General features: G+C 43.4%; 2 protein-coding genes, 4 long non-coding RNA genes and 3 pseudogenes across 7 annotated transcripts; 3 read left to right on the top strand and 6 right to left on the bottom strand.

The window, feature by feature from the left end:
- The window catches only part of LOC121777862, a 10629-nt pseudogene extending 3686 nt beyond the window's left edge, over positions 1-6943 (top strand).
- A 5205-nt stretch (positions 6944-12148) lies between these two features.
- LOC121776023 lies at positions 12149-12471 on the bottom strand. The gene is made up of 2 exons (XR_006045219.1): positions 12440-12471; positions 12149-12269 (listed from the first exon to the last, which is right to left on the bottom strand). It is a non-coding gene; the product is annotated as an uncharacterized LOC121776023 (long non-coding RNA).
- Positions 12472-12598: 127 nt separating this feature from the next.
- On the bottom strand, positions 12599-13310 carry LOC121776024. Its single transcript, XR_006045220.1, has 3 exons — positions 13220-13310; positions 12986-13064; positions 12599-12634 (listed from the first exon to the last, which is right to left on the bottom strand). It is a non-coding gene; the product is annotated as an uncharacterized LOC121776024 (long non-coding RNA).
- Positions 13311-14386: 1076 nt separating this feature from the next.
- Positions 14387-24891, top strand: LOC121777861 (annotated as a pseudogene).
- A 606-nt stretch (positions 24892-25497) lies between these two features.
- Positions 25498-28393, bottom strand: LOC121776022. Its single transcript, XR_006045218.1, has 3 exons — positions 27896-28393; positions 26095-26208; positions 25498-25773 (listed from the first exon to the last, which is right to left on the bottom strand). It is a non-coding gene; the product is annotated as an uncharacterized LOC121776022 (long non-coding RNA).
- Positions 28394-28442: 49 nt separating this feature from the next.
- On the bottom strand, positions 28443-31377 carry LOC121777860 (putative disease resistance protein RGA1). Its single transcript, XM_042175206.1, has 2 exons — positions 28570-31377; positions 28443-28478 (listed from the first exon to the last, which is right to left on the bottom strand). The coding sequence occupies exons 1-2, from the start codon at positions 31375-31377 to the stop codon at positions 28443-28445; spliced, it is 2844 nt and encodes a 947-aa protein (XP_042031140.1).
- Positions 31378-36463: 5086 nt separating this feature from the next.
- LOC121776020 (protein NAP1-like) lies at positions 36464-40851 on the bottom strand. Its single transcript, XM_042173137.1, has 12 exons — positions 40775-40851; positions 40541-40619; positions 39996-40189; positions 39679-39824; positions 39368-39449; positions 39186-39296; positions 38986-39111; positions 38762-38901; positions 38584-38680; positions 37503-38494; positions 37206-37418; positions 36464-37137 (listed from the first exon to the last, which is right to left on the bottom strand). The coding sequence occupies exons 2-12, from the start codon at positions 40578-40580 to the stop codon at positions 36645-36647; spliced, it is 2634 nt and encodes an 877-aa protein (XP_042029071.1). The 5' UTR covers positions 40581-40619; positions 40775-40851; the 3' UTR covers positions 36464-36644.
- Positions 40852-41826: 975 nt separating this feature from the next.
- Positions 41827-52433, top strand: LOC121777859 (annotated as a pseudogene).
- An 11748-nt stretch (positions 52434-64181) lies between these two features.
- On the bottom strand, positions 64182-70365 carry LOC121776021. Of its 2 annotated transcripts, XR_006045217.1 has the most exons (4): positions 70151-70365; positions 66580-69729; positions 64779-64892; positions 64182-64457 (listed from the first exon to the last, which is right to left on the bottom strand). It is a non-coding gene; the product is annotated as an uncharacterized LOC121776021 (long non-coding RNA). The 2 variants fall into 2 exon arrangements; XR_006045216.1 differs by lacking the exon at positions 70151-70365 and having other exon boundaries at positions 66580-69862.
- Between the last annotated feature and the right edge of the window lie 1485 nt (positions 70366-71850).

Genomic DNA, 71850 nt, shown 5'->3' with positions numbered 1-71850 from the left:
AGCCCTATTTATAATAATCTAGACCTTAGGGTTGGTTCGACCTAATCCTATACATCGGGAAAGAACCAACAAAGAAAACCCGACGGAGCTTATAAACCGCTCGACTCATTAATTGTTCAAAAAGGAAATAAACAGAAACAATATTAAAATAATAACTTAAAGAAAACGTAAGGCAAAAGTAACAAGACTCTGTCTCCTCTCCGGCGTTCCGTCGAACAGCTGGAGGCCGCTACTTGGACACAAAGTCTTGGTAGCGCTCCGGCTGTTTGATGTCCTTTCTCGGTCTCAGCTTCCTGGTCGTGACCGCGCCTGCAGCTTCGTCTGATGGTACCGCCAGCTCCTCACTGCCGGACGTTTCCTCCTCTACCCCCGAGGCTGGCGGGCTCTGCGTCGGCGACGACGCAGCCGTTTCTTCACCCCCATCGCTCTCCGTTCCTCGTGATCCAGGTGCGTTCGTAACAACTCCCCCGTCCTTAGAAACTTCCTTGTCCTCAAGGGAGAGTGTAGGATAGCGCTTCAACAGCTCCTCGAACGGTTCCCAAGATGGAGAATCCGAGCCATCCGACCACCGCACTAACTCGTGCTCCACCGCTGCTCCCTTATGCCACAAAATTTTCGAGTCTAATATAGCCACCGGCTGGGCCACTGGTCTGTTCCCTACGAACTGATCTGGAAGGGGTACGATCGGATCGTCCTTAACGAAAGCACGCAGAAGGCTCACGTGAAATACATTGTGAATGCGACTCCCCTCTGGCAGCCGAAGCTTATAAGCGACAGGTCCTATCCTCTCCACTATCTCGAAGGGCCCGTAAAAGCGCTTCGCGAGCTTGGCCGAAATTGGTCTCGCCACTGAGTGCTGTCTGTAAGGCTGCAATTTAAGCCACACAAAACTGCCCACCTCAAACTCAATGTGTCGGCGATGGCGATTTGCTGACGCCGCCATTCGCTGTTGCGCCCCGTGACAGGTTCGTGCGCAATTCCTTGAGAAGCTCCCCGCGCTGTTTGATCAATTCCGCCACGCTATGCGGGGTCTTAGCTGATGGGGCCGACGCCACCAATAGGGGGGGCTCCCTACTGTACAACGCTTTAAAAGGGGAGGTGCCCAGGCCCGCGTGGTGGAAACAATTTAGCGCAAGCTCGGGCCCAGGGGAGGAAGTTCGACCACGTCGACGGTCTGTCCGAAGTGAACGCCCGTAAATATTGTTCCAAGCCCTTGTTACGGATCTCCGTTTGACCGTCGGACTGAGGGTGGTAGGCTGTAGTAAAGTGTAGTTTAGTCCCGCTGAGACGCAGTATTTCCTCCCAAACTGCATTTAGAAACACTGAGTCCCTGTCTGAAACCAAAGTCTTGGGAAACCCGTGGTGGCGAACGACGGTATTGACAAATAAGTGGGCCACACGCAAGGCATCAAAACGGGTGGGAAGTGCCGCGAAGTGGGCGTACTTGGATAGTCGATCGACCACTACCATAATAGTGGTGTACCCGCGTGACTGTGGAAGACCTGTGATAAAGTCCATTGAAACGTCGTCCCAAACCTGTGAAGGGACAGGCAGGGGTTGCAGAAGGCCTGCCGGTTTTTGCGTCGTGTATTTGGTTGCCTGACATACCGCACATGCGTCGACGAAGTCCCGAACGTCCCTACGCATCTTAGGCCAATAGAACCCTGCTGCCAGTAGGCGAAATGTTCGCTCATGCCCCGGGTGGCCAGCCACGGGAGTACTGTGATGTTCCTCCAATAACAACCGTTTGAACTTGGATGTATGGCTCACCAAGATCCTCCTGTTAAAGTAAACCAACCCATCGACCAGGGAAAAATGGGGGGGGTGCCTCCCCGGCTATAATCTGGGCCGCGAGGTCCGACAACTCCGGCTTAGTCTTTGTCTCCAAACGTAAGGCGTCCAATAAAACTAGGGATCGGGTGGGAAACCGCGGCCAAGCACGCTGCGTCGGCCGACTCGTCCTCCTGGGCCGATGCCCGCAAAGCTTCCAAAGCCGACGGTTGCTGTGAGTCGGTCTCCTCCCGTCGAGACAACGCATCCGCCACCCGATTCAACGCTCCCTTCTTATATTCAATACGAAATTTGTACCCCATAAGTTTACGGACATACAATTGCTGATCGGGAGTTTGGACCACTTGTTGCAGAAGCTCCTTAGACTCTTCTGGTCACTCCGAATCACAAATTCCCTACCCAATAGATACTGTCTCCACTTCTGCACCGCTTCAACGATCGCGTACAACTCCTTATGGTATGTTGAGGCGACCCGTCGACGGGGACCCAATTTACGACTGAAGTAAGCAATTGGGTGTCCGTCCTGAATCAAGACCGCTCCTATGCCCACATCCGAGGCATCCGTTTCTACGTAGAACGTCTTGGCAAAGTCCGGAAGACGCAACACGGGTGTCGACGTCATGGCCGATTTCAGGGCCTGGAAAGCCTCCGTGGCCGACTGTGTCCATATGAAAGCCTCCTTTTTAAGTAGTTCCGTAAGCGGGGACGCAATCATGGCGTAATTTGCCACGAAACGTCAGTAATATCCCGTGAGACCCAAGAAACCCCGTAACTGGCGTACATTCCGTGGTAGTGGCCAAGCGGTCATTGCATCTATTTTCCGGGGGTCTGCCTTAACGACCCGCCTACGATCAAGTGACCCAAATACTCAACAGTCGTGCAGCAAAATGAGCATTTAGATAGTTTGACATAGAATTCATTCGCGCTCAGGAGCGATAGTACCTGTGATAGGTGCGCGCAGTGAGAATCCAAAGTCGGACTATACACCAATATGTCGTCAGAGAACACAATGACGAATTGTCGCAGGAATGGCTGGAAAATGGTGTTCATTGCCGCTTTGAATGTAGAGGGGCGTTTGTAAGGCCGAAAGGCATCACCAAGAACTCGAAATGGCCAGCATGCGTCCTGAAAGCCGTCTTAAAAATATCTGCCTCGTGCATTCGAATCTGATGATATCCCCGAGCGTAGATCAAGCTTTGTGAAAAACTTGGCCCCTCCCAATTCATCAAATAGCTCGTCCGCGGTGGGGATGGGAAACTGATCAGGTACCGTTGCCATATTTAGAGCACGGTAATCGATGCAGAAGCGAAAAGTGCCATCTTTCTTCCTGATTAACAATACTGGCGACGAGAACGGGCTTTGACTGTGCTGTATTATGCCCTGAGCTAGCATTTCCTTCACCTGACGCTCAATTTCTTTTTTTGGAAATAAGGATAACGGTATGGACGGACGTTGACCGGCTTTGAAACCCGGAAGCAGATGTATTCTGTGGTTGAAAGTCCGCGATGGAGGCATACCGGTAGGTAAATCAAACACCCCTTGTGTGTCTCGAGGACGCGGCGGCACTCTGCAGGTACGTCGTCGGGGAATGTCGGTTCCTCGGAGGCACTAGGTGGTGACCCGTCGGTCGGTTCCAGGGGTACAATCTCGTAAAATTCATGTTCCGAAGAGAACGATGCTAGCAGCGCCAAAGACCGCAACGAGATCTACTGGGGGGGCGGTAAACTACCTTGCAAAATCACCGATTTATTATTTCGTCGAAACTCCAATGTTTTGCCTACGAAATCTGCTGATATTCGGCCTAGCGACTCCAACCAATCCATACCGAGGATCACATCCCAGCCATGAACATCTAGGATGTGCAAATCGGTTAGGAACTCCGTGCCTTGTATCGCAAGCTTTGTGCGAGGCGAGATGTGGGAACAAATTAGAGACGCCCCCGTTTCCCACATATACGCGGAAAGGGCGAATACGCGATAACTGCAACTGCAGCGACTCTGCGAAGCGTGAGTGGAGGAAATTATGCGTGCTTCCCGTGTCGATCAAAATCCGCACGCGCGTGACCCCGAGGTCCCCGATGACCTGGAAAGGGACCGAACGACTGCTTCCCGAGAGAGAGTGTAGGTGCGATATATCCTCTGTGATCAATTCCTCGTCCGGGGGTTGATCGTCCTGTCCCGGACTTGAGTCGTCCCACTCCTCATCCCCAGCGTAACATAGTAACCGGGCCGCACAAACATGACCCGGCGTGTACTTCTCGGGGCAATGCCAGCATAGGCCCTTCCTCGAACGTTCCGATTTCTCAGCATTAGAAACACGAATCGGAGTGAAGCGCGGCCCGCTCTTGCTCATGAGGTTGGCTGGGGTTGTTTCTTGCACCGGCCCCGAACTGCTCGGCGGAGCGAGTGAGGGCGTATGCAGTCTCGTCTCCTTGGTAGGCCACTGCCGTCGTTGTGATGGTGACGACTGTTGGTACCTATAATCTTGATTCGCGGCTAAAACGGAGGGCGAGCGCCATTGTTTCGGCCAACGATTGTGGCTGTTGTAACTCCACCTTCTCCTGAATGGGCATCTTGAGGCCCTCGATAAAAACCGGAATAAGAATGTAGTCCGGTACCCCCTTTGACTCGATTCAAATACTTCTCAAACGTGTCGTGATACTCCGCGACTGACCCTGTCTGCACCAATTTGACCAAAGGGCCAATATAATTCCGGAAACTCTGAGGGTCGAAGCGGGTGACGGACATCCTCCAAGAATTCAGTCCACGTGACATATTGGTTGTTGTTTCTGTAGTTAAAAATTCATTCTGCGGCCGGGGGGTCGAATAGCATTACTGCGTAGTGGAGACGATCCTCGACGGGCATCATGATGTGATCAAAGTAGTATTCCACCCGCGAAATCCAATTCGTGGCGTCGGTGCCGTCGAAGTGAGGAGCCCGCATCTTGACCCCCTGGTGCGGGTCCGGACTGTATTGGTAGTGGACCCGGTCCCGGGCGATTGGCGGGTCCCAACAAGACCCGCGTCGGCGAAGATCGCGCCCCCCCGTTGTTGTACTGCCAGGGGATCCCAGGCTGATGGGCGCCGGGCCCTGATACGGGACAATTCTATTTTCATTAACCCCTTCATGTTGCCAATCCCCCATTCTCCTCCAATCATCACGGCGAGAGAGGTTTTTCCCCGCCTACCTCCTCGCAGCACCCCTCCTGTCGCCGAACCCTAGGCGGCGTTGGCGTGGGACCGATTCAAACCGCATATCCTCCGTGTCCCTATATTCCGCATATTCCCGATCCTCCGAATCGTAATCATCGTCAGGAAGATCGTTATCCCGTTGTGCGCGGAAGCTCCAAACTACTCACCCGTACTTCCAATGATCAAACGGGCCATGATTCGGTCAAACCCCTGGGTCAGCGGGTCCGTCGAGTTCGAGGTACTCGGTTGGTCCCTCGTGGCGGCGGCCGGGGTTGGCCTGTCTGTTCGCGTCGGTTTCCCAGCGGCGGTCGGCGTGCGGCCCCGAGCGCTAGTTCCTGTGCATTCCCGCCGGTCAAAACCGGCGGCAATCGCTGCAAGTCATCGGCTATATCCATGAGTTCAAGAGAAAGCACCAGTTGTTAAGAGAACAATTCTCTTAACGAAGAAATTCTGTCACGAATCAAACAACACACGAATCCGGCGTCCCAGGCTTTGGGATCGGCGGCTGAAAACTTGAAGACTGGCGCGGAATTCGTACTCCGTCGGCAGCGGCTAGGTTTAGTTGTGTATTGCACAAGATATGTGGGCAAAATAATTCTTCATTAATTGATTGAAAGAATAATGAGGAGCCCTATTTATAATAATCTAGACCTTAGGGTTGGTTCGACCTAATCCTATACATCGGGAAAGAACCAACAAAGAAAACCCGACGGAGCTTATAAACCGCTCGACTCATTATTGTTCAAAAGGAAAATAAACAGAAACAATATTAAAAATAACTTAAAGAAAACGTAAGGCAAAAGTAACAAGACTCTGTCTCCTCTCCGGCGTTCCGTCGAACAGCTGGAGGCCGCTACTTGGACACAAAGTCTTGGTAGCGCTCCGGCTGTTTGATGTCCTTTCTCGGTCTCAGCTTCCTGGTCGTGACCGCGCCTGCAAGCTTCGTCTGATGGTACCGCCAGCTCCTCACTGCCGGACGTTTCCTCCTCTACCCCCGAGGCTGGCGGGCTCTGCGTCGGCGACGACGCAGCCGTTTCTTCACCCCCATCGCTCTCCGTTCCTCGTGATCCAGGTGCGTTCGTACACATATTTCATGTTGCGGTTTCGCGTCGCTACGTCAATGTGTTCAATTTGATGCATGAGTTGGGTGGTACCAAAGATTTGATAGCAGCATGCATAGATGGTGAAGGTAATAACATATTGCACTTGGCGGCAAAATTGGCTCCTCAAAATCAGCTCGACAGCATTCCCGGGGCCTCTTGGCAGATACTAAGGGAAGTATTGTGGTTCAAGGTACAAAATTTTCTACTATTACATTTTATACTCCCTCCTTCCCGTAAAAATATGAAGCTTCTATTTTATCAACTTTTTTCTCTCTAATGAGGTGGGTCATCCTCCATGAACTATACTTCAATTTTTCAGGCGGTCGAGAAGCTCGTACGGCCCGCATTCAAACACAAGAAGAACAAGGAAGGGAAAATGCCTCGCCAATTATTTGTAGCCGAGCACGAAGACCTCCGTGCGGAAGGGGAGAAATTTATGAAGCAAACTGCAAAATCGTGCATGGTGGTGACGGTGCTCATCGCGATGGTGGTGTTCACGACAGCCTTCACCGTCCCAGGCAGATACAACAGCCACGGCGCCCCTATCCTGGAGAACAAGAGGATGTTCGTGATCTTCCCGGTGTTGGAGGCGGTGGCGACGCTCACCTCGATGCTCATGTTCCTCTCGATCCTCACGCCGACGCTCTTCTTCTCCATTGTGGCGATGATGGTGGCGTTCTGCTCGTGCTTGCTGTTCTTTGAGCACGGGCGGGCGGCAGATGCCCTGCTCTTGTTTTTTTTTGGGGAGTGTGCCAATAATGTCTGTGGTTGTTGAAGTATCGTCTCTTGAGGACTATATTGCGTTGAACCTATAGTTGTGTTGGGTTGTCCAGGTCGCACAACCGGTTGCACTCCTAGGTTTCTACTCAGGAAGCGAGATGTACCGTACAACCAGTCACACTCTTAGGTATATTATCACTTATATAGCGCTCTAATTAAAAGCACTTAGTTATGTCATATTGTAATGCAATAGTGTAAAAATATGTTAATGTATGTGGTATCATCTTCAAGTTTTAAATGAAGTTTCATATACTACTATTATAACTATAGGATTATGAATGGGATCGTTTTCTGAATTCCTCTAGTCAAAATTCGCGCAAGGTGTTAGCCATTTTTCAATTGTGTGTTTAATTCCTAACACAACCATCTTATTTTTACAGTATTATATACTCATATGAAGCATTTTTTACTCCATAATTTGTGCGCTTCCCTAATTTTGATTCAAAAGCTTAATATCTCCGTCTATAATCCAACATCAATACTCCATAACCCATATAACTATATTTCCTCGGCCTATTCAAAAGTAGGGGGAGAGAACCGAAAATGGAGGAAAAAGAACAAGAGCCGACATTTCAGCTATTGCATTGCATAGCTGTCGAGTTGTTGTTTGCTTGCTTGCCAGTGGTGACTCGACAGCTACACAATGACAATTGTTCTAACACAAAGTGTTCAGCACACACCAAATCGAAGTTATGAATCCATCACTAAATTAAAGTGACAATAATCTAGTAGTCAGACAAAACAGAGGATCTTTTTCGATAAAATACAACGAAACCATCCAAACATCTTAAAATACCTTACACATTACAATTTTCATGCAACAAACAGGGATTAAATGATTACAATGGTCAAAGTTTGTTGGTAAGCAAATTCAGACATGACTCTAACACAAGTCTTTACTTGATCTCCTTCTGCCACCACTGCGGCGTGAGAGACCACAAAGCAAACAATTGCCAAACCTGTTGGGAAATTTAAAGTTGCAATTTACGGTGTGAAGAGGTAGAGGAAAACATATGTAATAACATGACTAGAATCAGAGATGTTGTCTTAAACAAATTTTATGTATATATTTTTTGATAAATAAAAGGCTCCAACCAAATAACGATGAGGAAGAGTCCAACAACACCACCACCACAACAACAAAAACACAACCTACCAAAGTGCAACGAAGAATCCTAGTGCTAAAACAAGAGTATATATATATCTATATTTATCCACACTCTACAATCATATAAAAAACAATCAAAGAATAGGGGACTGTTGGTGAAACTTAATCTTACCGGTGGGAATTTGAAGAATGTTGACATCAAGTTGGAGAAAATTAATGGGCACACACTCACACACTCCTTCACCACCTCACTCGAAGCAACTCAAACTCAACACGAGCTTCCTCATCATGATCTATATAAAACACGAAAAGATTGTGACAAAGTAGTGTTGAATATTTTGGGATTCGGTGTGTGCAACTTAACTTTGTAAGTTGATCTACTAGATAAAACTAGCCCAAACTAGTAGTGGCAATTAAATTGAAACAATGCAAGTTCATAGTATTTTTTTATGAGAATCAGAATTCTTGCAATAATCTTGGGCCATTCAGAAATAATCATCCCTTAGATAACAGGAGTACAATAACAAGTAACAAACCACGACACAACAGCACATCACATTAAAATATAGTACTACTTCTGTCCCATAATAGATGGCACATTAGGAAATGATACGAGATTTTAGAAGATGTTGTTTTGTGTGTTAGTGGAGAGAGAATAATATATTCATATTAATATGAGTTCGAAAAAAAATATTCGCCAAACAATATATGTTAAAAGAGTGAAGAATATATATATATCATCACTAATTTCCATTAAAGAGAACTCACCTAGTAAACAAAAATATAGAAAAAAGTAAATACTGACCAGGACAACCTTGTATAATAGATCAGATAATATTAGTGATATGCAGTTTCTTATACTATAAAACATGGTAGATATAAGACTAAAGTATAAAATTAGTGTCGTACCTTTGCTCAAAGAAACTTTTGTGGTTCTAATTTGATCATAAACAATATGTTTGGTTCATATTTAACAGTTTCGTAAAAAAGTAGCCATGTTTAAAGTCCAAAATTGATCTCGTTCCTTTGCACAAAAACCCTATTTGGTTCTACAATAGCTTCTGTGAGGAACCATTTGGATTAAGTTGCAACTTATCTAAATATTCCATTTTGTCCTATAATTTAACGTTTAAAAGAAAATGATCACCCTAAGGTAATTGCAAAAGCAATTCAACCGCGACACATTTTAAACCCAACAACATGTTATTTTTCGCAATACCCATTAGGATGATACATTTTTATTAAAATCCTAAAATAATGAGATATAATTGGATATCTGCTTTGAAAAGACTGGCTCCAACCTAGTAGTACCGAAATCAAAACAACACAATATCATATTTTCTGTGAGGCATAGAATGAGTAAGCTTTTAGTAGAGAGATTTTTTTTTAAATTAGAACTTAGACAAAGGTGTAATTATAGTTACCAGCTTTGGGATTGGAGGCATTAGTCGTGATTATGGGGTAGATCGTTTACAAAATGTACATATGCAATTTTTCCTATAAATTAATAAAGTGAAGGTAATCTGGTGGTGAGGAGGAATAGACATGCAACTGTTTATAAAAGGGATATTGGTTCTTAAAACCATAAACGTTGACCAAATTTTGGTATTTTCTATGCACTTTAAAATTGGTCTTAAATATTAGTAATAAACTTTACATTATGTGCATTTTTTTTTATCATACTTGATACTACTTTCAATGTGATTTTCTATGTGACTTATTATCCTACATGCTACGAACTTAAAAAGTGATAAAAAATATTAAAAATATTTCATGGTTGCCCATGCAAAATAAGTTTTTCGCTGAAAATATCTTGTTTGGGTTGGGTTGGAAAATAACACATAGAATATTAAGTTGTGATATTGAAGACCAATTTGAAAGTTTGTGGAAAATACCAAAATTTGGCCAATGTTCATGATTTTAGAGACTTCATTTGTAAAATACAAACCAAGAAAAGATATTCAAACTCACGGATGAGGCGTCCATCAATATGGATGTCGGGGAGATGGGAAATGTTGGGCCATTGAGAATCAGCTGCATCACTTGCTTCTTCAACACATATTTCTGGGCATCCCTCAATATATATATAAGCTGACTAATTCAGTGAGGCGCCGCATTGCATCCATATGCCTTAACTTCTTACAATTTTGTATACGCAACTCCCTTAGAGATGACAAGTTCCCCAACCATTCAGGTAACTCTTCCATTCCAAAATTCATCAAGTTTAAATAAGAAAGAGTAGAGAGATATTGAATCGATTCCGGTAGATTTTCCCAACTTTCCATCCCCTTCAATTGTAAGACATTACATTAAGCGAGCTGCATCCTTGCAATATGCCATTAACAGTCTCCATTAATCCCCCCACACTAGCATCTATGGTTAACCATGCCAAGCTACTAAAAGGAGGCGGAATCTCAACAAAACAAGTGGTCATGCATTGAGGAACACCAGTGATTGTCAAATATGTTAGACGGGGGGATTTTAGGAGACGGGCAATTATTTCGGGTAGATTCTCTAGGCTACTTAAATCCTCCAACCACAAACGCTTGAGTGAGGATCCTAACATTTCACATGGCAAATACAGTAAAGCCTTGCATGTAATGATCTCCAAAGTTGTAAGGGATCTGAGACTTTCTTGTGATTGTTGTACGCCAAGATCTCCTATCCGTTTCAGATTTGGGCAATCCTTTATGCTCAACTTTTCAAAGAATTGAGGGTGCCTAGACCATCTGGTATTTCTCTCAAATTGGAACACTCAATTATAGTCAACTTTGAGAGATTGGGATTACTATAGAATAGCCAATCGGGAGACTTTCTACATCATCTACTCCATCTATCCTAAGCTCCGTTAGCAACGTTAATTCCGTTTGAAATATGTCTGCCAAAGGCTTATAGCTGTCAATACCACGAAACCTCATATCTTTGAGGGACGACCAGAAATGGGTAGGAAGGAAAACTCGTCAACACACGGCAATCCTCAATCGTCAAGTGTTGAAGGCGAGGAAATACACTGACAGCACTTGCATCCCCTGATTCTATTCCCTTCAACACTGTGAGCTTAGGCAAGTCATCCAACATGTCATCCAACATGAGCTCTTCTAGCACTGGGAATACAGTACGTGTCTCATCATTCACTGATCCATAGAATGAAGAATTTATGGACTTCACATTCTCAATCTGTACAACCCAAGACACTTGAGATTTGGCAACCGCCCAAACATGGGATTTCTTCACATTCTGAGCAGTCGGAGAGTCTTATCTTAACCAACTTGTTAAATGGTAGCCCATTATCAACTTCCATATTTCGAGCCCATGATGGAAAGCTTCTGCCTCCAAATCCAAATATCTCCAACTTCTTCAGACGAGAGTGAGGTTGGAGGCCTTCCAACACATTCTCATCATTAGTAGTTTCACCTTCTCTACCAGTCTCCCATCCCAAATACAACTCCAATAATTTTGGCTTGTTTGATAGTTTTGCTTTCTTAGCCTCTTCCTTGTTATGAACCCTTTCAAGGTATCAATTTGCAGTTTTCCTTTGAGACAATTTCAAATTTCCAGCTCTTCAATTTTGTAGCCAGTCGTGTCTCCCACCCTAAAAAACTGTTAGGGTCATGAGAGAAGTTAACAGACATCTCGGCAAACAAAGAACTCTACATCTCTCCTAAGATAGAGATGCCTTAAGTTTCTCAAGTTCTTCAAAAGTACTTGGAAGTTCTTTAAACGCAATATACAAGCTCTTCAGTGTCTGCAAGTGAAAGAGTCACCAATCAATCAGTGACAGATATTCATAGATGATTTGTCCTAGTACTTAAATAGGATTGATACACAAATAAAAATTCTAATGCATGATTAGTGATCAAATCTCAATAATTAGATAAAAAAAATGGAGGCTAGTTTTTTAAAAACACAAAAGTCATTTTACTATTGTTTTTTTTTATCATAAGGGATTTGAATGTCTATAAACCAAATCAATTTACAAAATGACCTCCTTGTTAAGAATTAATCAATCTAAAATAACCTAATTTGTATCTAAAAATGACTTCCATGAACGATTTAAAAGTTTTCCAAGACAAAAAAAATTGTTCAAATTAAAAAGTGACCAGACTGCATGTACAACATTCTTTCAGAAGAGTTTGGTTAAAGAGAGAACCTGGACCAATTGTATGCAGCATTGCCTTCTGACAGCAACCCCTCTTTGCCAGTGGATACAGTCGCTTTCTCTAAATGTCTAATGTTGATTGATGAACGAGCAGAAGTGACAATCATCAACACAGTTAACCAATCTTTGCGTAACTCCTGAATGTCAGAAAACAATCGGTTAACCAATCTTTGCGTAACTCCTGATGTCAGAAAACAATCATAACTAGAAGCAAACCTAAACTGAAGAAGTGATTAAGCAACAGTATTTCTAGAACTTGGAAAAACTGTGGGTCGATACAATGAGAGCAAGGGAATAAACAGCTTACCGATAAATCACATGAGATTGTAGAAATGTTTTTCTCCCTGAGGTTTTGGTATGTTCTCTAGATGTTGAACAATCCTTTGGAAAAGTCCCTTTAAGGTAGCATCTAGGTCAAGTGCCACCATTCCAGGAGTGCCAAGCAGGAAACGGATTCTACCAGCACCGGATGATAGGTATGATAAGGCATAGCCTCTAATGGCTGAGAGAAAACAAATATCTAGATTTCAGTAATAAATCAAATAAAAGGGAGAGTTCAGATTGTGCCACTTTGTTTTCCAGCAACCAATGTTAGCATTGACACACTATTGCTGCAATACAAGTGAAAATCTCAGGAGGGCTCTAGAAAGCTACAACACAAATGCTATGTTGAAAGTATTATCAGATCAGAATCAAAATAAGTAATTCCATGTTTTGACATCATTTTGGAAGTTGATTACTGCAACGAATGAAAAGTTCAGCAATATGCTAGGTCACGCGGCAAAATATTTTCAGTCTCATGCAAACCAACATAAAGTTCAAGGTCTCAAAATTCCTCCACAAGGAACCTAACCTGCAATATACTTGCGGACCAGACAGCAAAGCCGGACCATCCCATCCAATAAGAAACCAATGGTTGGGTCGTTTGGATCCTGCAATTGTAAATCAAGTAAAAAGATGAAGTGTTTAGATGCCAAAAAATTACCAAAAATCAAGAAAGGTAAAATGATTATATTTCAATAAAATAAACAGATCCAACAAAGAACTGCCCCGCGACAAAAATACATTTGAAAGAAACTTTTCTCACATTTTCTACTGACACAACTCGAGCTGTTTTGGATTTAGAAGACGCTACTCCGACATGCTGAAAGTACCATTAAACCTCACTCTGTGCAAAAGCATAGGCAGAAAAAACCATCTGCATAACCAGCAGCAGATAAAACTTAATATATACATTGACCTGCTGGCGTCTAACATACTGTTAAGTGAATTACTTGCTCCTTTCTTTCTCTGATCCTTACTCCCTCAAACAAGATACATAGTCCGAATGAGGATATTGGAAATTCATTATGCCATAGACATGCACACCTGGGTTGATCAGTAAAGAACAGGACCATTCTTCCAATTTCCTGCTTTAACATTACTCTCCTTTGCCATCACAGGAGTAAAGGGCTTGCTCGTGTACCTCACTGTACAGTAAATAATCAGATTACAAAATAATAACAATAGAAAATATCAACACAGTGTCAACGGTTGACATTGTGTTGATATTGTATTGGCATTGTGTTGACATCAAAATCATGAAATTTTACACTGTATTGACGTTGTATTGACACTGTGTTAAAAAATTTTGGAGTTTGTACAATATATGAGTTTGCATTTTATCACTACTCTGCACCAGTAACACTCAATATATTGTAAATAAGGATAGTTGAGTAACTCATATAGTATAAAAAATCATATGAATAAATTAATTACCCATGATAGAAAACTGATTCATAGATATGTAATGGTAACACTCAATATATATTACAAATAAGGATAATTGAGTAACTCATACTATAGTATAAGAACAAAAAATTAAGATAGTAATATATGTATCTCCAAAGAATGGATGCACTTTGGAGTTAGATGACTAAAAACTACTTAATAATATTATATGTATCTCCAAAGAATGGATGCACTTTTGGAGTTATATGACTGAAAACTACTTAATAATATATGTATCTCCAAAGAATGGATGCACTTTTGGAGTTATATGACCGAACACGACTTACAATGTGTATTCTTATCATGTTTTGTTTAGTTTAGTTATCAGTATATTATTGTGGTGGAGGAGCATGTTGGATGTGAGGAGATGGAGCACGATGGCCGCGGTGATGTGTGGAGGAGGAGCATGATGGCTGCCGGGATGGTAGTTGTGTGGAGGAAGAGCATGTTGGATGTGAGGAGCTAGAGCACGACGGCCGCCGTGATGGTGTGGTGGAGGAGCATGATGGCCGATGGGATGGTGCCGGTGTGGAGGAGGAGAGTGGTGGATGTGATGAGGAGCCTGAACACGATGGTCGATGGGATGGCGGTGGCGGCTGCCATGAGGAGAGGAGAGCGTGGCGGTGGTGGTTGCGGCGGCCGCGAGGAGAGGGAGCAAAGTGGAGGTGGTGGTTTACGAGTGTCCACAACATCTCATCCTCGTCATTTTTATTTATATCATAGTCAAATGATGATGCATCTTCTTTGTCTAATCCAAGAGCAAGAGATGGAGTGACAAGGAAAATCATGAATCCGATGAGAAATAAGATAGAATATGCATGAGACATTTTGCTAAGGTCGTTTTATAGTGATTGTTAAAGTTTTTCTGGTCAATAATATGGATGACATATGTAATATAATTATATTGACTTAATTATCTAAATTTAGTAGAAGTTAGATTAAGTGAATTGCACATTAGTGTTAAATTTCTAAAATCCATGACTGATAATTAAGTGAACTGATATAGTTAAGCTTATCCAAATTTAATAGTTGAATTAAGTGAATTGTACATTAGCAGTATTAAATATTTAAAATCCATGACTGGTAATTAATTGAATTGATATAATCAAGTTTTTATAGTTTTAAAGAGTTGTCAATGAATTGGATCAAAATTAGACTTGTCAAATGGGTTGGAAGCTCAGCCCGACCCAGCCAGATAACGTGGGGCCCAACCCAAAACTGAAAAAGTGGGCTGGTATGAGTCTCAATTTATAAATTCGAACCCACCCAGCTTAGGACCACCAGTGAAATGGGCTGAGTTGGGTTCTACAAAAATTATTTGTTCATATACTTTTAAATTTTGCTTATGTATTTTTTATTTAATATATTAGAAATTAAAAAATTGTAACATTTATTGAATTAAACTATGTATTGGATTTTATAAATAGTTACATTGTGCATACATTAATAATTTCTATTGTTTTGACCTGTTATTAAGTGAGGATTTTCCGTAACCCGACTCAAGCCTGCATCTTGGTAGTAGTAATTATTGACCAGAATTGATAGTATTATGATTGCATTGAATCATACTCCATCCGTCCCTAAATAATATGCACTTTGGGTTCGGCATGAGTTTTAATGTAAAATTGATAAAGTAAGAGAGATGTAGAGAGAAAAAGTAAATAAAGTATTGTTAGTGGAGAATGAGTCCCACCTCATTAGAGATAAAATAGTTCCAAAATTAAAAATGCATATTATTGTGGGACGGACTAAAAGGAAAGAGTGCATATTCTTGTGGGACGGAGGGAGTATTATGATCAAGTTAGATTGTTAGCATTCCCTCGAGTAGTTTAATTATGAGGATTTATGGGGTGCGTTATGATGTTAACTTTTATTAAATTGCTAATTTGTTAACTCATCAACGCAGTGTATATCTTGTGGTGGTATTTGGTTGCCTAGATAAAATAGTAACAAAATATAATTTAGGATTAAGTTATGAGATTAATTTAGTTAGATGAGGTTTGTTGAGTTGTGGAATTCAATCTCATGAACCAACACACTAAGTTTACATATTTAATCCCGAGATACAATTTTAAAAACTATATGGAATTGTGCATGTTTTGATGTTTTAAATGTGTGGATTTTATCATTTATCAATTTGTCGGTTTTTCTTTATATTTGTAAACTTATGGGAGTTGACCGTGGTATATTAGTTTGTCTTTCTTAATTTTGTAATTTGTTTATTTCCTTGTATGTTTGGGAATTTTCTACTGTATTTGTACGAATATAACGAAAATATGAAAGAAGAGAAGACAATGGTTGAATCAGAGCCTAAATTCTTGTGAATTAGGGAGTTCCAAAAAAATATCGCACGGTTAAAATCTCGGTGACGTATTACCAATACAATCATATTAATTTTATGAATTACTCATGTTAGAAAATTGGGTAAGACAGGGGATGCTCACTCCGGTTCGCAAGCACTTGTTTGTGTCTATGTGGATTTGAATGTCAGTAATGTTACAAGTATGAATCCTCGATTATCGTCGCTTGACGCCAATGCAAGGTTGATTCCTCCGGGAAATGACACGCCGTGTTTGAGCATTCATAGAGGTGTGGCAAAACTTTTCATTTTAGCATTGAATTGTCACGCCAACAATGTGGCGGGGTGTCCACCATGTCTTATACCCAACACGGTTCTCTATTGGTGATTTTGGGTGAAAATGATTAAGGGAGACGCACAACTATTCGGTGGGTATTTGATCCAGGAGGAGATACCGCGCCAAAGCTTCTACTTTCAACTCTCTTCGTGGTTTTATGGTTCCTACCTTGAGGAAAAGGTGGATTTCAACCGTGGGGGAGTTGATACGATCTTATCTCCCAATTATTTAGTTATATTTTGATTTACCGTATCTTTTCCATATTTGTTTAGATATTTGTTTCTTGTTCAATAAGTTAGGGTAGTAGTATTAGAGTATTATAAATGTGAGAGATTGTTATCATTTAATTCAATCAATGAATGAAATATTTTCTCCACCAAAGATAACGTGTGTTTTCCAATTCTAATTTTCGATTCCCTCCGCCGATCCTAATTGGACGCCGGAGTATTCTATCAATTGCCGAGTTATCTGCCCGACGGGAGCGACTCCCGCTCACAGAAACTCTGCAATCGTCTGCCGAGCCTGTTGGCAGCCGGAAATTTATCTCCACCGCCGAGTGAAACTCACAGCCGGTGCTTGTTAAGGGAAACGCCTTTAACATGCCAATAGATTAATGAATTGTTTGTGGGATGCTGCTGAGTTATATAAAGAAGATATTGAAGCAGCACATACTGAAACAGTCAGAGTTATTGAGCAAGCACATGTTGAAACAACGGTAGTTGTTGAGTCAACACATGCTCAAATAGTTGCTCCCGCTGAATCAGTAGAAATTGATCGAGCAGCGGGAGCTACTGAGTTGGAAGATATTGAAGCAGATGAAGCTAGGGAGGTAGATTCTTCAACATTATTTTTTATAGCAGCAGAATCAGGAAATGATGAATTCTTGGTGGAATTATTCAAAAATTACCATAATTTATTGTACAAAGTGAATGATAACACAAATACTCCCTCCGTCCCACTTTAGGAGTCCCGATTTACCATTTTCGGGTGTCCCACTTTAGGAGTCCGGTTGTAATATTCCATAAATAGTATTAGGCTCCACATTCCACTAACTTTTTTTACGCTCACATTTTATTATAAAACTAATATAAAAAAAAATAGGGCCCACGTTCCATTATCTTTTTTCACCAACTTTCATTTACATTTCTTAAAACTCGTGTCGAACTCAACTGGGACTCCTAAAGTGGGACGGAGGGAGTAGCATATTGTTAAGAGAACAATTCTCTTAACGAAGAAATTCTGTCACGAATCAAACAACACACGAATCCGGCGTCCCGGGCTTTGGGATCGGCGGCTGAAAACTTGAAGACTGGCGCGGAATTCGTACTCCGTCGGCAGCGGCTAAGTTTAGTTGTGTATTGCACAAGATATGTGGGCAAAATAATTCTTCATTAATTGATTGAAAGAATAATGAGGAGCCCTATTTATAATAATCTAGACCTTAGGGTTGGTTCGACCTAATCCTATACATCGGGAAAGAACCAACAAAGAAAACCCGACGGAGCTTATAAACCGCTCGACTCATTAATTGTTCAAAAAGGAAATAAACAGAAACAATATTAAAATAATAACTTAAAGAAAACGTAAGGCAAAAGTAACAAGACTCTGTCTCCTCTCCGGCGTTCCGTCGAACAGCTGGAGGCCGCTACTTGGACACAAAGTCTTGGTAGCGCTCCGGCTGTTTGATGTCCTTTCTCGGTCTCAGCTTCCTGGTCGTGACCGCGCCTGCAGCTTCGTCTGATGGTACCGCCAGCTCCTCACTGCCGGACGTTTCCTCCTCTACCCCCGAGGCTGGCGGGCTCTGCGTCGGCGACGACGCAGCCGTTTCTTCACCCCCATCGCTCTCCGTTCCTCGTGATCCAGGTGCGTTCGTAACAACTCCCCCGTCCTTAGAAACTTCCTTGTCCTCAAGGGAGAGTGTAGGATAGCGCTTCAACAGCTCCTCGAACGGTTCCCAAGATGGAGAATCCGAGCCATCCGACCACCGCACTAACTCGTGCTCCACCGCTGCTCCCTTATGCCACAAAATTTTCGAGTCTAATATAGCCACCGGCTGGGCCACTGGTCTGTTCCCTACGAACTGATCTGGAAGGGGTACGATCGGATCGTCCTTAACGAAAGCACGCAGAAGGCTCACGTGAAATACATTGTGAATGCGACTCCCCTCTGGCAGCCGAAGCTTATAAGCGACAGGTCCTATCCTCTCCACTATCTCGAAGGGCCCGTAAAAGCGCTTCGCGAGCTTGGCCGAAATTGGTCTCGCCACTGAGTGCTGTCTGTAAGGCTGCAATTTAAGCCACACAAAACTGCCCACCTCAAACTCAATGTGTCGGCGATGGCGATTTGCTGACGCCGCCATTCGCTGTTGCGCCCGTGACAGGTTCGTGCGCAATTCCTTGAGAAGCTCCCCGCGCTGTTTGATCAATTCCGCCACGCTATGCGGGGTCTTAGCTGATGGGGCCGACGCCACCAATAGGGGGGGCTCCCTACTGTACAACGCTTTAAAAGGGGAGGTGCCCAGGCCCGCGTGGTGGAAACAATTTAGCGCAAGCTCGGCCCAGGGGAGGAAGTTCGACCACGTCGACGGTCTGTCCGAAGTGAACGCCCGTAAATATTGTTCCAAGCCCTTGTTACGGATCTCCGTTTGACCGTCGGACTGAGGGTGGTAGGCTGTAGTAAAGTGTAGTTTAGTCCCGCTGAGACGCAGTATTTCCTCCCAAACTGCATTTAGAAACACTGAGTCCCTGTCTGAAACCAAAGTCTTGGGAAACCCGTGGTGGCGAACGACGGTATTGACAAATAAGTGGGCCACACGCAAGGCATCAAAACGGGTGGGAAGTGCCGCGAAGTGGGCGTACTTGGATAGTCGATCGACCACTACCATAATAGTGGTGTACCCGCGTGACTGTGGAAGACCTGTGATAAAGTCCATTGAAACGTCGTCCCAAACCTGTGAAGGGACAGGCAGGGGTTGCAGAAGGCCTGCCGGTTTTTGCGTCGTGTATTTGGTTGCCTGACATACCGCACATGCGTCGACGAAGTCCCGAACGTCCCTACGCATCTTAGGCCAATAGAACCCTGCTGCCAGTAGGCGAAATGTTCGCTCATGCCCCGGGTGGCCAGCCACGGGAGTACTGTGATGTTCCTCCAATAACAACCGTTTGAACTTGGATGTATGGCTCACCAAGATCCTCCTGTTAAAGTAAACCAACCCATCGACCAGGGAAAAATGGGGGGGGTGCCTCCCCGGCTATAATCTGGGCCGCGAGGTCCGACAACTCCGGCTTAGTCTTTGTCTCCAAACGTAAGGCGTCCAATAAACTAGGGATCGGGTGGGAAACCGCGGCCAAGCACGCTGCGTCGGCCGACTCGTCCTCCTGGGCCGATGCCCGCAAAGCTTCCAAAGCCGACGGTTGCTGTGAGTCGGTCTCCTCCCGTCGAGACAACGCATCCGCCACCCGATTCAACGCTCCCTTCTTATATTCAATACGAAATTTGTACCCCATAAGTTTACGGACATACAATTGCTGATCGGGAGTTTGGACCACTTGTTGCAGAAGCTCCTTTAGACTCTTCTGGTCACTCCGAATCACAAATTCCCTACCCAATAGATACTGTCTCCACTTCTGCACCGCTTCAACGATCGCGTACAACTCCTTATGGTATGTTGAGGCGACCCGTCGACGGGGACCCAATTTACGACTGAAGTAAGCAATTGGGTGTCCGTCCTGAATCAAGACCGCTCCTATGCCCACATCCGAGGCATCCGTTTCTACGTAGAACGTCTTGGCAAAGTCCGGAAGACGCAACACGGGTGTCGACGTCATGGCCGATTTCAGGGCCTGGAAAGCCTCCGTGGCCGACTGTGTCCATATGAAAGCCTCCTTTTTAAGTAGTTCCGTAAGCGGGGACGCAATCATGGCGTAATTTGCCACGAAACGTCAGTAATATCCCGTGAGACCCAAGAAACCCCGTAACTGGCGTACATTCCGTGGTAGTGGCCAAGCGGTCATTGCATCTATTTTCCGGGGGTCTGCCTTTAACGACCCGCCTACGATCAAGTGACCCAAATACTCAACAGTCGTGCAGCAAAATGAGCATTTAGATAGTTTGACATAGAATTCATTCGCGCTCAGGAGCGATAGTACCTGTGATAGGTGCGCGCAGTGAGAATCCAAAGTCGGACTATACACCAATATGTCGTCAGAGAACACAATGACGAATTGTCGCAGGAATGGCTGGAAAATGGTGTTCATTGCCGCTTTGAATGTAGAGGGGGCGTTTGTAAGGCCGAAAGGCATCACCAAGAACTCGAAATGGCCAGCATGCGTCCTGAAAGCCGTCTTAAAAATATCTGCCTCGTGCATTCGAATCTGATGATATCCCCGAGCGTAGATCAAGCTTTGTGAAAAACTTGGCCCCTCCCAATTCATCAAATAGCTCGTCCGCGGTGGGGATGGGAAACTGATCAGGTACCGTTGCCATATTTAGAGCACGGTAATCGATGCAGAAGCGAAAAGTGCCATCTTTCTTCCTGATTAACAATACTGGCGACGAGAACGGGCTTTGACTGTGCTGTATTATGCCCTGAGCTAGCATTTCCTTCACCTGACGCTCAATTTCTTTTTTTTGGAAATAAGGATAACGGTATGGACGGACGTTGACCGGCTTTGAACCCGGAAGCAGATGTATTCTGTGGTTGAAAGTCCGCGATGGAGGCATACCGGTAGGTAAATCAAACACCCCCTTGTGTGTCTCGAGGACGCGGCGGCACTCTGCAGGTACGTCGTCGGGGAATGTCGGTTCCTCGGAGGCACTAGGTGGTGACCCGTCGGTCGGTTCCAGGGGTACAATCTCGTAAAATTCATGTTCCGAAGAGAACGATGCTAGCAGCGCCAAAGACCGCAACGAGATCTACTGGGGGGGCGGTAAACTACCTTGCAAAATCACCGATTTATTATTTCGTCGAAACTCCAATGTTTTGCCTACGAAATCTGCTGATATTCGGCCTAGCGACTCCAACCAATCCATACCGAGGATCACATCCCAGCCATGAACATCTAGGATGTGCAAATCGGTTAGGAACTCCGTGCCTTGTATCGCAAGCTTTGTGCGAGGCGAGATGTGGGAACAAATTAGAGACGCCCCGTTTCCCACATATACGCGGAAAGGGCGAATACGCGATAACTGCAACTGCAGCGACTCTGCGAAGCGTGAGTGGAGGAAATTATGCGTGCTTCCCGTGTCGATCAAAATCCGCACGCGCGTGACCCCGAGGTCCCCGATGACCTGGAAAGGGACCGAACGACTGCTTCCCGAGAGAGAGTGTAGGTGCGATATATCCTCTGTGATCAATTCCTCGTCCGGGGGTTGATCGTCCTGTCCCGGACTTGAGTCGTCCCACTCCTCATCCCCAGCGTAACATAGTAACCGGGCCGCACAAACATGACCCGGCGTGTACTTCTCGGGGCAATGCCAGCATAGGCCCTTCCTCGAACGTTCCGATTTCTCAGCATTAGAAACACGAATCGGAGTGAAGCGCGGCCGCTCTTGCTCATGAGGTTGCTGGGGTTGTTTTCTGCACCGGCCCCGAACTGCTCGGCGGAGCGAGTGAGGGCGTATGCAGTCTCGTCTCCTTGGTAGGCCACTGCCGTCGTTGTGATGGTGACGACTGTTGGTACCTATAATCTTGATTCGCGGCTAAACGGAGGGCGAGCGCCATTGTTTCGGCCAACGATTGTGGCTGTTGTAACTCCACCTTCTCCTGAATGGGCATCTTGAGGCCCTCGATAAAAACCGGAATAAGAATGTAGTCCGGTACCCCTTTGACTCGATTCAAATACTTCTCAAACGTGTCGTGATACTCCGCGACTGACCCTGTCTGCACCAATTTGACCAAAGGGCCAATATAATTCCGGAAACTCTGAGGGTCGAAGCGGTGACGGACATCCTCCAAGAATTCAGTCCACGTGACATATTGGTTGTTGTTTCTGTAGTTAAAAATTCATTCTGCGGCCGGGGGGTCGAATAGCATTACTGCGTAGTGGAGACGATCCTCGACGGGCATCATGATGTGATCAAAGTAGTATTCCACCCGCGAAATCCAATTCGTGGCGTCGGTGCCGTCGAAGTGAGGAGCCCGCATCTTGACCCCCTGGTGCGGGTCCGGACTGTATTGGTAGTGGACCCGGTCCCGGGCGATTGGCGGGTCCCAACAAGACCCGCGTCGGCGAAGATCGCGCCCCCCGTTGTTGTACTGCCAGGGGATCCCAGGCTGATGGGCGCCGGGCCTGATACGGGACAATTCTATTTTCATTAACCCCTTCATGTTGCCAATCCCCCATTCTCCTCCAATCATCACGGCGAGAGAGGTTTTCCCCGCCTACCTCCTCGCGCACCCCTCCTGTCGCCGAACCCTAGGCGGCGTTGGCGTGGGACCGATTCAAACCGCATATCCTCCGTGTCCCTATATTCCGCATATTCCCGATCCTCCGAATCGTAATCATCGTCAGGAAGATCGTTATCCCGTGTGCGCGGAAGCTCCAAACTACTCACCCGTACTTCCAATTGATCAAAACGGGCCATGATTCGGTCAAACCCCTGGGTCAGCGGGTCCGTCGAGTTCGAGGTACTCGGTTGGTCCCCTCGTGGCGGCGGCCGGGGTTGGCCTGTCTGTTCGCGTCGGTTTCCCAGCGGCGGTCGGCGTGCGGCCCCGAGCGCTAGTTCCTGTGCATTCCCGCCGGTCAAAACCGGCGGCAATCGCTGCAAGTCATCGGCTATATCCATGAGTTCAAGAGAAAGCACCAGTTGTTAAGAGAACAATTCTCTTAACGAAGAAATTCTGTCACGAATCAAACAACACACGAATCCGGCGTCCCAGGCTTTGGGATCGGCGGCTGAAAACTTGAAGACTGGCGCGGAATTCGTACTCCGTCGGCAGCGGCTAGGTTTAGTTGTGTATTGCACAAGATATGTGGGCAAAATAATTCTTCATTAATTGATTGAAAGAATAATGAGGAGCCCTATTTATAATAATCTAGACCTTAGGGTTGGTTCGACCTAATCCTATACATCGGGAAAGAACCAACAAAGAAAACCCGACGGAGCTTATAAACCGCTCGACTCATTAATTGTTCAAAAAGGAAATAAACAGAAACAATATTAAAAATAACTTAAAGAAAACGTAAGGCAAAAGTAACAAGACTCTGTCTCCTCTCCGGCGTTCCGTCGAACAGCTGGAGGCCGCTACTTGGACACAAAGTCTTGGTAGCGCTCCGGCTGTTTGATGTCCTTTCTCGGTCTCAGCTTCCTGGTCGTGACCGCGCCTGCAGCTTCGTCTGATGGTACCGCCAGCTCCTCACTGCCGGACGTTTCCTCCTCTACCCCCGAGGCTGGCGGGCTCTGCGTCGGCGACGACGCAGCCGTTTCTTCACCCCCATCGCTCTCCGTTCCTCGTGATCCAGGTGCGTTCGTAACACATATTTCATGTTGCGGTTTCGCGTCGCTACGTCAATGTGTTCAATTTGATGCATGAGTTGGGTGGTACCAAAGATTTGATAGCAGCATGCATAGATGGTGAAGGTAATAACATATTGCACTTGGCGGCAAAATTGGCTCCTCAAAATCAGCTCGACAGCATTCCCGGGGCCTCTTGGCAGATACTAAGGGAAGTATTGTGGTTCAAGGTACAAAATTTTCTACTATTACATTTTATACTCCCTCCTTCCCGTAAAAATATGAAGCTTCTATTTTATCAACTTTTTTCTCTCTAATGAGGTGGGTCATCCTCCATGAACTATACTTCAATTTTTCAGGCGGTCGAGAAGCTCGTACGGCCCGCATTCAAACACAAGAAGAACAAGGAAGGGAAAATGCCTCGCCAATTATTTGTAGCCGAGCACGAAGACCTCCGTGCGGAAGGGGAGAAATTTATGAAGCAAACTGCAAAATCGTGCATGGTGGTGACGGTGCTCATCGCGATGGTGGTGTTCACGACAGCCTTCACCGTCCCAGGCAGATACAACAGCCACGGCGCCCCTATCCTGGAGAACAAGAGGATGTTCGTGATCTTCCCGGTGTTGGAGGCGGTGGCGACGCTCACCTCGATGCTCATGTTCCTCTCGATCCTCACGCCGACGCTCTTCTTCTCCATTGTGGCGATGATGGTGGCGTTCTGCTCGTGCTTGCTGTTCTTTGAGCACGGGCGGGCGGCAGATGCCCTGCTCTTGTTTTTTTTTGGGGAGTGTGCCAATAATGTCTGTGGTTGTTGAAGTATCGTCTCTTGAGGACTATATTGCGTTGAACCTATAGTTGTGTTGGGTTGTCCAGGTCGCACAACCGGTTGCACTCCTAGGTTTCTACTCAGGAAGCGAGATGTACCGTACAACCAGTCACACTCTTAGGTATATTATCACTTATATAGCGCTCTAATTAAAAGCACTTAGTTATGTCATATTGTAATGCAATAGTGTAAAAATATGTTAATGTATGTGGTATCATCTTCAAGTTTTAAATGAAGTTTCATATACTACTATTATAACTATAGGATTATGATGGGATCGTTTTCTGAATTCCTCTAGTCAAAATTCGCGCAAGGTGTTAGCCATTTTTCAATTGTGTGTTTAATTCCTAACACAACCATCTTATTTTTACAGTATTATATACTCATATGAAGCATTTTTTACTCCATAATTTGTGCGCTTCCCTAATTTTGATTCAAAAGCTTAATATCTCCGTCTATAATCCAACATCAATACTCCATAACCCATATAACTATATTTCCTCGGCCTATTCAAAAGTAGGGGGAGAGAACCGAAAATGGAGGAAAAAGAAAACAAGAGCCGACATTTCAGCTATTGCATTGCATAGCTGTCGAGTTGTTGTTGCTTGCTTGCCAGTGGTGACTCGACAGCTACACAATGACAATTGTTCTAACACAAAGTGTTCAGCACACACCAAATCGAAGTTATGAATCCATCACTAAATTAAAGTGACAATAATCTAGTAGTCAGACAAAACAGAGGATCTTTTTCGATAAAATACAACGAAACCATCCAAACATCTTAAAATACCTTACACATTACAATTTTCATGCAACAAACAGGGATTAAATGATTACAATGGTCAAAGTTTGTTGGTAAGCAAATTCAGACATGACTCTAACACAAGTCTTTACTTGATCTCCTTCTGCCACCACTGCGGCGTGAGAGACACACAAAGCAAACAATTGCCAAACCTGTTGGGAAATTTAAAGTTGCAATTTACGGTGTGAAGAGGTAGAGGAAAACATATGTAATAACATGACTAGAATCAGAGATGTTGTCTTAAACAAATTTTATGTATATATTTTTTGATAAATAAAAGGCTCCAACCAAATAACGATGAGGAAGAGTCCAACAACACCACCACCACAACAACAAAAACACAACCTACCAAAGTGCAACGAAGAATCCTAGTGCTAAAACAAGAGTATATATATATCTATATTTATCCACACTCTACAATCATATAAAAAACAATCAAAGAATAGGGGACTGTTGGTGAAACTTAATCTTACCGGTGGGAATTTGAAGAATGTTGACATCAAGTTGGAGAAAATTAATGGGCACACACTCCTTCACCACCTCACTCGAAGCAACTCAAACTCAAACACGAGCTTCCTCATCATGATCTATATAAAACACGAAAAAGATTGTGACAAAGTAGTGTTGAATATTTTGGGATTCGGTGTGTGCAACTTAACTTTGTAAGTTGATCTACTAGATAAAACTAGCCCCAAACTAGTAGTGGCAATTAAATTGAAACAATGCAAGTTCATAGTATTTTTTATGAGAATCAGAATTCTTGCAATAATCTTGGGCCATTCAGAAATAATCATCCCTTAGATAACAGGAGTACAATAACAAGTAAACAAGACCACGACACAACAGCAAATCACATTAAAATATAGTACTACTTCTGTCCCATAATAGATGGCACATTAGGAAATGATACGAGATTTTAGAAGATGTTGTTTTGTGTGTTAGGTGGAGAGAGAATAATATATTCATATTAATATGAGTTCGAAAAAAATATTCGCCAAACAATATATGTTAAAAGAGTGAAGAATATATATATCATCCACTAATTTCCATTAAAGAGAACTCACCTAGTAAACAAAAATATAGAAAAAAGTAAATACTGACCAGGACAACCTTGTATAATAGATCAGATAATATTAGTGATATGCAGTTTCTTATACTATAAAACATGGTAGATATAAGACTAAAGTATAAAATTAGTGTCGTACCTTTGCTCAAAGAAACTTTTGTGGTTCTAATTTGATCATAAACAATATGTTTTGGTTCATATTTAACAGTTTCGTAAAAAAGTAGCCATGTTTAAAGTCCAAAATTGATCTCGTTCCTTTGCACAAAAACCCTATTTGGTTCTACACATAGCTTCTGTGAGGAACCATTTGGGATTAAGTATGCAACTTATCTAAATATTCCATTTTGTCCTATAATTTTAACGTTTAAAAGAAAATGATCACCCTAAGGTAATTGCAAAAGCAATTCAACCGCGACACATTTTAAACCCAACAACATGTTATTTTTTCGCAATACCCATTAGGATGATACATTTTTATTAAAATCCTAAAATAATGAGATATAATTGGATATCTGCTTTGAAAAGACTGGCTCCAACCTAGTAGTACCGAAATCAAAACAACACAATATCATATTTTCTGTGAGGCATAGAATGAGTAAGCTTTTAGTAGAGAGAATTTTTTTAAATTAGAACTTAGACAAAGGTGTAATTATAGTTACCAGCTTTGGGATTGGAGGCATTAGTCGTGATTATGGGGTAGATCGTTTACAAAAATGTACATATGCAATTTTTCCTATAAATTAATAAAGTGAAGGTAATCTGGTGGTGAGGAGGAATAGACATGCAACTGTTTATAAAAGGGATATTGGTTCTTAAAACCATAAACGTTGACCAAATTTTGGTATTTTCTATGCACTTTAAAATTGGTCTTAAATATTAGTAATAAACTTTACATTATGTGCATTTTTTTTTATCATACTTGATACTACTTTCAATGTGATTTTTCTATGTGACTTATTATCCTACATGCTACGAACTTAAAAAGTGATAAAAAATATTAAAAATATTTCATGGTTGCCCATGCAAAATAAGTTTTTCGCTGAAAATATCTTGTTTGGGTTGGGTTGGAAAATAACACATAGAATATTAAGTTGTGATATTGAAGACCAATTTGAAAGTTTGTGGAAAATACCAAAATTTGGCCAATGTTCATGATTTTAGAGACTTCATTTGTAAAATACAAACCAAGAAAAGATATTCAAACTCACGGATGAGGCGTCCATCAATATGGATGTCGGGGAGATGGGAAATGTTGGGCCATTGAGAATCAGCTGCATCACTTGCTTCTTCAACACATATTTCTGGGCATCCCTCAATATATATATAAGCTGACTAATTCAGTGAGGCGCCGCATTGCATCCATATGCCTTAACTTCTTACAATTTTGTATACGCAACTCCCTTAGAGATGACAAGTTCCCCAACCATTCAGGTAACTCTTCCATTCCAAAATTCATCAAGTTTAAATAAGAAAGAGTAGAGAGATATTGAATCGATTCCGGTAGATTTTCCCAACTTTCCATCCCCTTCAATTGTAAGACATTAAGCGAGCTGCATCCTTGCAATATGCCATTAACAGTCTCCATTAATCCCCCCACACTAGCATCTATGGTTAACCATGCCAAGCTACTAAAAGGAGGCGGAATCTCAACAAAACAAGTGGTCATGCATTGAGGAACACCAGTGATTGTCAAATATGTTAGACGGGGGGATTTTAGGAGACGGGCAATTATTTCGGGTAGATTCTCTAGGCTACTTAAATCCTCCAACCACAAACGCTTGAGTGAGGATCCTAACATTTCACATGGCAAATACAGTAAAGCCTTGCATGTAATGATCTCCAAAGTTGTAAGGGATCTGAGACTTTCTTGTGATTGTTGTACGCCAAGATCTCCTATCCGTTTCAGATTTGGGCAATCCTTTATGCTCAACTCTTTCAAAGAATTGAGGGTGCCTAGACCATCTGGTATTTCTCTCAAATTGGAACACTCAATTATAGTCAACTTTGAGAGATTGGGATTACTATAGAATAGCCAATCTGGGAGACTTTCTACATCATCTACTCCATCTATCCTAAGCTCCGTTAGCAACGTTAATTCCGTTTGAAATATGTCTGCCAAAGGCTTATAGCTGTCAATACCACGAAACCTCATATCTTTGAGGGACGACCAGAAATGGGTAGGAAAACTCGTCAACACACGGCAATCCTCAATCGTCAAGTGTTGAAGGCGAGGAAATACACTGACAGCACTTGCATCCCCTGATTCTATTCCCTTCAACACTGTGAGCTTAGGCAAGTCATCCAACATGTCATCCAACATGAGCTCTTCTAGCACTGGGAATACAGTACGTGTCTCATCATTCACTGATCCATAGAATGAAGAATTTATGGACTTCACATTCCTCAATCTGTACAACCCAAGACACTTGAGATTTGGCAACCGCCCAAACATTGGGATTTCTTCACATTCTGAGCAGTCGGAGAGTCTTATCTTAACCAACTTGTTAAATGGTAGCCCATTATCAACTTCCATATTTCGAGCCCATGATGGAAAGCTTCTGCCTCCAAATCCAAATATCTCCAACTTCTTCAGACGAGAGTGAGGTTGGAGGCCTTCCAACACATTCTCATCATTAGTAGTTTCACCTTCTCTACCAGTCTCCCATCCCAAATACAACTCCAATAATTTTGGCTTGTTTGATAGTTTTGCTTTCTTAGCCTCTTCCTTGTTATGAACCCTTTCAAGGTTATCAATTTGCAGTTTTCCTTTGAGACAATTCAAACTTCCTAGCTCTTCAATTTTGTAGCCATTCTTGTCTCCCACCCTAAAAAACTGTAGGGTCCTGAGAGAAGTTAACAGACCAATCTCGGCAAACAACTCTACATCTCTCCTAATATAGAGATGCCTTAAGTTTCTCAAGTTCTTCAAAGTACTTGGAAGTTTCTTTAACTCACTATTACAAGCTCTCAGTGTCTGCAAGTGAAAGAGTTCACCAATCCAATCAGGAAGATATTCAATAGATGATTTGTCAATATCAAGAACTCTCAAATGTATCAACTTCTTGATTTCACTTGACAAATCTTTAACTTTCCACCCTTGAAAAGCTAAAACATGAAGAGATTTGAAGTTTGAGAACATGTAATCATTCATGTGACACATGTATCGAACTTGGGTAATTTCATCTTCCTTAAAAGAACCTCTTAAAACAGAAGCTGCAAGATCATGCAGAAGATCATGCATCACACAACTTTCCACATTTCCATAAACATCTCTTTCTGCAATTTGCAGTAAAGAGTTGCGTAGAAGAACATGGATAAATTTTTCTCCCATAGATTCCATGTCACTGCTTTCATCAGCTTTAAGAAATCCTTCACCCATCCAATACTCAATCAGAGTCTGTGTTTTAAATTTGTAACCTTTAGGAAAAATCGAACAATATGCAAAACACTTTTTGAGTGACGGTAGAGACAAATTATCAAAACTGAACTTCAATATCTGTTCGATATCCTTTCCTTCATAGCGTGAAAGCCAATTCTCTTTGATTGAATGCCATCTTTCTTCAGATTTATCACACAGTAGTACTCCACCTACTACGCTAGCAGCTAATGGCAAACCTTTACATTTTTCTGCAATCTTAGTTCCAGAGGCCTCAAGTTCTGAAGGAACATTCTCTTTTCCAAAAGTTTTTTCTTTGATAATTGACCAACAATCTTCATCTGATAACATTTGCAGCTCATGTGTACAAAGTGGATTCATAATTGAAGCGACATCCATACTTCTGGTGGTAACAACAATCACATTACCTTTCATAGAACTAACGCACAACAAGGGATGAATAAATTCTTCCCATGTGAGAACACTTTCATTCCAAATATCATCAAGAATAAGAAGATATGTTTTATTTTTTAAAGCTACTTCAAGTTCTTTTAAAACACCTTCCTTATCCCCGATTTCGACTTGATCAGGAGAAGTCAATCCTTTGAGGATTTTGTTGAAAAGAATGAGTGGATCAAAATTTCGAGAAACATGCACCCAAATATGTGATCCAAACAGATCCTTTTCTTTGAGAAGATGGAAGACTTTCCTAGTCAAAGTTGTCTTCCCCAATCCTCCCATTCCCACAATGGCAAGGATAGAAATACGTACATCAGTTGTGATACAAGCGGTAAGCTGTTCAACTATTTCTGACATCATCTCATCTCTTCCAATAAAAATTGGATCTAGAGAGAATGAGTCAGTTTCACGAGCAACGTCAGGCAAAGTGGGCACAGCAGGAGCAAGTCTCCCGACGAGGCCAAGGTGGGCAGCCCTTTGATTAATGACCCCCAAATTCCGATTGATTTGTTGGATTCTAAGAGCCATACTTCGAGCACGTGAAATATGAAGGCAGCATGAGAAGTATGATAATACCTTTTGTTTCATGGGTTTGTTGGCCATCGTATCCGCCTTGCTTTGTTTGGAGAGTTCATGATATATGATTTCATCCAAAACGTTGTCAGCATCGAACCCCACGTTTCCGAGATCCGTGAGCCACTTCTTGACAGCCTCATCAGGGATGGAGCGCATCTCTGCATCATTCAAGAATTTCTGGATCATGTCCAGATTATGAGTTAACTGTTGTGCTTCATTTCTGAAACCTCGAACAAGTGAGACCTCATTCTTGAGGGTTCCAAATAGAACTTGAAGCATGGCGGCGGCGGACGATGTCGCTCATTCTTCAATCATGTCGCTCATGAGCTGCGCATGATCCTGTTAGTTGCTCATTGAGGCCTGTCTAGATAGAACCTCATCAAAGCCTAACGGTAACCCTCTATTGGGTGTCTCGGTTGGCGTGCTGGACGAGCTAGATGCTTCCGCCTTCATTCTCGACTATCATGTTGTGCATGATTATGCACGCATATATGACATCGTCCGCAACCATCGTCCGCGTAGCCCACAGTGGGGCGGACGATGTCGCGGACGATTGCCTATCGTCCGCGGCCATCGTCCGCACATGCCGCAATGGGGCGGACGATGGCACGGACGATGGGCATCGTCCGCGCTATACTCCGAGCCCTTAGTGTAGTCCGCGGCAATGGGGCGCGGCCGATGTCACGCACCTGCAATGGAGCGGACGATGGCTGGCGCGGACGATGCGCGCCATCGGGCGTGCCATCGTCCTCTCCATTGCGGATGGCCTAAAGTAGAAAGTGAATAAAGTTTATATAATAAAGTACTTGAAAGAGAGTAAAATAAGAGCGAGAAAAAGTAGTATTATATACTACCTCGGTACCATATTTATTAAACGCCTTGGAATTTAAAAAAAAAAATAAAAAAACAGTTAACTATTTTAAAGTGGGAGGGGAGACACTTACCTGGCGTGAATGGCCAGTATCACGCCGGCGAGCTGAGGCGGCGACGGAGAGGCAGCGGCAGCGGCGATGAACGCCTGGAGTTTCCGCAAAGGATGGCGACGGAGGGGCGGTGTTGCGGTGAAGTTGAAGGAGACGAGAGTTTGAGAAAGAGAGTTTGGTGTCTCTTGATTCGGAAATTGTGAGATGAAATAAGAGAATGGGAATTATTTACCTTGGGCTGGGAATTTTTATTTTGATGGACAGCTACACCAATTAATTTTTATTTGGAACATGTATTTTGTTTTGTACAAGGGGGATTTCTTAAGTTGGGCCTACTAAATTGTTATGTGTTGCAACAATTGTTTAGTTGGGTTGGAGTTGTTTAAATGAATGGGCTGACTGTTTTGAGAGAATGTGGGCCGGAAATTGTTGTACTTTTTTCAAAAGGGTGATTTTTGTGAACGTCTTTTGAGGCGGGTATGCGTCCGGATGTGAAAAGTTTTGTGGCGTCTTGTGTTGAATGTCAAACGACTAAGTACTCCACGCAGAAGCCCGCCGGGTTACTACAACCCTTACGCTATTCTCATGCAGGTTTGGGAAGACGTCTCAATGGACTTCATAGTGGGATTACCGTTGTCAAAGGGTTATACTACTGTAATGGTGGTTGTGGATAGTCTATCGAAGTATAGCCACTTTGCTCCTTTACCGACCCGTTTTGATGCCTTGAGGGTTGCTCGTCTGTTCATTGAAACTGTCGTCAAGCATCATGGTTTTCTCGTTGGTTCTTTCCCGGAATGATCGAGTCGAACCAAATCAGGGTTCGTAGTTATTATAAATAGGGACTCTATGCATTGAATTATTCATTCAATAAATCAGAACTTACCCTATTTCTCTCGCTTATTTACTTTTATCGTAAGTTTTCTACTTTTCGATGAAAAACCCTTGTGGACGGCGGCGGCTCGACGGAGAAAACCTCCGCAAACGATCGTCCCCCTTTGGCAATTCGTTGCCCGTCCGGAATACGATCCCTCATCGTATTAGGGGTGTAGACATGGTTGGGAATGCAAGAGTAGTTGTTGAATAGTTGGGAGAGACATTCAAGGAAGTGACGAGTGGATATTGCTTGTGTGAATGAAATATTAAACACAAGAAGAATTAAAGTGATGGTGGAAAAGCTTGTCTTCATAGTTGAGAGATGATCTTGATATGTGTTACAAGCATGAATCAATCACATAAAGTGTTGTGAGATTTATATTTAGGACTGAAAGAGTTAGGATGGGACGGAACAAAGAAATAATCCATTAGAGCATCTCCAATGGCGGACGTCCGGTCGGACATCCGCGACGGGCGACCGGGACGTCCGCCATTGTGGCGTTTCAACTCGGATACGGACGTCCCGTAAGGACGTCGGGTGTCCTCGGACGTGCGGGCGACGGGCGGGCGGACGTCCGCCATTGTGGCGTGGGTCGGACGTCCGGGTCGGAAGTCCGGTATTTAATTTAAATTTTTTTTTAAACTCTATATATACGGCTCGTTGAACTTCATTTCATTCGCACCACTTGTGTTAACAAGTTTCTCTCTCTACATCTCTATTTTCAAGTATATCTAGAATGGCTAGTGACAGTGATAGCGAGGATGAATTGGAGGTCGCTGTGGAAGGTGCGATAGATAGGCTGCTACACCAGAGGGAGCAGCGGCGGCAGCAGGCGGCGGTACATCGGCCGATCCGTCGTCGAGCCACAATACCCCGTGACCACATTGCTGCACATATTCGGTTGTATCAGGACTACTTTCCTCCGCAGCCGCGTTTTGGGGATGCCTTATTCCGGCGACGTTTTAGGATGCATCGTCCGCTGTTTATGCATATCGTGAGTGCTTTAGAGAGAAGATACCTATATTTTAGGATCAGGGAGGATGCAGTTGGCAAACCCGGACTCACGCCCTTACAGAAGTGCACTGTCGCAATCAGACAACTGGCGTACGGAGGCGCAGCCGACATGTTCGACGAGTACCTCCACATTGGCGAGTCGACAGTCGTCGAGTGTCTGCAGAATTTTTGCGCGGGCGTGAGAGCGATATTCGGGGAGCGGTATCTTCGGAGTCCGAGCCCCGAAGACTGCCAGAGGCTGATAGATATGCATGGGTCGGTGCACGGGTTCCCTGGGATGTTGGGCAGCATAGATTGTATGCATTGGGAGTGGAAGAACTGCCCCGCCGCCTGGAAGGGGATGTACACTACCGGCTTCAAAGCCAAGCATCCCACGATGATCCTTGAAGCTGTAGCTGACTACCGCCTGTGGATATGGCATGCTTATTTTGGAGTCGTCGGGTCGAACAACGACATCAACGTTCTCCAGTCGTCGCCCCTGTTCAACGCTCAGTGCAATGGCGTTGGTCCCGCCATCAGTTTCGTCGCCAACGGCAACCAGCACAATATGGGATACTATTTGGCGGATGGGATATACCCAAACTGGCCCGTCTTTGTGAAGACAATCAAGCATCCGCTCGGACAAAAGAAGTCATACTTTGCGAGCCGTCAGGAAGCAGCGCGCAAGGATGTGGAGCGGGCATTTGGTGTGCTCCAGAGTCGATGGGCGGTAGTAAAGGGTCCTGCACGGCAGTGGTATATTCCCAACATCGGCGATGTCATGTACGCATGTATCATAATGCACAACATGATTGTCGAAAATGAAGCTGCAGAACTGACTCAGTGGACCAATGAAGATGATACGGGTGCAGGTCCAAGTCACGGCGTGGCCACCGCGAATGTGAATATGGGGGTACCTCATGGAGAGGTCGAGCGGATGCGTGCATTTGCCGACATGCGGCAAACAGATGCCCATGTTCGACTTCAGAACGATATTATCGAAGAGGTTTGGACGCGGAGGGGTTGACGTTGATGTTATTACTTTTTTTGTTTTATTACTATGTAATTTTTTTTCAAATCATGTATGTTTTTTTTAATGAAGTTGTTAATTTTTCCCGTTCGTATTCGTGTTGAAATTTTATTTCCGTAAACGTAAATTGCTTTATTTGTGAATTTGTGATTTTTTTTTATTGCGGGAAGTCCTAGTGGGAAGGGCGATGGGAAGGGCGGATTGTGAAGGGGAAGTCCTAGTGACGTGGCAGTGGGATGGGAAGTCCTAGTGACGTGGCAGGAGGTGTTTTTAGGAAGTCCTAGTGGATGTCCGAGTGGGACATCCGACCACTGGAGATGCTCTTAAAGTAAATAGGTCATGTTAGTGCAATTGTCAAATAAGAATAAAATTGGTTTGATGTTAAATCGAATTAAATAAAGTAAAGTGAGTTGTCATGTTCAAAGTCAAACAATAATTCATTATGCATAGTAAAAAATTTGAAAATGATTTTCCAAATTTGTTATGTTTATAGCATACTAGCCACTGGAAATCTATATAAATGGAGTAATATTAAATCCTAATTGTATAGTAAATAACTATTGTTTTGTCCACCATTAATTATCACAAGTTGACCAGACTCAAATTTTAATAAATGTAAAACAAAGTGAGTCGCATAGAGATAACATGAAGAAGAAACTGAATTTCGGGGAGGAAAAAGCCGAGGAGAAGCTGCCGATCTAGAAAGGACGAGCATACAGGAGAAGAGCCGAGACCAATGTCAAAAAGATTTTCATTGTCGAGAATGCCAAAGAGATCGTTGAGACGAATGCTACTTTAGATTCCATGGTTCCAAAAGTACGAAGGAAAGAAGGTGAGAAATCATTTAGTGGGCCTAAATAATGGGCTTATTGGACATTCAGCCTAAGTGGGCTGTCAATTAAATTGAGTCTTAAAAACATATGAATTGGGCTATAAATGTATGAGTCCTAGGTTGAACTTTAGGGAATCATATCATGGCATAATGGTTGATATTGGGAGATACAATCAATTGACAAAAGGAATTAAAGGCGATGATAGTGAAAAATTGATAAAGAATGAGAAAGGAAAAAAATAATATAATTAATTAAAATATTATTTGTGAACAATGCGACTCACTTTATTAAAAAAGAAAATTGTTAAAAATTAAAAGAGATTAATTTTTGCTGAGGACCTAAAACTAAAAAAAGACTATTGATTGTAGACGAAGAGTATTACAGTTAATGTTACTAGCTTTCTTAAAATATTTGAGATTAAATATAAAACACATGATATCCTGCCTTTTAATCCAAGTTGATTATTAAGCATACATAATTAATAAAAGAGAAATTAGAATATCATTTTCTTGACTTTCTTTTTCCTGTGGAAGGTGGTGTAATGGAAAGAGAGGCTGGCATTCCAAAGTCATGGGGGAAGTAGTTACAGAGAGAAAAGGAGTAGTAACTTTTATTTGAAACTTTAGTTATTCCTTTTTGTCTTTTTCATAAATACAAAATGAAAATGTAGAATATGAGAATCACAAACTAAATACTAGTATCCTTTCCATTGTGACCCTTAAATTTATGTTCATGTATTAAATTAAAAAAAAACATAAAGAAGAGTTATTTTTACATTAAGATTGAAAGTGTTATTACAGGCAAAAAAACAACTTAAACTAGGAATATAAATAATGTAATAATAGAAGTTGTACAAAATATACAAAATTGCTTCACCATTGTAACAGCTCTCTTTATTTATATGATATAGGGCCGGATCTCGAAACAGCAAATCTGGGCAAGGGACTAGGACCAGTGCTAGTTGACGTGGACCCTCCGGCGAATTTCGATTTGTGGCTTTGGCTGTAATCCAAGGGACCGGATCGCCTGACGTTCCGATTTGTGCTATTGATGCTTCTCGCACCGAAACTGTCCATCTCATACTGATCTTGGCCGTGGGTGGAAGACGGTTTGGGATAGCCCGAGTCGTGTGTGTTGGATAGTGGAGTTGATGAATCGCCACGGGGTTGCCTCAGCGATGGGGAGCCGTGAGCAAGGGACATGGCCGGAGAATGCCTTGGCGAACCACTTATTTGCGCGAAGGGAGTGGAAGAATTCGAGTAGCATTGGCTGTAGATGGAGCGAAGAATGGTGTAAGGCACATGAGACTCCAACGTGCTCCGTGGAATGTGTGGCGAGATCTCGCAGATTTGATCGAGAAAGATCAGCTTCGCCACGAGGTGGGACCTGCAGAAACCAACATAAGTATATGTAGGGAGGGAGAGCTTATCAAATTGTGACATTTTTCGAATTACCTATTGCTTTCACTCCAAGAATCCAGAATTATTACTGCTGAGAATTTGATGAAAAGCTGCATTGTGGATTTTATGCTTGCATCAATGGAAGCGTAGTTTGGTGCCTCAGGGTCCAAGGATTCGCTGATGTGTCCGTTTGAAAGCGAGTGTTTCTGTCGATACTCTCTTTCGAGCCTCACGAGTTCACTTCCCGCGATCACTGCACATATGCACCTGATAAAAGGTATTTTAGTCTCTAGATTTTGAGATCATTCTTATGTAATCTTCATAAAAAAAGGGCCTATTGCATTTGCATACCTGGCTAAACAATGAACGTTGTTGCTGAAGCCTCCGGTTTCGACGTTGAAAGCAGTTGTATACCAGATATTAGATGTCATAAAAGTTGCAAATAGATACGGCAGCAAGCTCCATGATCCGTCAGTTGCACCCCCGACCTCTTCCAGTATCAATCTGATCCATGCGAAGTCGTGATCACCAGCCACATTTACAGAGTTCGCTACTCTTCTCATTCTCCTGATCTCCTTGTTTTCCGGTATTTCATCAGGTAAGTGATTTGCAACACCCGTTAGCAGCGAATGAATCAGAGGAGCGCCTTCTTTTAAAACAATACCTGAAGCTTCAGCCAAAAGGGAATCAAAAGCAATGGCTTGCCCCGCCTGGATGCAGAACCTAACCATCGTATCCATATCAACTATCTGCTTAATATTCGCTTCCGTTTCTATCCTATCACCAGAATGCATACTCCCTGCAACTGCCTCCAGATTCTCACGATTTGCACGCAATGTTGTGTCAACGCAGTTCAGGAGAGCTGCAGTGTGCTCTTTTAGCATCCGATCCAGCCTGTCAACTCCGTAGCTCCCAAAAGCTCGAACGAAGGCTTTCAGTTCCGTGAGGTCGGTTACTGACTCGGCAAAGTATCCACCAACTGGCCTCGTGCTCTTAAAGCATCGATGACGAGGTGCAAATAGGATTCCGGCACCAGCCACATCCTTAACAATGTTTTCTATGTACCAATTGCATACAGCTTCAGTAGCTGAGCCTGTCTGCTGTTCCACGGGTTTTTCAAACAACTGTAGAGATGAAACGGGACCTGAGTAGGTCTCTGCAAGGAGAATTTCACGAATGCCATTGGTGAGGTCCATGCTGACATGTTGCTCTGCTAGATGAACTATGGAAGTATGTCTACGGATTAGTGACTCTAAGACTGATGGTCTCTGAAGATCGGAATCAGTTTTCAGGACAGTGAGCAATCTCCTTTTGAAGTTCCCTAGGATGCATTCTCTCATATACTGCATCACAAATGGAAATGAATTGAGAAAGAGTCGGGTATGGGAATCTAAAAAGTCAACAACTTATACAACCAAAACGGGACGCTTACCTCTCTGAGGACAAAAACATGGTTTAAAACACATATAGGCTCCATGTCATTCAGGACAGAACAGAGATTTGTCAACCTCTGCATTGCAGCTTCTAACCTGTCACCGAAACAGAAAACTGAAAATTTGCAACCTAGATAGCATAGAGGAAAAGAGGAGTAAAACAAAAGGGAAACTCACATTTTGATGGAGCTGTTATTTTCTGGATAGCTCTCATAGCCTGGTAAATGAAAACCATATGAACCCTTCGGAGACTTTGCTGAAGGAATGGATAATCTGGATGTCAAGTTCATGAGATTCGCTGCTTGGTCTGGGAGAAGCTGAAACTTAAACAAAATTAATAAAAGAAGAACAATATGCCAAACTATGGTTCGTAGCTCAGAAGCATACAGAGAAGTAGCAACCTGCATCTCCAGGGAACCAAATCCTCCATCAGAGTCAAGAATATTAATTAAACCTTCCAATCCTCCCATTATAGATTCAATAAGAGACTCAACATATAGAACTGCATCACGGCCGATTTTAGTCACCTATATGTAAGAGTAAAGTTATGGACTGACTTGAACGGTTGAACTAATGTGAGGCACTGATATTTTTAAGATACCTCCTCTGGGGCAATTGATGAAGCACATTCCGGGAAACTGCTAGCAACACCAAGCCAAGCACAGCAATGTTGGGGACGACCCTCGGGCCCAAACATGGTGTTGCGGAAAACCTACAGTACCATTTAAGTCAGATTGACAGTATATTGTATTCTTATAAGATTTTGTACATTATGCTACTTACGGTTGTAAGATGTAGATGGTAGAAGTACAGTTTCTTCAAACCCCCAAATTTTGTTAATTGAGTTTCAAGCTCATCAACACATCTGCATATGTTCAAAATGTGTCAACTTTTCATACTCAAAAACTTTGCGTTATGTACTGATCAGTCAAGTGGTGTAGTTTAACATAAGAGCAACCATATAGTATTTTACATAGAGGAAACAAGATAAACAATTTTAAGAAGTTTTCCAAGACAACAAATTTGTTCAAATTAAAAAGTGACCAGACTGCACGTACAACATTCTTTCAGAAGATGTTTGGTTAAAGAGAGACCTGGACCAATTGTATGCAGCATTGCCTTCTGACAGCAACCCCTCTTTGCCAGTGGATACAGTCGCTTTCTCTAAATGTCTAATGTTGATTGATGAACGAGCAGAAGTGACAATCATCAACACAGTTAACCAATCTTTGCGTAACTCCTGAATGTCAGAAAACAATCGGTTAACCAATCTTTGCGTAACTCCTGATGTCAGAAAACAATCAGTAACTAGAAGCAAACCTAAACTAAAGAAGTGATTAAGCAACAGTATTTCTAGAACTTGGAAAAACTGTGGGTCGATACAATGAGAGCAAGGGAATAAACAGCTTACCGATAAATCACATGAGATTGTAGAAATGTTTTCTCCCTGAGGTTTTGGTATGTTCTCTAGATGTTGAACAATTCTTTGGAAAAGTCCCTTTAAGGTAGCATCTAGGTCAAGTGCCACCATTCCAGGAGTGCCAAGCAGGAAACGGATTCTACCAGCACAGGATGATAGGTATGATAAGGCATAGCCTCTAATGGCTGAGAGAAAACAAATATCAAGATTTCAGTAATAAATCAAATAAAAGGGAGAGTTCAGATTGTGCCACTTTGTTTTCCAGCAACCAATGTTAGCATTGACACACTATTGCTGCAATACAAGTGAAAATCTCAGGAGGGCTCTAGAAAGCTACAACACAAATGCTATGTTGAAAGTATTATCAGATCAGAATCAAAATAAGTAATTCCATGTTTTGACATCATTTTGGAAGTTGATTACTGCAACGAATGAAAAGTTCAGCAATATGCTAGGTCACGCGGCAAAATATTTTCAGTCTCATGCAAACCAACATAAAGTTCAAGGTCTCAAAATTCCTCCACAAGGAACCTAACCTGCAATATACTTGCGGACCAGACAGCAAAGCCGGACCATCCCATCCAATAAGAAACCAATGGTTGGGTCGTTTGGATCCTGCAATTGTAAATCAAGTAAAAAGATGAAGTGTTTAGATGCCAAAAAATTACCAAAAATCAAGAAAGGTAAAATGATTATATTTCAATAAAATAAACAGATCCAACAAAGAACTGCCCCGCGACAAAAATACATTTGAAAGAAACTTTTCTCACATTTTCTACTGACACAACTCGAGCTGTTTTGGATTTAGAAGACGCTACTCCGACATGCTGAAAGTACCATTAAACCTCACTCTGTGCAAAAGCATAGGCAGAAAAAACCATCTGCATAACCAGCAGCAGATAAAACTTAATATATACATTGACCTGCTGGCGTCTAACATACTGTTAAGTGAATTACTTGCTCCTTTCTTTCTCTGATCCTTACTCCCTCAAACAAGATACATAGTCCGAATGAGGATATTGGAAATTCATTATGCCATAGACATGCACACCTGGGTTGATCAGTAAAGAACAGGACCATTCTTCCAATTTCCTGCTTTAACATTACTCTCCTTTGCCATCACAGGAGTAAAGGGCTTGCTCGTGTACCTCACTGTACAGTAAATAATCAGATTACAAAATAATAACAATAGAAAATATCAACACAGTGTCAACGGTTGACATTGTGTTGATATTGTATTGGCATTGTGTTGACATCAAAATCATGAAATTTTACACTGTATTGACGTTGTATTGACACTGTGTTAAAAAATTTTGGAGTTTGTACAATATATGAGTTTGCATTTTATCACTACTCTGCACCAGTAACACTCAATATATTGTAAATAAGGATAGTTGAGTAACTCATATAGTATAAAAAATCATATGAATAAAATTAATTACCCATGATAGAAAACTGATTCATAGATATGTAATGGTAACACTCAATATATATTACAAATAAGGATAATTGAGTAACTCATACTATAGTATAAGAACAAAAAATTAAGATAGTAATATATGTATCTCCAAAGAATGGATGCACTTTTGGAGTTAGATGACTAAAAACTACTTAATAATATTATATGTATCTCCAAAGAATGGATGCACTTTTGGAGTTATATGACTGAAAACTACTTAATAATATATGTATCTCCAAAGAATGGATGCACTTTTGGAGTTATATGACCGAAAACGACTTACAATGTGTATTCTTATCTTGTTTTGTTTAGTTTAGTTATCAGTATATTTATGTGGTGGAGGAGCATGGTGGATGTGAGGAGATGGAGCACGATGGCCGCGGTGATGGTGTGGAGGAGGAGCATGATGGCTGCCGGGATGGTAGTTGTGTGGAGGAAGAGCATGTTGGATGTGAGGAGCTAGAGCACGACGGCCGCCGTGATGGTGTGGTGGAGGAGCATGATGGCCGATGGGATGGTGCCGGTGTGGAGGAGGAGAGTGGTGGATGTGATGAGGAGCCTGAACACGATGGTCGATGGGATGGCGGTGGCGGCTGCCATGAGGAGAGAGAGCGTGGCGGTGGTGGTTGCGGCGGCCGCGAGGAGAGGGAGCAAAGTGGAGGTGGTGGTTTACGAGTGTCCACAACATCTCATCCTCGTCATTTTTATTTATATCATAGTCAAATGATGATGCATCTTCTTTGTCTAATCCAAGAGCAAGAGATGGAGTGACAAGGAAAATCATGAATCCGATGAGAAATAAGATAGAATATGCATGAGACATTTTGCTAAGGTCGTTTTATAGTGATTGTTAAAGTTTTTCTGGTCAATAATATGGATGACATATGTAATATAATTATATTGACTTAATTATCTAAATTTAGTAGAAGTTAGATTAAGTGAATTGCACATTAGTGTTAAATTTCTAAAATCCATGACTGATAATTAAGTGAACTGATATAGTTAAGCTTATCCAAATTTAATAGTTGAATTAAGTGAATTGTACATTAGCAGTATTAAATATTTAAAATCCATGACTGGTAATTAATTGAATTGATATAATCAAGTTTTTATAGTTTTAAAGAGTTGTCAATGAATTGGATCAAAATTAGACTTGTCAAATGGGTTGGAAGCTCAGCCCGACCCAGCCAGATAACGTGGGGCCCAACCCAAAACTGAAAAAGTGGGCTGGTATGAGTCTCAATTTATAAATTCGAACCCACCCAGCTTAGGACCACCAGTGAAATGGGCTGAGTTGGGTTCTACAAAAATTATTTGTTCATATACTTTTAAATTTTGCTTATGTATTTTTATTTAATATATTAGAAATTAAAAAATTGTAACATTTATTGAATTAAACTATGTATTGGATTTTATAAATAGTTACATTGTGCATACATTAATAATTTCTATTGTTTTGACCTGTTATTAAGTGAGGATTTTCCGTAACCCGACTCAAGCCTGCATCTTGGTAGTAGTAATTATTGACCAGAATTGATAGTATTATGATTGCATTGAATCATACTCCATCCGTCCCTAAATAATATGCACTTTGGGTTCGGCATGAGTTTTAATGTAAAATTGATAAAGTAAGAGAGATGTAGAGAGAAAAAGTAAATAAAGTATTGTTAGTGGAGAATGAGTCCCACCTCATTAGAGATAAAATAGTTCCAAAATTAAAAAATGCATATTATTGTGGGACGGACTAAAAAGGAAAGAGTGCATATTCTTGTGGGACGGAGGGAGTATTATGATCAAGTTAGATTGTTAGCATTCCCTCGAGTAGTTTAATTATGAGGATTTATGGGGTGCGTTATGATGTTAACTTTTATTAAATTGCTAATTTGTTAACTCATCAACGCAGTGTATATCTTGTGGTGGTATTTGGTTGCCTAGATAAAATAGTAACAAAATATAATTTAGGATTAAGTTATGAGATTAATTTAGTTAGATGAGGTTTGTTGAGTTGTGGAATTCAATCTCATGAACCAACACACTAAGTTTACATATTTAATCCCGAGATACAATTTTAAAAACTATATGGAATTGTGCATGTTTTGATGTTTTAAATGTGTGGATTTTATCATTTATCAATTTGTCGGTTTTTCTTTATATTTGTAAACTTATGGGAGTTGACCGTGGTATATTAGTTTGTCTTTCTTAATTTTGTAATTTGTTTATTTCCTTGTATGTTTGGGAATTTTCTACTGTATTTGTACGAATATAACGAAAATATGAAAGAAGAGAAGACAATGGTTGAATCAGAGCCTAAATTCTTGTGAATTAGGGAGTTCCAAAAAAATATCGCACGGTTAAAATCTCGGTGACGTATAACCAATACAATCATATTAATTTTATGAATTACTCATGTTAGAACATTGGGTAAGACAGGGGATGCTCACTCCGGTTCGCAAGCACTTGTTTGTGTCTACGTGGATTTGAATGTCAGTAATGTTACAAGTATGAATCCTCGATTATCGTCGCTTGACGCCAATGCAAGGTTGATTCCTCCGGGAAATGACACGCCGTGTTTGAGCATTCATAGTGGTGTGGCAAAACTTTTCATTTTAGCATTGAATTGTCACGCCAACAATGTGGCGGGGTGTCCACCATATCTTATACCCAACACGGTTCTTTATTGGTGATTTTGGGTGGAAATGATTAGGGGAGACGCACAACTATTCGGTGGGTATTTGATCCAGGAGGAGATACCGCGCCAAAGCTTCTACTTTCAACTCTCTTCGTGGTTTTATGGTTCCTACCTTGAGGAAAAGGTGGATTTCAACCGTGGGGGAGTTGATACGATCTTATCTCCCAATTATTTAGTTATATTTTGATTTACCGTATCTTTTCCATATTTGTTTAGATATTTGTTTCTTGTTCAATAAGTTAGGGTAGTAGTATTAGAGTATTATAAATATGAGAGATTGTTATCATTTTATTCAATCAATGAATGAAATATTTTCTCCACCAAAGATAACGTGTGTTTTCCAATTCTAATTTTGGATTCCCTCCGCCGATCCTAATTGGACGCCGGAGTATTCTATCAATTGCCGAGTTATCTGCCCGACGGGAGCGACTCCCGCGCACAGAAACTCTGCAATCGTCTGCCGAGCCTGTTGGCCGCCGGAAATTTATCTCCACCGCCGAGTGAAACTCGCAGCCGGTGCTTGTTAAGGGAAACGCCTTTAACATGCCAATAGATTAATGAATTGTTTGTGGGATGCTGCTGAGTTATATAAAGAAGATATTGAAGCAGCACGTACTGAAACAGTCAGAGTTATTGAGCAAGCACATGTTGAAACAATGGTAGTTGTTGAGTCAACACATGCTCAAATAGTTGCTCCCGCTGAATCAGTAGAAATTGATCGAGCAGCGGGAGCTACTGAGTTGGAAGATATTGAAGCAGATGAAGCTAGGGAGGTAGATTCTTCAACATTATTTTTTATAGCAACAGAATCAGGAAATGATGAATTCTTGGTGGAATTATTCAAAAATTACCATAATTTATTGTACAAAGTGAATGATAACACATATACTCCATCCGTCCCACTTTAGGAGTCCCGATTTACCATTTTCGGGTGTCCCACTTTAGGAGTCCTGGTTGTAATATTCCATAAATAGTATTAGGCTCCACATTCCACTAACTTTTTTTACACTCACATTTTATTATAAAACTAATATCCACGTTCCATTATCTTTTTTCACCAACTTTCATTTACATTTCTTAAAACTCGTGTCGAACTCAACTGGGACTCCTAAAGTGGGACGGAGGGAGTAGCATATTGTTAAGAGAACAATTCTCTTAACGAAGAAATTCTGTCACGAATCAAACAACACACGAATCCGGCGTCCCGGGCTTTGGGATCGGCGGCTGAAAACTTGAAGACTGGCGCGGAATTCGTACTCCGTCGGCAGCGGCTAGGTTTAGTTGTGTATTGCACAAGATATGTGGGCAAAATAATTCTTCATTAATTGATTGAAAGAATAATGAGGAGCCCTATTTATAATAATCTAGACCTTAGGGTTGGTTCGACCTAATCCTATACATCGGGAAAGAACCAACAAAGAAAACCCGACGGAGCTTATAAACCGCTCGACTCATTAATTGTTCAAAAAGGAAATAAACAGAAACAATATTAAAATAATAACTTAAAGAAAACGTAAGTCAAAAGTAACAAGACTCTGTCTCCTCTCCGGCGTTCCGTCGAACAGCTGGAGGCCGCTACTTGGACACAAAGTCTTGGTAGCGCTCCGGCTGTTTGATGTCCTTTCTCGGTCTCAGCTTCCTGGTCGTGACCGCGCCTGCAGCTTCGTCTGATGGTACCGCCAGCTCCTCACTGCCGGACGTTTCCTCCTCTACCCCCGAGGCTGGCGGGCTCTGCGTCGGCGACGACGCAGCCGTTTCTTCACCCCCATCGCTCTCCGTTCCTCGTGATCCAGGTGCGTTCGTAACAACTCCCCCGTCCTTAGAAACTTCCTTGTCCTCAAGGGAGAGTGTAGGATAGCGCTTCAACAACTCCTCGAACGGTTCCCAAGATGGAGAATCCGAGCCATCCGACCACCGCACTAACTCGTGCTCCACCGCTGCTCCCTTATGCCACAAAATTTTCGAGTCTAATATAGCCACCGGCTGGGCCACTGGTCTGTTCCCTACGAACTGATCTGGAAGGGGTACGATCGGATCGTCCTTAACGAAAGCACGCAGAAGGCTCACGTGAAATACATTGTGAATGCGACTCCCCTCTGGCAGCCGAAGTTTATAAGCGACAGGTCCTATCCTCTCCACTATCTCGAAGGGCCCGTAAAAGCGCTTCGCGAGCTTGGCCGAAATTGGTCTCGCCACTGAGTGCTGTCGGTAAGGCTGCAATTTAAGCCACACAAAACTGCCCACCTCAAACTCAATGTGTCGGCGATGGCGATTTGCTGACGCCGCCATTCGCTGTTGCACCCGTGACAGGTTCGTGCGCAATTCCTTGAGAAGCTCCCCGCGCTGTTTGATCAATTCCGCCACGCTAGGCGGGGTCTTAGCTGATGGGGCCGACGCCACCAATAGGGGGGGCTCCCTACCGTACAACGCTTTAAAAGGGGAGGTGCCCAGGCCCGCGTGGTGGAAACAATTTAGCGCAAGCTCGGCCCAGGGGAGGAAGTTCGACCACGTCGACGGTCTGTCCGAAGTGAACGCCCGTAAATATTGTTCCAAGCCCTTGTTACGGATCTCCGTTTGACCGTCGGACTGAGGGTGGTAGGCTGTAGTAAAGTGTAGTTTAGTCCCGCTGAGACGCAGTATTTCCTCCCAAACTGCATTTAGAAACACTGATTCCCTGTCTGAAACCAAAGTCTTGGGAAACCCGTGGTGGCGAACGACGGTATTGACAAATAAGTGGGCCACACGCAAGGCATCAAAACGGGTGGGAAGTGCCGCGAAGTGGGCGTACTTGGATAGTCGATCGACCACTACCATAATAGTGGTGTACCCGCGTGACTGTGGAAGACCTGTGATAAAGTCCATTGAAACGTCGTCCCAAACCTGTGAAGGGACAGGCAGGGGTTGCAGAAGGCCTGCCGGTTTTTGCGTCGTGTATTTGGTTGCCTGACATACCGCACATGCGTCGACGAAGTCCCGAACGTCCCTACGCATCTTAGGCCAATAGAACCCTGCTGCCAGTAGGCGAAATGTTCGCTCATGCCCCGGGTAGCCAGCCACGGGAGTACTGTGATGTTCCTCCAATAACAACCGTTTGAACTTGGATGTATGGCTCACCAAGATCCTCCTGTTAAAGTAAACCAACCCATCGACCAGGGAAAAATGGGGGGGTGCCTCCCCGGCTATAATCTGGGCCGCGAGGTCCGACAACTCCGGCTTAGTCTTTGTCTCCAAACGTAAGGCGTCCAATAAACTAGGGATCGGGTGGGAAACCGCGGCCAAGCACGCTGCGACGGCTGACTCGTCCTCCTGGGCCGATGCCCGCAAAGCTTCCAAAGCCGACGGTTGCTGTGAGTCGGTCTCCTCCCGTCGAGACAACGCATCCGCCACCCGATTCAACGCTCCCTTCTTATATTCAATACGAAATTTGTACCCCATAAGTTTACGGACATACAATTGCTGATCGGGAGTTTGGACCACTTGTAACAGAAGCTCCTTTAGACTCTTCTGGTCACTCCGAATCACAAATTCCCTACCCAATAGATACTGTCTCCACTTCTGCACCGCTTCAACGATCGCGTACAACCCCTTATGGTATGTTGAGGCGACCCGTCGACGGGGACCCAATTTACGACTGAAGTAAGCAATTGGGTGTCCGTCCTGAATCAAGACCGCTCCTATGCCCACATCCGAGGCATCCGTTTCTACGTAGAACGTCTTGGCAAAGTCCGGAAGACGCAACACGGGTGTCGACGTCATGGCCGATTTCAGGGCCTGGAAAGCCTCCGTGGCCGACTGTGTCCATATGAAAGCCTCCTTTTTAAGTAGTTCCGTAAGCGGGGACGCAATCATGGCGTAATTTGCCACGAAACGTCGGTAATATCCCGTGAGACCCAAGAAACCCCGTAACTGGCGTACATTCCGTGGTAGTGGCCAAGCGGTCATTGCATCTATTTTCCGGGGGTCTGCCTTTAACGACCCGCCTACGATCAAGTGACCCAAATACTCAACAGTCGTGCAGCAAAATGAGCATTTAGATAGTTTGACATAGAATTCATTCGCGGTCAGGAGCGATAGTACCTGTGATAGGTGCGCGCGGTGAGAATCCAAAGTCGGACTATACACCAATATGTCGTCAGAGAACACAATGACGAATTGTCGCAGGAATGGCTGGAAAATGGTGTTCATTGCCGCTTTGAATGTAGAGGGGGCGTTTGTAAGGCCGAAAGGCATCACCAAGAACTCGAAATGGCCAGCATGCGTCCTGAAAGCCGTCTTAAAAATATCTGCCTCGTGCATTCGAATCTGATGATATCCCCGAGCGTAGATCAAGCTTTGTGAAAAACTTGGCCCCTCCCAATTCATCAAATAGCTCGTCCGCGGTGGGGATGGGAAACTGATCAGGTACCGTTGCCATATTTAGAGCACGGTAATCGATGCAGAAGCGAAAAGTGCCATCTTTCTTCCTGATTAACAATACTGGCGACGAGAACGGGCTTTGACTGTGCTGTATTATGCCCTGAGCTAGCATTTCCTTCACCTGACGCTCAATTTCTTTTTTTTGGAAATAATGATAACGGTATGGACGGACGTTGACCGGCTTTGAACCCGGAAGCAGATGTATTCTGTGGTCGAAAGTCCGCGATGGAGGCATACCGGTAGGTAAATCAAACACCCCCTTGTGTGTCTCGAGGACGCGGCGGCACTCTGCAGGTACGTCGTCGGGGAATGTCGGTTCCTCGGAGGTACTAGGTGGTGACCCGTCGGTCGGTTCCAGGGGTACAATCTCGTAAAATTCATGTTCCGAAGAGAACGATGCCAGCAGCGCCAAAGACCACAACGAGATCTACTGGGGGGCCGGTAAACTACCTTGCAAAATCACCGATTTATTATTTCGTCGAAACTCCAATGTTTTGCCTACGAAATCTGCTGATATTCGGCCTAGCGACTCCAACCAATCCATACCGAGGATCACATCCCAGCCATGAACATCTAGGATGTGCAAATCGGTTAGGAACTCCGTGTCTTGTATCGCAAGCTTTGTGCGACGCGAGATGTGGGAACAAATTAGAGACGCCCCGTTTCCCACATATACGCGGAAAGGGCGAATACGCGATAACTGCAACTGCAGCGACTCTGCGAAGCGTGAGTGGAGGAAATTATGCGTGCTTCCCGTGTCGATCAAAATCCGCACGCGCGTGACCCCGAGGTCCCCGATGACCTGGAAAGGGACCGAACGACTGCTTCCCGAGAGAGAGTGTAGGTGCGATATATCCTCTGTGATCAATTCCTCGTCCGGGGGTTGATCGTCCTGTCCCGGACTTGAGTCGTCCCACTCCTCATCCCCAGCGTAACATAGTAACCGGGCCGCACAAACATGACCCGGCGTGTACTTCTCGGGGCAATGCCAGCATAGGCCCTTCCTCGAACGTTCCGATTTCTCAGCATTAGAAACACGAATCGGAGTGAAGCGCGGCCGCTCTTGCTCATGAGGTTGCTGGGGTTGTTTTCTGCACCGGCCCCGAACTGCTCGGCGGAGCGAGTGAGGGCGTATGCAGTCTCGTCTCCTTGGTAGGCCACTGCCGTCGTTGTGATGGTGACGACTGTTGGTACCTATAATCTTGATTCGCGGCTAAACGGAGGGCGAGCGCCATTGTTTCGGCCAACGATTGTGGCTGTTGTAACTCCACCTTCTCTTGAATGGGCATCTTGAGGCCCTCGATAAAAACCGGAATAAGAATGTAGTCCGGTACCCCTTCGACTCGATTCAAATACTTCTCAAACGTGTCGTGATACTCCGCGACTGACCCTGTCTGCACCAATTTGACCAAAGGGCCAATATAATTCCGGAAACTCTGAGGGTCGAAGCGGTGACGGACATCCTCCAAGAATTCAGTCCACGTGACATATTGGTTGTTGTTTCTGTAGTTAAAAATTCATTCTGCGGCCGGGGAGTCGAATAGCATTACTGCGTAGTGGAGACGATCCTCGACGGGCATCATGATGTGATCAAAGTAGTATTCCACCCGCGAAATCCAATTCGTGGCGTCGGTGCCGTCGAAGTGAGGAGCCCGCATCTTGACCCCCTGGTGCGGGTCCGGACTGTATTGGTAGTGGACCCGGTCCCGGGCGATTGGCGGGTCCCAACAAGACCCGCGTCGGCGAAGATCGCGCCCCCCGTTGTCGTACTGCCAGGGGATCCCAGGCTGATGGGCGCCGGGCCTGATACGGGACAATTCTATTTTCATTAACCCCTTCATGTTGCCAATCCCCCATTCTCCTCCAATCATAACGGCGAGAGAGGTTTTCCCCGCCTACCTCCTCGCGCACCCCTCCTGTCGCCGAACCCTAGGCGGCGTTGGCGTGGGACCGATTCAAACCGCATATCCTCCGTGTCCCTATATTCCGCATATTCCCGATCCTCCGAATCGTAATCATCGTCTGGAAGATCGTTATCCCGTGTGCGCGGAAGCTCCAAACTATTCACCCGTACTTCCAATTGATCAAAACGGGCCATGATTCGGTCAAACCCCTGGGTCAGCGGGTCCGTCGAGTTCGAGGTACTCGGTTGGTCCCCTCGTGGCGGCGGCCGGGGTTGGCCTGTCTGTTCGCGTCGGTTTCCCAGCGGCGGTCGGCGTGCGGCCCCGAGCGCTAGTTCCTGTGCATTCCCGCCGGTCAAAACCGGCGGCGATCGCTGCAAGTCATCGGCTATATCCATGAGTTCAAGAGAAAGCACCAGTTGTTAAGAGAACAATTCTCTTAACGAAGAAATTCTGTCACGAATCAAACAACACACGAATCCGGCGTCCCAGGCTTTGGGATCGGCGGCTGAAAACTTGAAGACTGGCGCGGAATTCGTACTCCGTCGGCAGCGGCTAGGTTTAGTTGTGTATTGCACAAGATATGTGGGCAAAATAATTCTTCATTAATTGATTGAAAGAATAATGAGGAGCCCTATTTATAATAATCTAGACCTTAGGGTTGGTTCGACCTAATCCTATACATCGGGAAAGAACCAACAAAGAAAACCCGACGGAGCTTATAAACCGCTCGACTCATTAATTGTTCAAAAAGGAAATAAACAGAAACAATATTAAAAATAACTTAAAGAAAACGTAAGGCAAAAGTAACAAGACTCTGTCTCCTCTCCGGCGTTCCGTCGAACAGCTGGAGGCCGCTACTTGGACACAAAGTCTTGGTAGCGCTCCGGCTGTTTGATGTCCTTTCTCGGTCTCAGCTTCCTGGTCGTGACCGCGCCTGCAGCTTCGTCTGATGGTACCGCCAGCTCCTCACTGCCGGACGTTTCCTCCGCTACCCCCGAGGCTGGCGGGCTCTGCGTCGGCGACGACGCAGCCGTTTCTTCACCCCCATCGCTCTCCGTTCCTCGTGATTCAGGTGCGTTCGTAACACATATTTCATGTTGCGGTTTCGCGTCGCTACGTCAATGTGTTCAATTTGATGCATGAGTTGGGTGGTACCAAAGATTTGATAGCAGCATGCATAGATGGTGAAGGTAATAACATATTGCACTTGGCGGCAAAATTGGCTCCTCAAAATCAGCTCGACAGCATTCCCGGGGCCTCTTGGCAGATACTAAGGGAAGTATTGTGGTTCAAGGTACAAAATTTTCTACTATTACATTTTATACTCCCTCCTTCCCGTAAAAATATGAAGCTTCTATTTTATCAACTTTTTTCTCTCTAATGAGGTGGGTCATCCTCCATGAACTATACTTCAATTTTTCAGGCGGTCGAGAAGCTCGTACGACCCGCATTCAAACACAAGAAGAACAAGGAAGGGAAAATGCCTCGCCAATTATTTGTAGCCGAGCACGAAGACCTCGGTGCGGAAGGGGAGAAATTTATGAAGCAAACTGCAAAATCGTGCATGGTGGTGACGGTGCTCATCGCGATGGTGGTGTTCACGACAGCCTTCACCGTCCCAGGCAGATACAACAGCCACGGCGCCCCTATCCTGGAGAACAAGAGGATGTTCGTGATCTTCCCGGTGTTGGAGGCGGTGGCGACGCTCACCTCGATGCTCATGTTCCTCTCGATCCTCACGCCGACGCTCTTCTTCTCCATTGTGGCGATGATGGTGGCGTTCTGCTCGTGCTTGCTGTTCTTTGAGCACGGGCGGGCGGCAGATGCCCTGCTCTTGTTTTTTTTGGGGAGTGTGCCAATAATGTCTGTGGTTGTTGAAGTATCGTCTCTTGAGGACTATATTGCGTTGAACCTATAGTTGTGTTGGGTTGTCCAGGTCGCACAACCGGTTGCACTCCTAGGTTTCTACTCAGGAAGCGAGATGTACCGTACAACCAGTCACACTCTTAGGTACATTATCACTTATATAGCGCTCTAATTAAAAGCACTTAGTTATGTCATATTGTAATGTATTAGTGAAACCGGTTGTAATGTATATCTACTCGGGATGCGAGATGTAACGTTGCACTCCTAGGTATTTGCTCTGGATGCGGGATGTATCGTACAACCGGTCACACTCTTAGGCATATTATCACTTATATAGCTCTAATAAAAAGCACTTAGTTATGTCATATTGTAATACAATAGTGTACTGATGAGTCGGCGAATTTTTGATGGTGATGAGTGCAGGAAAATACAGATCACGACACAGAGATTTACGTGGTTCGATTTACTGAGGTAAATCTACGTCCACGGGAAGAAAAGAGGGCAGAGTTGTATTGCTTGATCTGTTTTCTACAGCTTACAATACAGACTTGCTATATGATCTTTTATGTCTAGAGAGCTCCTTCTTCTATCTGATCTAAGTTCTATTTATACATTGAACTAAGATCGTGGCTTGCATCACCACTACCTAGGTCGTGGCTTACATCACCACTCACTAGGTCGTGGCTTACATCACCACTAAGTATGTCGTGGATGTCGTGGAGGTCATGAGATCCCGCATGGGTCCACCACTAAATAGATCGTGTAGTGGAGGTCGTGGAGGTTCTGCATGGGTCCACTATCTCCCAGTTCGGTCGAATACTGAGACCGAACTGCTGAACTATTGCCGAGCAGCTTTTGCCGATCTGAGAGTAGAGCTTGATTGGTCGGCTTTTACCGAGCTGTAGGCGGGGGCCGAACTCTTTGGTAATGCCGAACTGATACTCTTCCTTGGGCTTTGGGCTGATGGGCCGTCACTGCTATTGGGCTTGTTTAGTACGTACCCCATCACTACCCCCCCCGAAAAGCGAAGTGAATCACTTCGGCGAAGCGAGTCACTTCGGCATTCTGGATAAAGGTACGGGGGAGGCTGACGTCAGGGGACGTGCCTTGCGCGTGACTGCATTAAATGCGACAGTAAAATCCGGCCGTTGAATCCTGAAAAGGTGGGATTCGAAACGGTGCGATGATTTTGAAATCTTCTCCGAATCTGATAAATACGTCCTTTCTTCATCCTTTGAATACTTTTGCTATTGCTTCTTCTGCACTCTGTCTCTTTTGCGTAAAAATTTCCTTCCGCTTTCAAGAATTTCTTCAGAATTTCTTCAGATTTTGCAAAGAGTAAGAACCATGTCTTCTTCTTCTTCTTCTGAGTTAGGTAGCGGTAGGAAAGGGGGCAAGGGGTCTTCTAGCCGGAAAGAGTCCGGGGAGAAGACTGTAGAATACTTTCACAGCGTCTTGAGTAAGGACACCGTGATATCTCTACACGAAAAATATCTTCTTCCCGGGGGGAAGGCGGTGGTTCCCGACGATGATCATAGGGCTAACGACCCGCCGGAGGGTTATGCCACCGTTTACGAAGCCTGCTTAGAATGCGGGCTTCGTTTCCCTCTTCCCCCACCTTTTGTAGAGCTTCTTGATTTTTTTCAACTCCCTTTAGGTCAGGTGACTCCGAATTCTTGGAGGCACTTGTCGGCTTTTGCTGCCGAACTCCGTAGGCTAGATAAGGATCTGTCTCTGCGGGCAATCCTTAATTTTTTCCAGTTTAAAAGGAAGGGATCTTGGTTTTACTTGATCCCCTTACAGCCTTTTAGGGCCTTCTGCAAAACCAAGTGGCCGAAATGGCAAAACCGTTTCTTTTTTTATAATAGGACTTCGGCTCCGGGCTTTCCTTGGAGAGGGCCGAAGTCCGTGATTCCCCATCCTCGGTTAGAACCGTTGGCCGAGCTCGAGGGCGAGCTCAATAAGATTCCTATGATTAGGAAACAATACTCGGAAACTGAGCTCGTCAAGGGCGACCTCGTGTTCAATATCTCGTCTTCGGACGAAGAGACTGAGGGTGAGGATTTCTTTTTTATGCCTTACTGCTTTAGCGGCGAAAACTAACCTTGTTTCCTTGTTTTTCGGTAGTGAACATATTGAATAAGCTGAGCCGCAAATCTTCGGAGTCCAAGGAGCCGGAGAGGCCGAAAACCACCAGCTCGGCGTCTGATGCCGAGAGGACTCCGAAGAGGCAAAAAACCTCTTCGGATCCGAAGAAGCCGGAGTCGACTTCGGCAAAGGGGAAGGGGAAGGCCCAGAAGCTCCCAAGAGCGTCGGAGAGAGACATCGTCATGGGGCCCCCTTCGGAAAATGTCTGTGAGCCTTTTGCATGGCCCACGGACTTCGCCGAGGTGAATTGTCTTCTTGATTCTTTGGCTTTGCTTCTTTCCTGTATTTTTGGTGCCCTCTGTTGACTTTTTTCTTTATCCATTTTCAGAGGAACGATATGCTCTCCAAGCTCGTCGCTGTCGAACTCTCCAAAGCGTCCAATGACTATGCTGAGATGCAGAGGAAGTTGGCGGCTGCTTGTCATCGGGCCGAACAGGCTGAGGCCAACTTTGAGAAGGCCAGAGCTGCTAGGATCTCGGCCCAGGATGAAGCTCAGTTTGCCAAAAACCAGCTCGTCATCCAGCGAGAGCAGACGAAACGGAGGGATGCTGCCGCCGTGGTTGCCCAAGGAGAGGCTCTCCGTGCTTTCGCGGAGAAACTCTTTCTGAGCAACCAATTTTCGGCCTTTGTCGGTGATCTGCTGAAACTGATGACCGATAAAGCCGAGCAGGGTCCCGAAGTCATCATGCCGCTGTACGGCCGAGAGATAGCAGCTCGGCTTCAGAGTCTGCCGGTGCTTGAGGAGCTTGCTTCGTCCTCGGTCCTGCTTTCTGCAGACCAAGTTCGTAGTTGCCGAGCTGACCGCGATGAGAACATGGAGGCTATCTTTGCCTCCATAGGGTCAGTTTCACCCGCTCCAATTTTCCATGGAGAGGGAGAGACCGAGCAGCATGAGCGGCAGACCGGAGACAGGCAGGCCGAGCAAGAGGTGCTGCTGATCGGTGATGGGGGCACCGAGCAGGCTGGGGAGAGCAGGGGGGCCGAGGCTGAAGCTGAAGCAGACAAGGAGAAGGAAGCTGAACCTCACCGAGAAGGCGGAGACGAAGCTGGCGGAGTATGATTTCGTCTCCCTTCTCTTAGTTTAGTTTCTTCCTTCTTGTAAAACGGCCTTGAAGCCCTTGTGTAGAAAATTTTTTTCTTATGAATGAAAAAATTCTTCTTTCTGCTCTTGTGTCTTCGTATAGCCTTTCGTACTCTCTTTTACTCCTGTTCTGGTTTACTACCTGCTCAGTAATCTGAAATGCCGAACTGACATAGCTGCTCTATATTCTGAACTCTTAAGGAGCTGGAGGTACTTCACTGGAAGCGGCTGTACTCTTCGGCTTTAGACGAAGCTGAGAAAAGAGCCATAGCTGACCAGGTGAAGAATGACGAACTCTTGGCTCGTTCAGTGAAGCTGGAGGCCGACAATAAGGACTTAGAGTCCGAAAAGAAAGATCTGGAGGCCGAGCTGAATGCCGCCGTCGCTGAGAGGACTGCGTATGAGGATTTCATCTGCAGGCGCGGGGGAATGACCATCTCTGAAGTTCAGGAACGAGTTGACGAACTGTGGGAGGAATATCATGTACTCCGGAGGAACAATGCGCTGGAGAGCTCGGCTTGCCAACAAATCGTGAAATCATTGCGGCGCTGGGCTTCTCGGTACGACATCATTCTTTCCCGGCGTCCCTCAATCGAGAGATTCCTTAGGCATTTCCCGCCAACAGATGGTCACACTCCAGCTCAAACCCCTGATTCACTTGCTCAAAACCCTACTCCAAGTCAGCAACGAACTCAGGAACAGCCGGAAACGTCAAGACGAGAACGGACTCAGGAGCAACCGGAGACGTCAAGACAAGGACGGACTGAAGTTCGTAGAGGAGCTGTGATTATGAGTGAGCAAGATCAACAAATGCTTCGTGAAGAGACTCTTCGCCGCCGAGGTGCTAGAGCTTCCCGGGCTCAGGGAAGAGGCGGTAGGTCGATTAGAGCATCTCGTCGACCTGCTTATTCTTCAGCTGCCGAGAACGCCCGAACTCGGCTTCACGAGGATTTTGTGAATAGATGGCTCAACTTTAGCAACCAGGGACAGTAGAATAGTCCTTTGTAATGGCGTAACGCCTTCTCGTAGGGCAGCAGAATTGTATGCCGAACAAGTTTTAAAAAATGAAATCTTCATTTCGCTTCTATCACTGCGTATTTACAGCTCAGCGAAAAAATTTCATCGTGCTCGTCCTCGGTCTTATGAAGTAAACTTCTTCGACCGGACTCGTCGTCGGTTTTATGAAGTAAGCTTCTTTGACCGGACTTCGTCTTTGGTCTTATGAAGTAAACTTCTTTGACCGGACTTAGTCCTCGGTCTTATGAAATAAACTTCTTTGACCGGACTCGTCTTTGGTCTTATGAAGTAAACTTCTTTGACCGGACTCGTCTTTGGTCTTATGAAGTAAATTTCTTTGACCGGACTAAGCTTGTGTCCTAATTTGGCGAGTTTTATCGCTCGGATCGGACTTTCCCTTGTCCTAATTTGGCGAGTTTTATCGCGTGGATCGGACTTTCCCTTGTCCTAATTCGGCGAGTTTTATCGCGTGGATCGGACTTTCCCTTTGTTGCAGTTCGTTTCAGGTGAACTGCTTGTTTCTTAAGCCGAATTGTGGTCTTGTATCCTCCTTAGAAGCTTGGACTCACAATCGTTGGCTTATTGTTGCAGTTCGTTTCAGACGAACTGCTTGTTTTTAAGCTGAATTGTGGTCTTGTATCCTCCTTAGAAGCTTGGACTCACAATCGTTGGCTTATTGTTGCAGTTCGTTTCAGACGAACTGCTTGTTTTTAAGCTGAATTGTGGTCTTGTATCCTCCTTAGAAACTTGGACTCACAATCGTTGGCTTATATATGTTCTAAAAAGGGGATCAGCCTTTGAAGAACAAGATACCTTAGTAACATTTGTAAGAGACGACACGCACATAGACAGACAAAACACACCTAGACAAGCAAGACGCACATAAACGAACGAGACGCACATAGACAAACAAAAAGCACATAGACAAAGTAGAAAAACAAAGAAAACACATACCTCTAGGACCGAACTAGACACAAGACGGACTGACCGGACTGTCTCTTACAAATGGAACTTCTTGAGGTTGGAAATGTGCCATGTTCGGGGTACTTGTTCTCCTGACATGTGAGTCAATTTGTAAGACCCTTTGCCGAGGACTTCTGACACCCGATATGGACCTTCCCATGTGGGTTCGAGCTTGCCCAGCTTTTCTGCTCGGCTTACTTCGTTGTTTCTCAAGACAAGATCTCCCACTTGAAATTGCAGCTTTTTCACCCTTTGGTTATAATACCGGGCTACTTGCTCCTTGTACTTGGCTGCTTTTATGCAGGCCAATTCTCTTCTTTCTTCGGCCAGATCTAGTTCGGCTCTCAGTCCGTCATCATTCATTTCTGAGGAGAAATTTAGAGTTCGGGGACTGGGTACGCCGATCTCAACCGGAATCACGGCTTCAGCGCCGTACACCAGACTGTACGGAGTTTCACCGTTGGAAGCTTTGGGTGTAGTTCGGTAGGACCATAGGACTTGAGGGAGATTTTCTACCCATTGTCCTTTGGCTTGTTCTAACCGAGTTTTCAACCCTTTCACCAAGATACGGTTTGTTACCTCCGTTTGTCCGTTTGCTTGTGGGTGGGAGACCGAAGTGAACCGCTGTTGAATATTCAGCTCTTGGCACCAATTCTTGAATGTCTTGTCGGTGAACTGAGTCCCGTTATCCGAAATGAGGATGTGGGGTAAGCCAAATCGGCACACTATGTTCTTCCAGACGAAATCTAATGCCTTCGAGCTCGTTATCGTAGCTAATGGTTCAGCTTCTACCCACTTTGTAAAGTAATCCACGGCAACGATAAGGAATTTCATTTGCCGAGGAGCTTGTGGTAGTGGTCCCACTATGTCTATGCCCCATTGCATAAAAGGCCAAGGGCTTTGCATAGCATATAGATCGGTCTGCGGCATCTTTGGGATATTTGCATGGATTTGGCACTTCATGCATGTCTTGACGAGCTGCACTGCGTCTTGTACCAAAGTTGGCCAATAATAACCCCATCTCAGAACTTTTTTAGCTAAAGCTCTAGCTCCGATGTGGCTACCGCAAGATCCTTCATGGACTTCTCTAAGGATGTAGTCCGTCTCTTCTGGTCCTACACATCGCAATAACGGTTGAAGGTAGGACTTTCTGTATAGGACTCCTGCATGAAGTTCATACCGAAGTGCTCGGCATGTGATTTTCCGAGCTTCTCTCTTATCCTCGGGCAGTTGTCCTTGATCTAGATACTGTAAGATCGGCGTCATCCAGTTCGGCGAGCTGGTTACTGAATATACCTCAGCTTCATCAATGCTTCGGTGTAGTAATTCCTCCACCTTTGAACTTGGATATGAGGCTAACTTACTTAAAATATCTGCTCGGCTGTTTTCCGCTCTGGGAATGCGGATTATCCGAAAATAAGAGAAACTTCGGCTAATGCTTTGCGCTTTGTCCCAATATTTCCTCATCCTCTCATCACGGGCTTCACTTGTACCCAACATGTGATTCACTACGACTTGTGAATCACAATGGATTTTGAGAGACTTGATAAATAGACTTTGCGCTAGCTTGAGTCCGGCAAGGAGGGCTTCGTATTCGGCTTCGTTATTAGTAGTTGGGAATAAGAACCGAAGTGAGTAAGTTACCTCGTGTCCGTCGGGAGCGATAAGTAAAATACCAGCTCCACTTCCCGTTTTATTCGAAGCTCCATCTACGAATCCGCTCCAGCAGTCCGGTGGCTCTACTTCGGATTCCAGGGGCTGTGCTAGTTCGGCATTGGTAGAATTTTTCTGTTCGGCAATGACAGGGATTGCTTGATCGAACTTTGCTTCTGCAAGAAAATCTGCCAAGGCTTGTCCCTTGATGGCTTTCCGAGGTAGGTATTCGATTGAGTGTTCTCCCAACTCTATGGCCCATTTGGCGATTCTGCCTGATGCTTCTGGCTTGGTCAAAACTTGCCGAAGTGGAAGATCGGTTAAGACGCATACCTTGTGAGCATAGAAATATGGCCGCAGTCTCCTTGCTGCATTTACTAATGCCAGAGCAATTTTTTCCAGAGGTTGATACCTTGTTTCTGGACCTCTTAATGCTCGGCTTGTAAAGTAGATGGGAAGCTGCTTTAGGCCTTCTTCTCGTACAAGCACCGCGCTAATGGTCTGATCCGATGCCGCTAAGTATAAGAATATCACTTCAGCATCTGTTGGAGCAGAGAGAATAGGAAGCTCGGCTAAATAACTTTTGAGCTCGTCAAAAGCCTTTTTCTGCTCGACTCCCCACTCAAACTTTGGTGCCTTCTTTAACACTTTGAAGAATGGCATTTGCTTTTCGGCTGCTTGGGAAAGGAATCTATTCAGTGCGGCTAGACATCCAGTTAGCCTTTGCACATCATGTATGGACTTCGGCGTTGCCATGTTCTGAACAACTTGAACTTTTAGCGGATTTGCCTTGAGTCCTTCTTTTGAAACCCAACAACCTAGAAACTTTCCCGAATCTACCAAAAAGGTACATTTTTGGGGATTGAGTTTGAGGTTGGCTTTTCGGAGCACGTCGAGAGTGGACTTGAGATTGTCTTCGTACTCCGAAGTGCTTCTGCTTTTAACGACTATGTCGTCAACATACACTTCAACCTCCTTTCCGATCAAATGCCGAAAAAGCTTATCTACCATCCTTTGATATGTGGCTCCGGCATTCTTTAAACCGAACGGCATCTTTTTATAAGCAAAGATGCCGAAGTCAGTAATGAAAGCCGTTTTTGGAGCATCATTCTCATCCATTAAGACTTGGTGGTAGCCTTTGTATAAATCAAGAAAACAGAAAATTTCGAAGCCGATCAAAGCTTCTACTTTTTTATCTATGTTCGGAAGGGGATAGCAATCTTTAGGACAGTGCTTGTTTAGATCGGTAAAATCTATGCACATCCGCCATCCTCCTTCTTTTTTCTTGATCATCACAGGATTGGCCACCCAAGAGGGATATTTCACCTCGAATAATACATCCGCTTTCAGTAATTGGCGGACTTCGTCATGGATGACTTGGTTTCTTTCTGCCGCAAAGAGTCTTTGCTTCTGTTTTATAGGCCGGACTGATGGATCAATATTTAACCGATGAGTGATTACCTCAGAGGGCACTCCGGTCATGTCCAACGGAGACCATGCAAAGACATCTTTGTACTCCTTGAGGAGCTGGATGGTCTTTTCCCGGAGTAGAGGCGTTCCCGCGAAACCGATCTTGACCGTTCTGGATGGATCATCTTCGTATAACTGAACGGTCATTGAGTTCGGCTCTGGTGTGACTTCGGTCATTTCGCTTGCCTCTGACTCCGGCTGCTGTGATTGCTATGCTTGATGATGCCGATCTGATTGCTCGGCACTTTTAAGCGCAATCTGCAGACACTCTTTTGCTCTCTTTTGATCACCTCGGATGACCGCTATCCCCCCTTTAGTGGGGAGCTTGATGGTGAGATGATAAGTAGAGCAAACGGCTCGAACTGCGTTGAGCCAGTCTCTTCCCAGGATGATGTTGTACGGAGACCGAGCTTTTACCACAAAGAACTCGATCATCGTACTGGAGCTTGTAGGCGCTTTTCCCACCGTGATCGGAAGGCTGATAATACCTTCAGGGCGGGTGTCCTCCTGGGCGAAACTTTTCAGAGGAAGTGGTGCCGGACTAAGCCGAGCTGGATCCATTTCTAGTTTATCGAAACATTCTTTAAAAAGAATGCTGACTGACGCTCCTGTATCCACAAACACTCTGTGGATCAGTTTGTTTGCCACTCCGGCTTGGATGACAATAGCGTCTTGATGAGGAGAGATGGCCGGGACGGGATCTGCATCTGAAAATGTAATCACTTCGTCCTGCTTCAGCCTTTTATGCGTTGGCTCCTCTCGATTGAAGCCTCTGCGCTCTGACTTCAGGGACGATTTAGTCTTCCCGGCAGGGAGAGCATCAATAGTCAGGATTACTCCATCATATTGCTGCTCGTCATCGTCTTCGGGATCCTGTTGCCTTTTCGGATCCTGAGGAGCGCAGTTCGCACCTCTCTGCTTTTTGTTCTTTTTCGGCTGCTTGCTTTGGTATTTTTTTAATGTCCCTGCTTTCACAAGAGCATCAATACCTGCAGCCAAATGTCGGCACTCCTCGGTATCGTGACCGTGGTCTTGATGGAAGGAGCAATATTGATCCTGCGGTCGACGCGCGGCCGATTTCGTCATCCGCTTTGGTTTTTCGAACATATCGGAATGCAGTTCGAAAATTTCCGCCCTTGACTTGTTCAATGGTACGAACTGAGCAGGCGGCTTCTCAGGATTGAGACGTGGCCCCAATCGGTCTTGCACCGGAGTCCTTTGAATCCTTTCAAAAGGAGTTCGGCGAGGATGTCCCTGATCGCCAAAAGGAGTTCGGCGAGTTTGTCCCTGATCGCTGTGATCGGGCTTCCTCCTGTCTCCTCGGGATGAGCTGTCTAAAGACCGTTTGCGACGGTCTGCCTCATCGGCACGGGAGAACTGGTCCGCAATGTCCCACATCTGTTGAGCTGTTTGCGGACTGCATTCCACGAGCTTTCTGTAGAGAGCTCCGGGTAGGATTCCATTTTGGAATGCCGAAATGACAAGTAGATCATTGAGATCATCTACTTGTAGGCATTCCTTGTGGAATCTCGTCATAAAGTCGCTGATCTTTTCGTCGCGACCTTGACGTATAGAAAGCAGCTGAGCCGAAGTGATTCGGGCTTCCGCTTTCTGAAAGAACCTCCTGTGGAAAGCATCCATTAGATCTCGGTAAGATCTAATGCTGCCTTGGGGGAGGCTATCGAACCACCTTCTTGCGTTCCCGATAAGCAGCTCGGGAAACAGCTTGCACATGTGGACCTCATTGAGACCCTGGTTCGCCATGTTATACTGATAGCGTCCCAGGAAATCATGAGGATCCACTAACCCGTCATAAGTCATCGACGGAGTTCGGTAGTTCTGTGGAAGGGGAGTTCGGGTGATATCGTCCGAGAACGGAGTCTTCAATGCTCCGTACATGGCGAACCCGACATCTCTTCGGTATGGAGGAGATGGAGATCTCCTGTGATTCCGGTACCGAGGAGGAACAGGAACATGTCGGGGTTGAGGATTCTTCTTCCTGGAAGACACGGCACTACTGCGGTAGTGACTTTCATGTCTGGATGAGGAAGGAGAATCCACCGTTTTCGTCTTCGGTTCTTGGCTCTTTTGCAGGAAGGCTAAGAACTCATCCTGCTTCTCAGCCAAGAACAGCTTGACAGCCTCATTCAAATCAGGCTGCTGGGAAGACTCGGTGTGTGGACCTTTTGAGCGGCTTGTTCCTTCATCGTGAAAACTGGAAGTAGATGTCTCCCGAGGCTGTTTTCCGGACCTGCGGGCTGGACTAGCTTCCTCATGGTTTTCACGAACGGTATTACGGGTAGTATGTGATCTGGTATGCATTTTTTTGGGGTGGAAAAAGGGTCAAAAATTCGCTTTATCACAAATTTGGTTCTCTGTTTCCCACAGACGGCGCCAGTGATGAGTCGGCGAATTTTTGATGGTGATGAGTGCAGGAAAATACAGATCACGACACAGAGATTTACGTGGTTCGATTTACTGAGGTAAATCTACGTCCACGGGAAGAAAAGAGGGCAGAGTTGTATTGCTTGATCTGTTTTCTACAGCTTACAATACAGACTTGCTATATGATCTTTTATGTCTAGAGAGCTCCTTCTTCTATCTGATCTAAGTTCTATTTATACATTGAACTAAGATCGTGGCTTGCATCACCACTACCTAGGTCGTGGCTTACATCACCACTCACTAGGTCGTGGCTTACATCACCACTAAGTATGTCGTGGATGTCGTGGAGGTCATGAGATCCCGCATGGGTCCACCACTAAATAGATCGTGTAGTGGAGGTCGTGGAGGTTCTGCATGGGTCCACTATCTCCCAGTTCGGTCGAATACTGAGACCGAACTGCTGAACTATTGCCGAGCAGCTTTTGCCGATCTGAGAGTAGAGCTTGATTGGTCGGCTTTTACCGAGCTGTAGGCGGGGGCCGAACTCTTTGGTAATGCCGAACTGATACTCTTCCTTGGGCTTTGGGCTGATGGGCCGTCACTGCTATTGGGCTTGTTTAGTACGTACCCCATCATGTACAAATATGTTAATGTATGTGGTATCATCTTCAAGTTTTAAATGAAGTTTCATATACTACTATTATAACTATAGGATTATGATGGGATCGTTTTCTGAATTCCTCTAGTCAAAATTCGCGCAAGGTGTTAGCCATTTTTCAATTGTGTGTTTAATTCCTAACACAACCATCTTATTTTTACAGTATTATATACTCATATGAAGCATTTTTTACTCCATAATTTGTGCGCTTCCCTAATTTTGATTCAAAAGCTTAATATCTCCGTCTATAATCCAACATCAATACTCCATAACCCATATAACTATATTTCCTCGGCCTATTCAAAAGTAGGGGGAGAGAACCGAAAATGGAGGAAAAAGAAAACAAGAGCCGACATTTCAGCTATTGCATTGCATAGCTGTCGAGTTGTTGTTGCTTGCTTGCCAGTGGTGACTCGACAGCTACACAATGACAATTGTTCTAACACAAAGTGTTCAGCACACACCAAATCGAAGTTATGAATCCATCACTAAATTAAAGTGACAATAATCTAGTAGTCAGACAAAACAGAGGATCTTTTTCGATAAAATACAACGAAACCATCCAAACATCTTAAAATACCTTACACATTACAATTTTCATGCAACAAACAGGGATTAAATGATTACAATGGTCAAAGTTTGTTGGTAAGCAAATTCAGACATGACTCTAACACAAGTCTTTACTTGATCTCCTTCTGCCACCACTGCGGCGTGAGAGACACACAAAGCAAACAATTGCCAAACCTGTTGGGAAATTTAAAGTTGCAATTTACGGTGTGAAGAGGTAGAGGAAAACATATGTAATAACATGACTAGAATCAGAGATGTTGTCTTAAACAAATTTTATGTATATATTTTTTGATAAATAAAAGGCTCCAACCAAATAACGATGAGGAAGAGTCCAACAACACCACCACCACAACAACAAAAACACAACCTACCAAAGTGCAACGAAGAATCCTAGTGCTAAAACAAGAGTATATATATATCTATATTTATCCACACTCTACAATCATATAAAAAACAATCAAAGAATAGGGGACTGTTGGTGAAACTTAATCTTACCGGTGGGAATTTGAAGAATGTTGACATCAAGTTGGAGAAAATTAATGGGCACACACTCCTTCACCACCTCACTCGAAGCAACTCAAACTCAAACACGAGCTTCCTCATCATGATCTATATAAAACACGAAAAAGATTGTGACAAAGTAGTGTTGAATATTTTGGGATTCGGTGTGTGCAACTTAACTTTGTAAGTTGATCTACTAGATAAAACTAGCCCCAAACTAGTAGTGGCAATTAAATTGAAACAATGCAAGTTCATAGTATTTTTTATGAGAATCAGAATTCTTGCAATAATCTTGGGCCATTCAGAAATAATCATCCCTTAGATAACAGGAGTACAATAACAAGTAAACAAGACCACGACACAACAGCAAATCACATTAAAATATAGTACTACTTCTGTCCCATAATAGATGGCACATTAGGAAATGATACGAGATTTTAGAAGATGTTGTTTTGTGTGTTAGGTGGAGAGAGAATAATATATTCATATTAATATGAGTTCGAAAAAAATATTCGCCAAACAATATATGTTAAAAGAGTGAAGAATATATATATCATCCACTAATTTCCATTAAAGAGAACTCACCTAGTAAACAAAAATATAGAAAAAAGTAAATACTGACCAGGACAACCTTGTATAATAGATCAGATAATATTAGTGATATGCAGTTTCTTATACTATAAAACATGGTAGATATAAGACTAAAGTATAAAATTAGTGTCGTACCTTTGCTCAAAGAAACTTTTGTGGTTCTAATTTGATCATAAACAATATGTTTTGGTTCATATTTAACAGTTTCGTAAAAAAGTAGCCATGTTTAAAGTCCAAAATTGATCTCGTTCCTTTGCACAAAAACCCTATTTGGTTCTACACATAGCTTCTGTGAGGAACCATTTGGGATTAAGTATGCAACTTATCTAAATATTCCATTTTGTCCTATAATTTTAACGTTTAAAAGAAAATGATCACCCTAAGGTAATTGCAAAAGCAATTCAACCGCGACACATTTTAAACCCAACAACATGTTATTTTTTCGCAATACCCATTAGGATGATACATTTTTATTAAAATCCTAAAATAATGAGATATAATTGGATATCTGCTTTGAAAAGACTGGCTCCAACCTAGTAGTACCGAAATCAAAACAACACAATATCATATTTTCTGTGAGGCATAGAATGAGTAAGCTTTTAGTAGAGAGAATTTTTTTAAATTAGAACTTAGACAAAGGTGTAATTATAGTTACCAGCTTTGGGATTGGAGGCATTAGTCGTGATTATGGGGTAGATCGTTTACAAAAATGTACATATGCAATTTTTCCTATAAATTAATAAAGTGAAGGTAATCTGGTGGTGAGGAGGAATAGACATGCAACTGTTTATAAAAGGGATATTGGTTCTTAAAACCATAAACGTTGACCAAATTTTGGTATTTTCTATGCACTTTAAAATTGGTCTTAAATATTAGTAATAAACTTTACATTATGTGCATTTTTTTTTATCATACTTGATACTACTTTCAATGTGATTTTTCTATGTGACTTATTATCCTACATGCTACGAACTTAAAAAGTGATAAAAAATATTAAAAATATTTCATGGTTGCCCATGCAAAATAAGTTTTTCGCTGAAAATATCTTGTTTGGGTTGGGTTGGAAAATAACACATAGAATATTAAGTTGTGATATTGAAGACCAATTTGAAAGTTTGTGGAAAATACCAAAATTTGGCCAATGTTCATGATTTTAGAGACTTCATTTGTAAAATACAAACCAAGAAAAGATATTCAAACTCACGGATGAGGCGTCCATCAATATGGATGTCGGGGAGATGGGAAATGTTGGGCCATTGAGAATCAGCTGCATCACTTGCTTCTTCAACACATATTTCTGGGCATCCCTCAATATATATATAAGCTGACTAATTCAGTGAGGCGCCGCATTGCATCCATATGCCTTAACTTCTTACAATTTTGTATACGCAACTCCCTTAGAGATGACAAGTTCCCCAACCATTCAGGTAACTCTTCCATTCCAAAATTCATCAAGTTTAAATAAGAAAGAGTAGAGAGATATTGAATCGATTCCGGTAGATTTTCCCAACTTTCCATCCCCTTCAATTGTAAGACATTAAGCGAGCTGCATCCTTGCAATATGCCATTAACAGTCTCCATTAATCCCCCCACACTAGCATCTATGGTTAACCATGCCAAGCTACTAAAAGGAGGCGGAATCTCAACAAAACAAGTGGTCATGCATTGAGGAACACCAGTGATTGTCAAATATGTTAGACGGGGGGATAACAGGAGTACAATAACAAGTAAACAAGACCACGACACAATAGCAAATCACATTAAAATATAGTACTACTTCTGTCCCATAATAGATAGCACATTGGGAAATGATACGAGATTTTAGAAGATGTTGTTTTGTGTGTTAGGTGGAGAGAGAGAATAATATATTCATATTAATATGAGTTCGAGAAAAATTATTCACCTAACAATATATGTTAAAAGAGTGAAGAATATATATCATCCACTAATTTCCGTTAAAGAGAACACACCAAGTAAACAAAAATATAGATAAAAGTAAATACTGACCAGGACAACCTTGTATAATACATTAGATAATATTAGTGATATGCAGTTTCTTATACTATAAAACATGGTAGATATAAGACTAAAGTATAAAATTAGTGTCGTACCTTCGCTCAAAGAAACTTTTGTGGTTCTAATTTGATCCTAAACAATATGTTTTGGTTCATATTTAACAGTTTCGTAAAAAACTAATGGTCAACCGTGCTTTAAAGTCCAAAATTGATCTCGTTCCTTTGCACAAAAACCCTATTTTGTTCTACACATAGCTTCTGTGAGGAACCATTTGGGATTAAGCATGCAACTTATCTAAATATTCAATTTTGTCCTATAATTTTAACGTTTAAAAGAAAATGTTCACCCTAAGGTAATTGCAAAAGAAATTCAACCGCAAAACATTTTAAACCCAACAACATGTTATTTTTTCGCAATACCCATTAGGATGAAACATTTTTATTAAAATCCTAAAATAATGAGATATAATTGGATATCTGCTTTGAAAAGACCGGCTCCAACCTAGTAGTACCGAAATCAAAACAACACAATGTCATATTTTCTGTGAGGCATAGAATGAGTAAGCTTTTAGTAGAGACAATTTTTTTAATTAGAACTTAGACAAAGGTGTAATTATAGTCAGTGGCGGACGCAGAAATTTATTTTGGCAGGTGCTATACTCTTACTTTATCCGTCCAAATTTAAAGTCCCGCTGTGGGGGGGGGGGGGAAGTCAACGGAATAAACGTCTCACTTTTACATATTGGTTTTATAATGAAATATAAATATAATGATTTAGTAGAGTTTCGGGTTCGCTTATCCAAAAATATGAATCCGATTTTAAATTGCAGGCGTATCAAAATGATAAAATCTGATATTATTTCATGAACGAAAGAATGTATTTTATATAATAAAAATTAAAATAGGATACATAATAGTAGTTGCTTTGAACCTACCGGACCAAACTACAAACTCTACTTTTTATTGTCAAGTTTTTATAATTAAATAAATATAAAGAATTATTAAAAATCAATTTTTGTATAATAGAATTCACAAGAAAATTATAAGAGAAATTTTAAAATTACTAAAGCCAACCGCCAAAAATTGTCGTGATAAAAAATAATGAATCTGGATTGTTTTAATCTAGGCTTATTGAAGCAATAAGGGATAGATTTTTAAGCATTTATACCACAAACTAAGAAGTACTGTGGAGTATAATTACTCTTCTACACGTTTACGGTCAAGACACGTCACATTTTATAACATTATTATATTCAGAGATCATCCCCATTTAGGAGAGTGTGCGATATTTTATTATAATAATAATTTACATTACAACTAGTCGTCTTCTTCAAGTTGCAAGTTGTGGCATCCATTTTTTTTTCTGCAACTCTCCAATTTTCAGATTTTTCAGCCCCTTCCACTCATCAACACTCGACAATATGCTCTCCTACGGCAAAATTTTAGGAAAGGCTATGGATAAATTTTGAAAATTTTAAGAAATTTAGAAGAAGAAAAACATTTAAAAAATTTTTTGGGAAGGGCTTAAGCCCCTCACTGCTCCTTACTGTGTCCGCCACTGATTATAGTTACCAGCTTTGGGATTGGAGGCATAGAATGAGTAAGCTTTTAGTAGAGACAATTTTTTAAAATTAGAACTTAGACAAAGGTGTAATTATAGTTACCAGCTTTGGGATTGGAGGCATTAGTCGTGATTATGGGGTAGATCGTTTACACAAATGTACATATGTAATTGTTCCTATAAATTAATAAGTGAAGGTAATCTGGTGGTGACGAGGAAATAGACATGCAACTGTTTATAAAAGGGATATTGGTTCTTAAAATCATAAACGTAGACCAGATTTTGGTATTTCCCATGCACTTTAAAATTGGTCTTAAATATTAGTAATAAACTTTACATTATGTGCATTTTTTTATCATACTTAAATTTGTGATATCGAAGAAAATTTGAAAGTTTGTGGAAAATACCAAAATTTGGCCAATGTTCATGATTTTAGAGACCAATATTCATTTATAAAATACAAACCAATAAAAGATATTCAAACTCACCTATCGACGTGGGTCCATCGTCCATCAATACAGATGTGGGGGATATGGGAATTTCTGGATCATGTCAGCATCGAACCCCACGTCTCCAAGATCCGAGAGCCACTTCTTGACAGCCTCACCGGGGATGGAGCCCATCTCTGCATCACTCAAGAATTTCTGGATCATGTCCAGATTCTGAGTTAACTGTTGTGCTTCATTTCTGAAACCTCGAACAAGTGAGACCTCATTCTTGAGGGTTTCAAATAGAACTTGAAGCATGGCGGCGGCGGCAACTTCTTCCATTCTTTGTGCTGAGAATTGTTTCAGAGCGAAGGGTTGTGGTTTAGGAATGGAAATGAATAATTGATGCAGAGAGAGAAAAAGAGAGCAAACAGCAAAGGTAATGAAATGATTCCATTCATTCTAATATGCTCTCCTTTTGCTTTTCCTTTTTCTTATATTTCAATTCTTGCCGCCAGAGTAAAGGTAATGGAAATGAATTATTGGTGGAGTGTGAGGAAGAAGTGCTAAGGTAAAGACATGGATAAACTTCTTTTATTCATTATAAAGTGAATAAAGTTTATATAATAAAGTACTTGAAAGAGAATAAAATAAGAGCGAGAAAAAATAGTACTATATACTCCCTCCGTACCATATTTATTAAACGCCTTGGAATTTAAAAAAAACAAAAAAAACAGTAAACTATTTTAAAGGGGGAGGGGAGACACTTACCTGGCGTGAATGGCCAGTATCACGCCGGTGAGCTGAGGAGGCGACGGAGAGGCAGCGGCAGCGGCGATGAACGCCTGGAGTTTCCGCAAAGGATGGCGACGGAGGGGCGGTGTTGTGGTGGAGTTGAAGGAGACGAGAGTTTGAGAAAGAGAGTTTGGTGTCTCTTGATTCGGAAATTGTGAGAAGAAATAAGAGAATGGGAATTATTTACCTTGGGCAGGGAATTTTTATTTTGATGGACAGCTACACCAATTAATTTTTATTTGGAACATGTATTTGATTTGTACCAGGGGGATTTCTTAAGTTGGGCCTACTAAATTGTTATGTGTTGCAACAATTGTTTAGTTGGGATGGAGTTGTTAAATGAATGGGCTGATTGTTTTGAAAGAATGTGGGCTGGAAATTGTTGTACTTTTTTCAAAAGGGTGATTTTTGTGAACATCTTTTGGGGCGGGTATGCGTCCGGATGTGAAAAGTTTTGTGGCATCTTGTGTTGAATGTCAAACGACTAAGTACTCCACGCAGAAGCCTGCCGGGTTACTACAACCCTTACGCTATTCCCATGCAGGTTTGGGAAGACGTCTCAGTGGACTTCATAGTGAGATTACCGTTGTCAAAGGGTTATACTACTGTAATGGTGGTTGTGGATAGTCTATCGAAGTATAGCCACTTTGCTCCTTTACTGACCCGTTTTGATGCCTTGAGGGTTGCTCATCTGTTCATTAAAACTGTCGTCAAGCATCATGGTTTTCTCGTTGGTTCTTTCCCGGAATGATCGAGTCGAACCAAATCAGGGTTCGCAATTATTATAAATAGGGACTCTATGCACTGAATTATTCATTCAATAAATCAGAACTTGCCCTATTTCTCTCGCTTATTTACTTTTATCGCAAGTTTTCTACTTTTCGACGAAAAACCCTTGTGGACGGCGGCTGCTCGACGGAGAAAACCTCCGCAAACGATCATCCCCCTTTGGCAATTTGCTGTCCGTCCTGAATACGATCCCTCATCGTATTAGGGGTGTAGACATGGTTGGGAATGCAAGAGTAGTTGTTGAATAGTTGGGAGAGACATTCAAGGAAGTGATGAGTAGATATTGCTTGTGTGAATGAAATATTAATCACAAGAAGAATTAAAGTGATGGTGGAAAAGCTTGTCTTCATAGTTGAAAGATGATCTTGATTTGTGTTACAAGCATGAATCAATCACAAAAGTGGGGTGAGATTTATATTTAGGATGGAAAGAGTTAGGATGTTAGTGCAATTGTCAAATAAGAATAAAATTGGTTTGATGTTAAATCAAATTAAATAAAGTAAAGTGAGTTGTCATGTTCAAAGTCAAACAATAATTCATTATGCATAGTAAAAAATTTGAAAATGATTTTCCAAATTGGCTATGTTTACAGCATACTAGCCACTGGAAATCTATATAAATGGAGTAATATTAAATCCTAATTGTATAGTAAATAACTATTATCCTGTCCACCATTAATTATCACAAGTTGATCAGACTCAAATTTTAAGAAATGTAAAATAAAGTGAGTCTCATAGAAACAACCTGAAGAAGAAACTGAGAATTGTTGGAAATATTGTAGCCTTTTACACGGACAAACTCTTGCTATTACAAAAGAACCAAAAACTATAAGGTAAATAAAACAAAGTAAATACAATAAAAGGAACAAGATGCAAACTATAGTCTTC

This window comes from Salvia splendens, chromosome 18, assembly GCF_004379255.2.
Source record: "Salvia splendens isolate huo1 chromosome 18, SspV2, whole genome shotgun sequence".
NCBI lineage: Eukaryota > Viridiplantae > Streptophyta > Magnoliopsida > Lamiales > Lamiaceae > Salvia > Salvia splendens.
The sequence above is the reverse complement of the archived record's forward strand: the minus strand, read 5'-3'. Positions and strand labels throughout refer to the sequence as shown.

Excerpts from the sequence above, each read along its gene's own strand:
- LOC121777860 (XM_042175206.1), bottom strand. The coding sequence starts at position 31,377 with ATGCTTCAAGTTCTATTTGGAACCCTCAAGAATGAGGTCTCACTTGTT. Across the intron at positions 28,479-28,569 it reads AACGGATAGGAGATCTTGGC|GATCCTCACTCAAGCGTTTG; the intron begins GTACAACAATCA and ends GTGAAATGTTAG.
- LOC121776020 (XM_042173137.1), bottom strand. The coding sequence starts at position 40,580 with ATGGTCCGGCTTTGCTGTCTGGTCCGCAAGTATATTGCAG. Across the intron at positions 39,112-39,185 it reads CATCAATTGCCCCAGAGGAG|GTGACTAAAATCGGCCGTGA; the intron begins GTATCTTAAAAA and ends TCTTACATATAG. Across the intron at positions 37,419-37,502 it reads AACGTTCATTGTTTAGCCAG|GTGCATATGTGCAGTGATCG; the intron begins GTATGCAAATGC and ends ACCTTTTATCAG.